General features: G+C 40.4%; 1 protein-coding gene across 1 annotated transcript; it reads left to right on the top strand.

Annotated features, from left to right (window-relative positions):
- The first annotated feature begins 37,682 nt into the window (after positions 1-37,682).
- Positions 37,683-69,019, top strand: ADD3 (adducin 3 (gamma)). Its single transcript, XM_009872924.1, has 15 exons — positions 37,683-37,936; positions 42,402-42,625; positions 54,291-54,429; positions 55,921-56,072; positions 56,205-56,285; positions 57,356-57,505; positions 58,389-58,532; positions 58,621-58,719; positions 59,852-60,034; positions 60,842-61,099; positions 62,181-62,300; positions 63,562-63,651; positions 64,382-64,505; positions 65,811-65,906; positions 66,631-69,019. Exons 2-15 carry the CDS (start codon positions 42,431-42,433, stop codon positions 66,927-66,929), a joined length of 2,130 nt encoding a protein of 709 aa, XP_009871226.1. The 5' UTR covers positions 37,683-37,936; positions 42,402-42,430; the 3' UTR covers positions 66,930-69,019.
- Positions 69,020-72,089: the final 3,070 nt, after the last annotated feature.

Below are 72,089 nucleotides of genomic sequence, written 5' to 3'. Positions count from 1 at the left end.
GTTAGACTAACATGGGGAATATTATATAAAGTATGAGTAGTACTGTTTTTTCTTCAACATGGCAAGTGAAGGAACAACCTGTGTTGTCATGCCAGTGCTGCTTGTGAGCATCACCTGCCTTACTGCCAGGGAATGCTGCAGGACTGAGTCTCGTCACTGATGTGCCGAGTTATGGTTGAGGCTTGAGGTCTGTTTCTGTTTGATAGGGATGCTAATAGTATGGTTGGAAAATCCAACAAGTAAGTAGAAATCACAGTAGAAAAATAAATTTTGATTGGACAAGATGCCCAATAATTAAACATAGGTGCTCCCTCTAGCCCTCAGGAAAAATAACTCTCATAAAGCTTCTCAGGTTCTGAGTTTTAGTAAAGATATCTTGGGCCCTTGGTACGACACTTCTGTATCCTATTATGTCATCTGTTTTGTATGCTGAGTGTTGAGAGTGGAAAAGATGGAAACATGGTTAGATTGTCAGTTGTTTCCAATGAAGAAATCTCTGTTTGGTGGAACTGTTTGCATTCCTGTGGTCAGTGGTATAAGGAAATACCATGTTATGAAAAATTCCCAATTGTTTCCTTAAGGGCTCTTAGAGTTGCACAATCTTTTGATGCTTTTGTTTTTTTAAAAAAAGAAATTAATTGCCAACTCTTCAGCTTGGAGCTCAAAATTCTCTTAAATATTTACTAGGGCTTTGCTTTTTATGTTCGGGGTTTAGATTCAAACCAGAAGTGTACTCTTCTAATATACACTGTTCAGCCATTGTAATATGAGTAGTTGAAGATTGTATTTTCAATCTAGGAGGTGTTTCTTTTGGGATATTCCATCAGTGCCTTGACTATCTGTCACTGTGATTACTCATAGTTTCTGGATGCAGCTCTAAAATGTTGCTTCGCTGAGTGGGGGAGAGCTGGCTCACAGATAACCAAATGGCTTTTGCACTTGAATTCTCAAGAAGAGAAATGTTGTCTCTGACACACAACTCCTTTTTGTCCTACAGGCTGAAGCCCTCATTTAACAAGTCATTTGTACTTGTGTTTTCAATATCTTGTTAGGATTTGTGTAGTATGTCTGATTTCTGATGTATGCATTAATTCAGATGTATTCCATGTTTTTTTGACACTGCTCATATTCAATATTTGTCCTACTGCTGTCATATCTTGAGTTAAAACCCATCTCTCTTACTAATTTATTCATCTAATGATGTCTTTCAGTTATTATTTTTGTTGATCTGACATCTAGGTTCGAGTTGGTTCTTTACTGTGTGGCTGTTATTCCATTTCAGATTTTGTTTTTCCCTGTTCTTCATATGATCTATATCCTTTGTTACTTGCTGTATAATTTTATTTTGGCCATAGAGGCATTTAATTAATGAATAAGAGCTGTGAACATGTCCTATACAATGCTAACAGCAGTGAAGACAGCTGCTGGCCAGTGCCTACGTCAAAGAATTTCTTGCCCATACTCATGGGGTGTGTGGAGTGGGATGAAAAGACCCCAATGGATTAAGCAAAGTGAATTAGGTCATGATACCAAGCGGTTCACGATTGTTGAGGGTTATTTTTGGTGTTTTTTGTTTGTTTGTTTGTTTTTTCTTTTATAAATAGAATTCTGAACTAGGGAGGGAGGGAGGAAGACCTTGTGAAAGTACATTGAGTGATACTAGGGAGCAGGGATGTAAGGAGAAAAGGGGTTGTAGCAAAGAGCTTGTGACAAAGGGCAGAAAAAAATTACTCAAAAGCACACGATGGTTGAAGTGTCACGCTTCCTGACTTCCACCACTGCCTCCTCCTGCTGGGAGCTATAGGATCTCCAGCTTCCCCCATGCCCAGAGGTGGGGTCAGAGCTGAGCAAGGTGTAGCTGTCACTTACCTGGGGCTATAAATGCCATATAAATGCCATAAATGGGCACCTCTATGTTCTACCAACCAGTGCTACTGACTAGGGAGCTGACAAAACTGGAGAGAATATTAAATTTTCACGACTGAGTGTGGTCTACCCATGCCCTCTAGAAACGGTAGCTGCTAGCCTGCAAGACAGGATCTCTTCTTGTGGGTGCTGGCTATGCTTAAAATAGCATATCAGGAACTTGTATAGAAATAGCATTCCCTTATCTCTAGCAGTGTGAAGTAGATGAAAAATAAATGGTGCCCGTGCCAAGAATAAACAGTCACGTTGAAGTGGTTAAATTCTTGATGCTTGTGGAGGGCTCCTGCTCTAACATGACATTTTGATGCCAATACACTTCTTCCTCTTTCTCTAGCCACTGCCATCGCTTCTGTGGGCTCTGCCGGGGAGCAGCTGCCAGGACAGCAAAATAAGCAAATATGTCCAAGCCACCCCTACAGCACCTGGCCACACTCAAATCGGTCCCCTAAATATGTATTCCTGTGCAGGCCCAAAACTGCTTCGTTTTGTGGCAGTTTACCCATATTAAAACTGAGTATAATTACATTGTTCATTTCTAACTACTAACTTGCTGAAAATAATGCCATATTTATGGCAACGTTTATTTTTCCAACTAAGCAAGGAACTGACTTTCTGTAACAAAGCCGTTCAGGGGAAAATAGACGATTTGAGCATGCATGCAACAGCATCTTAATTTTAACTGTGGTTCTCTTGAAAGTTTTGCTTTTGCTTCAGAATATCTTTTGGCGATACTCTTACAGTAATTTTGTATACGCATGAAAGAGTAAAAGGAAAAGCTGGTGATGGTTGACAGAGGCTGCTACAACCCGATGAATAAATATGGATTAACAGGTTGATGAGAAGTACTGCCTGTGCCTGCTGATGGGCTGAGCTCAGTGTTTTCACAATGCATAAAATGTCTAATTTGTGATGTATAGATCTTTTAAAAGAAAAAAAAAAAAGAAACAGTAGCATATGTTTTGTATGTATGAAATCAAGGAGTCTGGCCACATCCCCCAGGAAGTAACTGCTTTGCTTTGGAGAAGTGGCTGACGGAAAAGGGACGAAGATGGAAGCAGATTAGTCAGGTTTGAAGAAAACTTGTGCTCAAAGGCTGAGAAGACAAAAGATGATGAAAGCAAACAACTGCTCTTTTATTTACTCATTTACTTTCATGTTGGAAGATGAAGGCAAGAGGAAAGCCCGTAGCTGCTCAGTGGTGGGATGGAGTCAGAGCAAGGCGGTTGTTTCCTCATGAACTTTGCACACCAGCAGTTGTCAACCTTCAAAGAGCGACGATGTTGTGTTTCTTCCCCGGCTCCCCACCCGGATGGAGCCTTCCCGCTCCAGAGTTCAGCTTCTGCTGGGCTAGAAGAGGAGTTGTGGATTGTGGCTGTTGTGCTCTATTTTAAAAATGCAGCAGGTAGACTGGATTGTGCTTTCTGATTTGTAACGTGGTGGGCATGAGGTGGAACGGTGGGATTCGCATCTAGGCGCTCTTAAATGAGACATCGCTTTCAGGTTTTTGTATATGAAAAATGGGTTCTCTGATAAGAATGTAAAATATAATTCAATGAGATGTTCGGGAAACTAAATGTTGTGTTAATACTTTCATAAATTTTAACGATACGGTATATTTTAGTAATACTGAAAAGCCTACCAGGAGTCAGTAATCTCTTTCTTCTGTTTTACAGGTCAACTACATTACTAGAGCAAGGAGAGCTGTGGAAAAAATCAAGGTACCTAAAACACTTTGCTGTCTGAATTCTTGTCTGTGTTCTTGCTCATTGTTTAGTGTAACAATTTTATGGGGAAGGAGGGGAACTGAATCAGCAAACTGCCACTTTAAAGTGATTTTCTTGAAAAACAGAGGCACAAAAAAAACCCCTCAACATAACTTCAATCTTATTAATGTTACGCGAAATACTTCTGTGGGATAAAATTATACCTTAGCTTTGGTGTATGTGCAAGATTCTGAAGTGCTGCATAATATTTGCTCTAAATATGTAATGGAACTTCTTACGTGTAAAGATATCGAGGGGTCCTACAGGTTCCAGCCCCAGTGAGGTGGCTGTTACCTGTTAGTACAACTCGGGGCACTGAGGAGCTGCTGCTGAGAACCATCAAAGATGAGCGAATGTGACATCTGCAGCTTTGATATTCATTAGCAGACCTCAGCACATTATTTAACCATTCCATGTACAGTTTCCAGAGATGCAAGTGGAGGAGTTTGAAGACAGCAAAACCTGAGTAGTAGCCTATATTTTACAAGTAAGGAGCCCTGTGGGGCTTTTTTCACGCTTTTTTCCAGACGTTTCTGACTACTACAAGTGTCACTGTGGAACAGATAGCATAGATTGTGTTGTGGTCTTAATTTTTGTAATAATATGCAGCAAACATTCCTGCAGTGTAATCTTTTAGGGATTTTAATACCTAATCTCTTCCCTGAAGGCTTTTAGTTTGTTTTGGGTTTTTTTCTACTAGTGTTTTTTACAGGTCTCCACACGAGGCAGTGTTACAACTTACATTTTCATGCCTGTTATATAACTAAAAAGACTGTATTAAAATAATCTTGTTGCTAACAGTTGGCTAGGATTCTTTTGGGAGATTTGAGTTGGATAAAGTTTTTCTGCTGCATTTGCCGTGAAATATTACCTGTCTAAATGCCGCGCATACCTTGCAAATGCAACGCTATGAGGCAGAAACAAAGAAGGATTCAAAATTACCGCTTTCTCAAAATGTAAAGACAATGGCTTTATTAGTAAAAGCTTATTGCCTACTTCTGTGCACTTCAAATTGAACAGTGCTGAGGTACCTTCTTCCACTAAGTGCAGGAAACTTGCTTGTGAGTTATGATGTAGTGATGAACTCTGGAGCTTTCTGTCTTCTTGACTTAATGCTAAGTTTGTATGGTTTTAGCTGTGTAGGTTGCTCATGCAGCACACGCAGATGTAGTTTGCTACAAATAAGTGGATAGTTTATATAGAATTATTCTCTGATTTCTACTTTTAATGGTTTTTAGAGACTGGTTTTATCAAGCGTTTATCATTGTGATTGAGGGAGAAAATAATGCCTTTTTTTCTTTTTCTCTGGTGTCTTCAGGAGTGTGGGAATTTAAAAGAAAGGACAGAGCAACATACAGTGCTGGTAAACATGAGACGTGTCTAGCTCTTGACCTGCTGGTGAATAGTTATGCTTACATTGCAGGCAACGCAGAGCTTCTTGGGTTAGTTGTTTGCCCAGAATTGAAAAAACGGGAGAGAAATCATGTCCCAGAGCGATATTGGCAGTGACACGTTCATCAATAATTCCTTTTGGTTCAAGAAACAGAGTAATTTCTTGGTCCTTTGACTTTTGCTTTAAGATCATTCGGGTGATCATTTCCACCTTTCAACTGTGGTGATGCCTGGGGTTTTTAAACTACAAGTTGTTTTCCTGGGATCTTGGGGGACTGACAGCTGTACATGGAGCCCCAGCATGGCTGTGTTCCCTTCGGTGCTGGACCAGCCTCTCCTGCAGGCTCTGAGTAAGATGAGAAGCTGGTCAAAAGCACAAAAAGAAATTCACGTGTGCCTGGAAAAAAAATACAAGGGAGTCTCAGACTTTTTATCTGGCATCTCCAGTGCCGTAGGAGAGGTTTCTATCTCTTTGCCCCATTTAGACAAGAGATTTTCCTCCAGACATTTTTTTGCCCCTCACTGTGCAAAACCTGTCAGAGCCTTTTCCTGACACTTTCTCCCCTGTCAGTCCCTCAGAAAGACTTCAAAAGAGATTTTTCCCTATTGCAAAAGGAACCAGACGGAGCCTTTCTTACTCACCCTGCATTTGAAGCATTGATAAGTAACATGTGGCTGGCTCCAAACTGCCGACTTTCCCAGCCATTTAAGAAAACACTGTTAACTGTTAAGTTTGAAAAGAAAGTATAGGATTGTTCTTCCTTCTTTGCAATTGCTCTTTTGGGCAGTGTATCCCAAGAGTTTTGATTCTCTTCTGTCTTGAAGCAGTCAGAATTCACTACCATCTTTCTGCTTAACGCATGTTGAAAAGAAATGTCAAATTTTTAAAACTTTTCCATATGGGAAGGGTTTCTTTATTCATCATCTGTGTCACGCTGTTTAAGCTGTAACTTTTTTCTTTAATGCCTTTGGATCATCACTGTTTGGAACATTTACTTCAGGAGTGCCCTAGCAGAAAGAAAAATATTATTTTTAAAACCTGAGACCGAGTAAGAGGAGCCTGGAATCGAGATCCACTGTCTCGCGTAATTGTTTAAACCTGCCCCGCAGTTTGGCAAAGGTACAAACTGAGGGGTCTTTTCCATAAGCTGTAGCTGAGGCTTTAGCTTTAAATGCAGGGTATGCCTCAGGACAGCCTCTGGTCCTTTTAGTAAAAGTAGAGCTTACTTGAAAGGGAAGGCTGGAGATGAAGAAGAATGTAACCTGAGGGTTTATGAGCTTATTCAGTGACTCCACTCTGATGCACTAATGATGGGAGAACACAGTAAAGCAACTTTTTATTTCCTGCTCTAAGAAACAGTCTAAAAGCAAATAGTACAAAAATACAGTAAGATGGAAGATAAATTTGAACACGTGTTTAGATTAATGACTTGAACTGATTTTTCTTTTAAAAAAAATAATAAAAATCCTAAGCACTCCCTGAATTAGAGGGAGGGTGGCTGCATTACTCCTGGTTAAATAAAATTCAATGTTGGCTCTTAGCTGTTGGGCAAGCTGTGCTCCCTTCAGCTTCTGTTGTCCTATGTGGTTCATGTGAGGAGGGCTTAGACTTGAACTGTTAAAACATTCAAGGGACCTGTCGGGCCATTTTCTGAAACCATCTCACAAAACCTTGTTTATGATTTAGCAAGCTTGTAAAGCTGATTTTTTTCAGTGCTTTTTTTAAAAGTCACTCTCTGATAAAAAGCACATTTCTGCGCCCCAGTTAACATTACTCATTTTGCTAAAAATTAGGCTTTTAAAATCCCCTGACACACAGTACTGTGGGAGAGGTCAAGGTAGGGCGGAGTAGGACAGTTACCAAAGTAGTTCTGCATATTGCCAGTGTAGAGCTGACCAACATTTTTGTCTCTACCCTACTTAAAGCGTCAGTCCTTCGAGTCCCATTCCCCTCGCTTGCACGCACACCATGTGTTTTGCAGGGTGACTGTAGCAGCCCTGGTGAAGGTTGTGTTTTTAACCAGCCTGCTGTAGTTTTGGTGGGTTTGAGCCCCTGGGTTTTCTAAGCCTAGAGAGGCTAGATACTGTTTGTGGGACTATTGTGAGTATGCTCTTGAGTGCCTTCCCCCCCCGCCCCTTTCCTGATGCATCTTTCAACGTTTCTGTCTCCATTTTCGTACTTCTCTCACCCTTCCAGTCCAGCAAGGACAAACTGGGATAAGCATTGGCTTGAAATCCATTTAGGCATGCACCTTACCAGGCTTGAGCAGGCGAAACTGTTTAAGGAGTATTTATTCCTGGATATATAGCATTTCATAAAAAAGGGAAAAGATGATATTCTCTGCTTTCTGTTGGTTACCAAACATAACTGAACCCTACATTAAAACATAGAGGCCTGGGATCCTCCCGATAAATGTGACCTTATTGCTCCCTCTGAGCCCCATTGTCGGCATGAAGTTCCTTATTTTTGTCAGGTTTTTTTAAAGGGACTATTTAAATCACTCAGTTGGGGCTCCTCAAATGCCAGTGAGTCTAGATAATCCTGTCTGCATGAATGATGCAGAACATGTGATACAAGTGTATTTCTGCCTTAAATGCCTGTTTCCAGTAAATATTCGTAAAAAGAAGTTGGTCTTGCAGTCAGATAACAAAACCAAAATTAAATGCACAGTTGGGCTCATGCACATTTCAAAAAATGCTGTAATCCAATATCTTGTTCTCAACAGTGAATCACTTTGAAGCTTGTTTTGTTCCTAGCATGAGAAGTTTCAATGCAGAACAGTCTGAGCCTTTGACTTAATCTCCTAAGTATTTGTAGCTGTGGACAGTAACTTGTTCATACTGTATCTGCACTCTGTGTTTTTGTCATTCAGACTGCAAAAAAAAAGTAACTACATTTGTGAGGGTGATTGTATTTTTCTAGAGTCCTTCATTTGTGGGACTTTTTTCTTTCCTGTTGAGGTGAAGAAACTTTTTGGAATTCCACTGGTGTTTTCTTGGCTGATCTCAACCCTGTCCTGTGCTGGACATGATGCCGGTGCAGTATGCCCTCCACCTCTCCAGCTTTCCCTGCTGGTGGTGGTGCTTATGCTGAACTGTGACCACTTGTATCAAAGCGCTGGACCTCTGCCTAGAAACTTGTAAAGCAATGAAGTACGATGTGGGATATATATTGTGCAAGCTAAAGTAATCAAAATGAATATAAAAGAATGACTGAAGGAGATCCTGTTCCACATTTCTACGGTTCTTGCCGTTCTTGGAAAGCACTTGCTTTGTGTTTAGCTCCTGTTCCTTTATTACACATGTAAAAGGATTGTGTGTTTGTTGACTGTGTTTTTAATTATTACTCTAAAAACACCGTAATTTTCAACATAGGTTGCCATTATAAAATAGAACCTGGTTCTCTGTATCCTTAGCACCAAGCTGGTGATTGTCGTGTCTCAAAAGAGCCAAAACCAAAATTTCTCTGGTGTGATCAGACTAAGCTTGAGCTTTGCACTGCTTCTCTCACTGTGATGGAAAGCTGGAGGAGCAGAGCTTAGTAGTTGAAAATGAGGAAGTTTTAAAGTAAAACAGGGAAACATCACCTCAGGATGCTGTCAGAATTGCTGCTACTTTTATGATCCTTGGTAGTAAGGCAGGCTTATCCAAATTCATGCAGCCTTTTAAAATGTGAATAGGGCACTTGAAGCAAAGATCCCGCTTCCTCAGGCATGCTGCTAATCCTTGGGCTTGTGCAGAATTTCTGTAGATAGTACTTCTGGTTTGGATTAAGGAAGAAGACATTCAGACTTTCCCAGCCAGCGTATCTTTTTGAAGGCGTTATTTTAATTATGTTAAAATCCTGGATTGTTGGTGCTGCCCTTTTGTTGTTTTCCCATGAGTGCCTGGAGCGTGTTGAAGAGTGTTGGACTGCTCTTCGCTGTTCTCCCTTTCCGATGCCCTTATCGTGGAAACAGTTTGCTGGCAGCAGATAGCTCCCTATATCTCGTTCCCTGTCACATTCCCCGGTCTGTGTGATAAAGCAGTTTCTTGTGAGGCAGGAGGAGGAAGAGGACAGGATTCACGTCAAGTCTCCGATTGCAACAAAGGTCAGAGGAGCCTGGTGGGCACCTCCAGAAGGAATTGGAGGCAGCGGTGCTGCTGGCCATGGGAGGAAAGTGCTGGAGCTCTGGAGTTCACTGAGCCACAAACTTGTCTTTTTTCAGTTGACATGAGCAGGCTGTTAAAAGTTAGTTCTACAGATTGTGTTACCAAATCCTGTGAATTATGAATTAATGAAGAACAGCTCTGCAAAAATGAGTTAATATAATTATTTAGTAGCTTATGATACGATGATCAGATTTTCAGCTCTTTCTATGTGACGCTGGAATTAAAGTGGAAGATTCTGATTCAAAATTGTAGAGGGGAATTTCTTAAATTCGTAAGCTTATAACTACAAGAGAACAGATGTAATATTAAAATTAAATATGATTTCCAAAAGGCAAACTCATTCCGTTTTGCTAGCATTGTAACTATTAACAAAATGAGTTCAAATGTGCCGCCCTATCTCTACCACATTGTACTTTTTTTTATTGCTCTGTAATTTTGGTTTGTTTGTTCCTGATGGTTTAAAAATGTCAAATCTTTGTGGGCATAAAAACAATATAGCTAGATGTTTGTCAGTTCATCATTGTGATTTTACAGTGGAGGTTTTTGGGTTTTTATGCAACCTGGTCTGGTTTGGCTTTATTTATAAGCTGAATGGAGTGAATGAGGAGTAAGTGTTTAAAATCTGAACTTTTTCCAAAGTAAGCCTTAAAACTCTCTCTCACTCAGTACTGATTTAATAATTTCAACAACAGCCTAAGTTTTTAGAATTTTTTTTTATTATTATTTTTCCTCTTCACTCATTGAACTCAATTCGGTAATGATGACCTCCTTAGGAAATGTTGATATTTTCAAAGTCAGTTTAATAAACATACAGCTTTTTGTTTCCCCTCCACTGAAGCTGGATTTACTTCTTGACAGTTGTAGCAACATGGGGGTTTTCTCTGTCTGTTAATGACCAGAGACTCTTCACAGAAAAGAATCTATTAAATGTGGAACTAGTTTTAAGATTTGGCTTAGTTGTGTAACTTGGCATGCCAGGTTAAAACTATGTCAGTTGAGTTATTTGCAGCTGACGCTCTCTTAATTCTGTTCCTTCTAAAGGGCTTATGCTGTTAACAGAGACTTTCCAACACCACAGTCTCTGCTGGTTATCAGCGTGGAGTGCTAGGAAACGTGATTGGTGTTGTGTCATCTTTAGGCTGAGGAGAGTCTTGGCTTGAAGGGGGATGGGGGTAAAAAAACCCACTAACAGCCTAAATGTACATCTGATTGCTTTTGCTCTGTGTTCAGGAAGTGTTGTCAGGGATCAACAGTTGCTGCTATTGCCCAGTGCCTGCACCTTAATGTGGAGATACGCTACAGGGTGTAGGGTGTCACTTCACACGGGTCGGTTTGAAGCTTATCCGTACAAGCAGTTGGAGTAACCTATAATTAGTTATCTTAAAATTTGAGTTCTACTTACTTGTGTTTCTCAATTAACAGTAATGCAGCTACACAGATCAGCGAGTGATGATTGCTGAATCAAATGTGTTTATTTTCAGCTGAGTGTCTTTAATTGTGAGGATGGCAATACACCATTTGTACTTGACATAGGCTGTAACTTTAAGGTCAAGTTAATCCTTGTAATAAGCTAAAGCAGTCCCGCCATCAAATGTTACTATTTAACATCAACAAAACAAAAGCTTTTGTTTGCATTCTGTTTGCAGTGTTTGAATATGCGTTCTTTAAAAAAAATAAATTTAAAAATTATGAAACACATGGTATTGTGAAACAATTTGTAACTTGTAAGAGTCCCAATCCCAGTTTTAAAACATTGAACAAATTGCCTTCATGTTTGCAACAGTAACCTGCTAACATGAGGGTATGAAACGAGGTAATTTCATGAGTATTTTCAAAGGAGAAAGCCTGTTGATACCAATCACAAACTTGTAGAAGGCAGTGACTTCAGATAGCATCAGCGTTGCTCTCAGTACGCTGGCCTATGGGGTTTGGGGCAGCAGAGTTGGTTCTTACCAGGCTCCCGAAAATCTCGTTTGTGCAGTTGAACTGAAAGTTCACTGGGAGCATCTGAGCCAGGGAACTGAACGCCGCCGCTCCCATGCCAGCTTTCTGCCTTTGCGGAAAGGGAGAATGCTTGTGATGAGTTGAAGCTTGCGTGTTGTAAAGTAGCTCTTCAAAGACTGTGAATTAGAAGTTGGATAAAATATTTACCGGCTATCGAAGACTTCTAACTTTTTGGTTTTGTTCTTACTCTTTATTTTTAAGAGGTAAGAAGGGTTTTATAACAGAGGTAAGGAATCTCTTTGAAACAAGGAGACATCTTTCAAAAGTTGAAGTTTTCTCCAAAGACGATAGAAAGGAAAAAAAAACTCCGCCTCTTGCAAATTAAATTTTAAAGTATAATAAGTCTGGCCAAAAGATATTCTAAGAAACAGTTTGCTAAAGATATGAGAGAGTACAATAAATCATTTAAATTGAATAATTTCAAGTACATCGGAAATGGATGTCCTGCCAGACAGGCTGGACAGCTGATAGATGGCTCAAGTGTAAAAGAGGTGCTCAGTGAAGATAAGGTGCAGAATGAAACCTAAATCATTTGTATCCAAGTTGACTTTCCTGAAAGATTTTAATGCAGGAGCTTCATTTCGGAGGTGTTATTTTGACACTTGGTCTGAAGTTGAAATGTTGGTAGGAAAGATTCTTAGAACCTCAAAAAAAAAAAGTAGACGTTGCCAGTAGATAACATTTGCCCAAAAGATCTTAAGGTAACTGCATGTGAGAACACTGATCTGGCAATAGTGATCCTGTTGCATTTTAAGTAACAGATCAGAGGCAGGAAAAAAAGGCAAATGCAATTTCAAAATATTAGAAGTATTCCATAAATAGTCAGGGTACCACAGAGCAGCAGGCCTGCACAGACAAGTTGATATGTTTCGTTAGGAACAAAGACCACAGAAGTGGTAAATGTGTGGGCATGTAAAACTGATCTCGTGATTTGAGAAAAGTGCATATGTACGTTTGAATTAGATGGTTTTAAGCCTTATAGTGGGACATGCAGTTAATTGTATCTCTTTTTTTTTAACTCTCCAGTTTGCAGAATTGAAACTGCCAGTGGTGTCAAATGCAAAACCATCAATGATTTGCTTAGTAATCATATAACTTAATGAAAAATATGCTTACTTAGTAACTACAACCAGTATGCTATACCACAATGGAAATTTTTGTTAAATTAGGTGGATGTCAATAAATAATTGGATCATAAGAAATAGAGGACTGAAATTAACTGTATTGCATCAAGCACACTGCATGGACCTGTATCTAGTCAAAATCTGTGGGTGCCAAGGTGTGTTAGTTTAAATGTGAATGTTTGTTCATTTTTGGTCAAGTTCTGACCATGGGATGTAGATTAAATTTAGTTTGTGGCAAATGTGACATGGTTGGCAGGTGAACTCCGGTGAAATCCACCAAATTTGGATTTTCTCCTGTCTGCATACAGGATTGACACACGTCGGACTGTATGCGTGTGACTTTTTCTGTTGCTGGTATCACATGCTTCTTGCTAAGAGGATACAAAATGCGTACCGTATGGTGTCATCCTGGCATCTGATACAAGGGTTCAGGAAAAAAGATTCTTTGGACTAACAGTGGCTTCATGCAAGTTATTCCACGGCTACAGCCTCTTTAAGGTGTCTAACAGCATATAGACTGAATAAGTTTTAAGTTTCTTCAGTGTAAATAATTTACATTGAAATCAAACATGTTTTTTTCCTACTGGTTCATAAGTGTATGAACGCATGACCTGAAAAAGGAAATTGGCATTTTACAAACTTCACTTTTTCTTTGAGTGAGAAAAATACCTGATTAAAGAGATTTTTGATATGCTTGTTTTGATGATGTCTTCCCTTGAAAAAATAAACAGCTGCACAAAGCAATGACACTGTGAGAGTTATTTTTTTTTTCCAGCTATTTATTAGCCTAAGCAGGAAGAACTTGCATTTTACTAATTCTGTATAAGGTTGCTGGTGACCCATGGATGTTGGAAAAGATAAGTAGCTGTGGAAAAAAACAACTCAATACTGATCTGTGTGAAATTTTTAATATCTTAATGATGGTGAAATAGCATTGCAGTGAAACAGGTTTACTAGAACAGCTGAAAGTCCTTTTCCTGTCTCTGTGGACTATATACCAATTTTGTACCAAGGAATCATAAAATGAGGAAGCGTTACCAAAGAGATCAACTTACTTCCACCGAAACATTTTCTCTGAGTAAGGCAGCCCTTCAGGCTTTGGGGAGATAGCACTGTAGATAAATTTATGCTGGTCTCTTCAAAGCATAAAACACCAAGTTTGCACCATTGTTATTTTGCACACATTGTGTCATATGGAAGAAAGCATATGCTTGTAGGTGGGTGCTGATAAGCGTTCGTGACTTGGGAAAAGTATTCAGGAATCCTGTCATCTTCACTGTAACTTACAGTGTTGCATGTTTGCTGTGAATCGTGCCAATTTAACCTCAGATCATCTGGCTGTCGTATGAGGAGGTGAGCTTAAACTAACTTTTACCAAATATTTTTCAGTGCGATATGTCCAATATGTTTTGCTGCAAAAGAAACCTCTGCATTGCACTACTGCATAGGCTGGTGGGTGTGAGGGTGTTGCTTTAACTCAGCTTTCAACATGGACTGTGAAGGGATTTCTAGTATATAAATAGGAGTACTTTGCTTATTTACACGTCATGGTAACATTGAAATATAATGACTTAAGTACCACATTGGTGTCCAGAAGTGTGAGGTGTGTAATGCATTTGCTAACTTTTTAGCTCGTTTTTCTTTCTTGACAGCCGTAATGAAGTACAGAGGACAGTCTTTGAGATGTACATTAGCTTCAGACATTTACTGGGAGCAGGAGGAAAAGCTTGAACAAATTCCACAATCATTTTGAAACACCATTTTCTCAGACTTGTTTGCTTTATAGTAGTCTCCATGGACACACATTTTCCTAATCAAGTAAATTTGTATTTTGATCACAAACTGAAAATTTAAATCTACCAAGTTTCCCCTATTCTTCCTCCCCTCATTTTTCCTCCTGCTCTATTCCCTGCATGTTGACTTTTTTTAATTTATATTTTTTAAGGAATCAGAAATGTATTTTCACTTAACATTTGTTACGTTAGCAGCTCCTGCACTTGATATTCTGAAACCTTGTTTGTGCCTGGTGACATTTTCTCACAGCATATTTTAGTCTACACTCACCCTTACTGTTGCCAGATCTTGGTATTCGCTTGGGTACTGCTAGGTACTCATTTTATACCATCTTGTATCACATTGCAGAAAATTAGCATGTAATATGGCTTGTTGGCTGGAGCCAAGTAAAAAACCCCTTTGCCTCTGAAGTTAGTGAGATGAATAGGAATATGTACTTCCCATAGTACTGTGTGAGTGGCAAGAATTTAATGAGCAGGCTCTTGTTTTTGAATCCACCATTTGTCATTTTTCCCCCTCGGTATTTAAAACAGCGAAGTGATCTCTCCTTATGTGTTTCCTCAGTCTTGCATGTAGCTTGCGTGAGGTTTAGACCAGCATGTGTCTTGCACAACTTGATGCCTGCAATATGGGTGTCTGTTGGTGAGTTGCGTGCCTCCGTTGTAATCACTGTAAGCTTACAGTGCAGCCAGTGAAGTCTACAAAGTTACCCACTTCATCCTAGAGAGACACTTTAATTAGTTAATTAATTCAAATGGTATGTAAATATCTAAAGTCAGACAAAAAGAACACACTCTAGGACCTAATGAATTCACGAACACAAATGTTGAACGTGAAGATGTTAAGTTTCAGTAGTTCATAAATAATATGAATGATAAATGAAAACTCTTACTTTAGGACTTAGGAATTTTCCTTTCAGACTGGGAACTTTTAGACATTGAGCAACTTCATTCCTGATTCAAATGCTGGAGTGAGAAAAACTTAATTTATTCCAAGTGACTCATGAACTATTTAATGATAAAGTATGAGCTCAGAATCATAGAATGTTAGGGGTTGGAAAGGACCTCTAGAGATCATCTAGGCCTCTGCTAGAGCAGGATCCACTAGGGCAGCCACACAGGAAAATGTCCAGGTGGGGTTTGAAAGTCTCCAGAGCAAGAGACTCCACAACCTCTCTGGGCAGCCTGTGCCAGTGCTCCGACACCCTCACAGTAAAGAAGTTTCTCCTCATATTGAGGTGGAACTTCCTATGTTCTAACTTACACCCATCATTTCTTGTTCTATTACTGGGCACCACTGAGAAGAGATTGTTCCCTCCCTCTTGACACCCACCCCTCAGATATTTGTATACATTGATAAGGTCCCCTCTCAGCCATCTCCTTTCAAGGCTAAACAGCCCCAGTTCTCTCAGTCTCTCTTCACAGGAAAGATGTTCAAGTCCCTTAATCATCCTTGTAGCTCTCTGTTGGACTCCATCCAGTAGGTCCCTGTCTCTCTTGAACTGGGGAGCCTAAAACTGGACACAGTATTCCAGGTGTGGTCTCACCAGGGCAGAGTAGAGTAGGAGAACTTCCCTAGACCTGCTGGACACACTTATTTCTTACTGCACCCCAGGATCCCATTGGCCCTCTTGGCTGCGTTCTGACCCAGGGACAACTCACTGTCCGCTAGGACTCCAAGGTCTTTCTCCATGGGACTGCTTTCCAGCAGGACATCCCCTAATCTGTACTGGTGCCTGGTGTTGTTCCTCCCCAGATGGAGGACTCTACACTTGTCCTTATTGAACGTCATGAGGTTCACCTTTGCCCGGCCCTCTAGCCTGTCCAAATCTCATTGGAGAGAAGCACAGCCTTCCTGGGTGTCAGCCACCCCTCCCAGTTTCATGTCATCATGATTTTTCAGAGATGATGGAGAGCGGCTCAGGTACAACATCAGCCAACTCTCTCAGCACCCATGTTGGGGCCCATAGATTTGTGTGTTTTCAGTTTTTGTAATAGTTCTCCATCGAAATCCTCAGTGACCAATGGAGAGTCATCTCCACTTCAGTTTTGCTCCCTTACTTCTAGTGACTGGAATTGCTGAGGGCTGGCCTTAGGAGTAAAGACTGAGGCAAAGGTGGCATTCAGTGATTCTACCATTTCTGCATCCTCTGTTATCATTATCTCCCACCTCATTTAGCGGTGGACCCGCTTTTTCCCTACTCTTCCTTTTCTGATTGATATATTTGAAGAAATTTTTCTTGCTTTCTTTCACTTTCCTAGCCAGACTAAATTCCAAGAGAGCCTTGGCCCTTCTTGTTGATTCTCTACGTACTCTGGTCATATAATCCTCCCAATTACCCAGACCCTTCTTCCACTTACTATAAATTTCCCTCTTCCATTTGCCTAACCATGCAGGTCTCCTGCCTCCTCTACTTGGTTTTCTTTTTGAGAGAATTCATTTATCTTGAGCCTGGTGTAGGTAGAGTTTGAATGTTGACCAACTCTCTTTTGTATCCCTGCCTTCTAGAATCCTAGCCCTTGGCATACTTCTAAGTATATCTCTGAAGAGGACAAAGTTAGCTCTCTTGAAGTCTAGGGTAGAAATTTTGCTTACTACCTTTTTTTTTTTCCCCTAACAATACTAAACTCTAACATATCATGGTCACTACAGCCAAGACTACCTCCAGCCTTAACATCCGTGACCAGAGTTTCTTTGTGTGTTAATACAAGGTCCAGCATCACAGTTTTCCTTGTTTCTTTAACCACCTGCAGCAGAAAGTTATCATCAATACACTGCGGGAACCTTTTGGACCGATTATGTGTGTGTGATCCTTCTAATTAATATCAGGGTGATTGAAGTCACTCATAAGCACGGGGGCACGTGATCTTGAGGCTACTTCCAGCTGCCTGTAGAAGGCTTCATCGACAACTTCCTGGTCAGGTGGTCTGTAGTAGACACCTGAAACAATATCTCCCATGTTTCTATGTCTCTTAATTCTTACCCATAAGCTCTTAACACTCTCATCTTCTCCCACGGGGTTAAGCTCAATGCATTCTAGTTCCATACACAGAGAGCAACTCCACCACTATGCCTTGTCCATCTACCTTTCCTGAAAAGCACAGAGCCATGTCATTTATCCTTAAACATTATGTAATGTTAAGTATTCCTAGGCACTGCCAGGCACTTTTTGCCTTTTAGGAATTATTCCAATGGATGTGATACATATTGCCTGCTCATTTATGTGCCACTTCCTCAGCATGAGTAAATGCAACTTCTTCGTGTTACAGCTGGATGTGAAAGCTAGGAATTTTCTAACCCCCTTTTGTATTCTTTTAGTGTGAGTTCTTTTGCAGTGTAGCAAATCCGAGAGCTATGCAACACTTAAAACCGCACTGCTACTCACCCCTGAGTCTATTTTGGGATATAAGTGGTGTGCAGACTTGGAGCCCTCTTTGCATCTGAATTTTAGCTGCAGTCACTTAAATTTATCTCCAGCTTTGTAGTATCATGCCTAAATTTAAACAGTAAATCAATAAGAGCGGAAGAATTGTAGTATTTATTTCTGGGACACATCTTCCCTGCTTTTAAGCAATGCATAGATCCTGGACAGGTTTCCTGCACAAAAAAGAATTTCTCTCTGTAGAAGAAAAAGCAAGAGAAGAGACTAGTCAGCAAACAGTCATGTTTAATTAGCCAGTTGGCATACACACACCTGCAAGATTCACTTGAATGATTTCTATTCTACACTACAAATAGTGCTCAATTTTACTGATGCTGTGAAGTTTACACTGTTGTCACTTTTGGCATCTATCAATATTTTCACAGTTTTCTATCAAAATACTGCGGAAAACTGAGCCTGAGAAACAATTTTGAAATCAATAACTACTGTTCTAATACCTATTTGGATAAATGTGGGAGGAGTGAGAGTCATTTCTAAGCTACATGGTTTCTTAAGGCAGATACAGCACTGTTACCATCCCCTAGTTTGCTGAAATATCTTGGATCCAGGTCTACTAAAGCCTTTGATCCTTCTGGGATTTTTAAATTAAGCTTCTCTGTATTGAACAATATTCAGGATAAATAACATATTAAGTAATATTGGTTTTAATTATTATTTCTATTGCAGCACTTAATTTGAAAAGAACTAACAGTCTTGAGGGGTCAGCCTATGTGCCTTCGAGATCTTGGCCTTACTGAATGCAACTGCTACTGTGTGCCCTTGCTTCCACCTCCTTCCCTCTGTGCCTTTCCCCCACCTCTCCTAACATAAAACTAGTTTGGCTATATGCAGAAACTTTCTATGTATGTCTCTTAGCATGTGAGAAAGTCAAGTTTGGCTGTGACGGGCAGTAAGCAATGTAAGAAATCGTTCCTCAGTGGATTTGTCTGATGCTGAGCTGTTAAACGTGAAATTATGGGAAGTATGCTGAGTGCTGTTCTTTCTTTCAAGCAATGGGGGAACTATTCCTACAACAATATAGTGAGTTTACTTGGAGTCTAAAGTGTTCTGTACTTCTGTTTACCTAATAGCAAGGCATTGATTCCAAGGGAGTAAGAAGGTATTTTAAGCCATTTGTACAAACTGACGCTTTCCAGTCAACCATAGGATTTGCTTTCCTTGGGAAACTGTAAATTACTGAAAATCCTCTGCTTTTGTGTTCTCCCAGTGATAGCTCTGCATACTTGTTATAAGTGTTTTGTACATGACACCAGTTTTCCAGAAGCATAGGTCTAAACTTTAGAGATGCGTATTTAAAAAGGCAACGTTTAAATATTTCATCAATCTTGTTTGCTAAAAGAATATTGTTCTCACATTGTCTCATTACTGTATGGATGTGATATCACAGTCTTAAAAGATGTCCCTGCTTACTGCAGGGAAGTTGGACTAGATGACCTTTAGAGGTCCCTTCCAACCAAAAGCATTCTACGATTCTACAGAGTGTTTTTCTTCCCACATGCTGGGATACGAGCCTGTAGTTTGAGCAGACCCAATTTATTCAGCAAAATACACAAGGTCATACTTCAGCATGCCTTTTTGTAAAGGGAGTAGCCCTTTGATGGTTACTTCTTACCATAGGTGTCAGTCTTGAAAACTGGCAAGTGCAAATATTTTTGTATTAGTGTTATTCTTCTGAACACCTGTGCAGTTTGAGTTGTTGCCTCTGGTTGAGTGGTCGCACAAATCAAAAGGTGACCTGCTGTTACTAAAGGTCAAAGGAGCTCTTTTTAACTGGTGGTGTTGGAGCTGAGGAAAAAATGCCAGTTATATATGTCAGAGGACTCTTGCTGTGTGTGGCTTTGCCCAGCAACAAGGAATTCATGTGGATAGTTTGGAATTTTTAAATGGGAGCTGGCTTGAGTTAAGGGAGGGAAAAAAACATGTTGCTTTTGTTTTTCCTTAAATATGCTAGAGGAAAAAGATGAACTGTCATGTAGCCTGGTGAGATTATTCCAGAGTGGGATGAAATTTCCAGGCACTCAGCAGAGTGGGGTTTGTAGATGTTACCAATAGCATCCTCCTTTTTACAAATTCTGTGCCTTTCCTAAAATCCTAAGGGTGGCATGAGATTTCAGTCATAGGAAAGACTCTACAGGTCTGAATTCTGCCTTAAGTTCTGGAGCTTCAGGGCTGCAAGCATTGGTAAGATTACTACTTATCAGTAGTTATTACTTTTTGGTAAGTAATTACTCACCGGCGAGTCTTACTCCAGCATGGGTGGAAGCGAGTCTACAGCAACCATATTGTAAATGTGCCAATCACAGGTAAAAGTGTGATGGCTTTTGTGGAGTGCCCCCAGATCTACCTGTTTAATATCAGCCAGCGTAAAAACATCTTGTCAGAGCCGATAGAGGCACGTGGCATTCCGAGACCGTCCCACCTTGTCTGTCCTGCTGAGCCTGGCGTTGCTGGCAGCTCCCTGACCCTGTTCTCCCCCTCCCACCGCCCTCTCCCCCAGATAACTTTATCCTCGTAACACAGATACGCAGCGCTCTGGTCTGGATTTCATTTCTTCTTCTTCAGCCCGTGTGATCTCGCGCGCATTCCTAACGTGTTACCAGCAGCCCACGTCTCTGAAAGCGCTGTATCGGCTTTCAGTGGCAAAAGCTCGGAGAGGAAACAGGCCGGTTCCTCCATGTGCAAACAGCTGGGCAGTTGTAGATGGAATTAGTTGCTGATACACACTGGCTGTGTTTTTCTTCTCTTGTCATTTCCTTTGCAGCTGCGAAGGACAAGGTTTTTCGGCTTTGAAAACAGCACAGACCTTCTTGGCGGCGGTGATGCGAAAGTGCTGAAATATGCACGCTGATTAGGATTTGCATACGAAATAAAAACCTCTCCTAAGCTGTAACAACCACTGATGTTGATGTTGGTATTCAAATTCCAGCTGCACCTTCCAAAAGTAATTTCTGACTTTAGATCTCCAGCTTGAAAAAAAATCTTTTAGGGAAGATCTGACTTTCTGAAAGCAATGATCAGTATTTTCTGAAAACAGGAGTTGAGTATCGAAAGTAATCCGTTCTCAAAACAGTTGTGTTCCACCTATGGTCTTGGAGCTGTTACATCAAATGGAGTGATGCTGCTTTAGCCAAATGTGAAACAGTTGAGTTGCTGAAAGTCATGTTTCAGACTAGCAGTTATGGGAAATTTATCACGGGGTTGGAAAATACGCATGTTATCAACAGGACTGCATGTCTGCCTCGAGGCTTCACCCAGCCCATAACAATGCAAAAACAAACCACCCATCACAAATCAAAAAACACTGTCAAAAGCAGATTCCGAGTGCTAATGATGTCAGAAGCTGCAGCATGCTAGGTTTAGTTGTAAAATCTGTGGAAAAATGTGTAGTGTCTGTTATCGATGATAATATTTTGTTAGTTTCCACACTGTAAGTCCCACAGATATTTTTCCCCTTGTTGATGAAACTGTTCTATATGAACTTTTTGTTTTATGGAATTGTTATGCCTTCCCTGCTAGCAGACTTAGGCTGCCATGTGGTTTGCTCAGGGTTACACCTATAAGCTCTTTTGCCAGAATAACTACAGCTGTCCTAGGGATTTTACTGATACACAGGAATTGTATATTTGTAAATAGTCTGGTAAGTAGAATGGACTGTTTATTTACAAAAAATGGGTAGAGAAAGTGGGGATTTTTTGTTGTTTTAAGACCTGGTCCTAGTAACTTAATAAATGAAGTTGTACAAATGTGCTGAAAATGTCCCCACCAGCTCATGTTGTGCAATTACTTCTACCACAAGATGTGTATTTCAAAGGTCCCACTGAAACCAGGGCTGTTATTTGTGGTAAGAAATGCTGTGCGCAGTGACAAAGGGTTTAGAGACCAAGATTTTTTTATTATTATTTTTTTAAGGTTACACAACAGGCAGGCTTTCAGTCACAGCACCCGCATCAGCCAAACTCTGGCAGAGTCCGCTGCAGAGATCTGTGTGACTGTACTTGCAGCAAATCCAAAGGCGTGTGTCCTAGTTCAGGCTTTCATACGAGGGTTTTCCGCTGCAGACTTGCATCTCTCATGTCTAATAGCGCACAAGGAGACACCAAACCGAGCCGGGCTCACATGGCACGCGGGAAGTTCAGCTGTAGTAACTCGATTGTAAATCGGAGCCAGAGAGTCAAGTATGCTCGAGCTGTGGCTGTTACTTCAAAGAAAAAAGGCTTCCTCTTTCAAAGGCTTCTAGTTTCTACAGCTATACAAAAGTTAACTATTACATAACTCGTTTAATGCATATGTATATATGTGTGTATATATATGTATGTTCACATTTTATTTTAAATATACATGTATCATAGACACCCTGTCCTGTACATGTCATGATAAGTACTTTTTTGGCAGGTAACAGAAGTTATGGAAACAATTAAAATTCTTGTGCAACATTGGATTACTTACTTGTTTGGAAGAGTGGGTGGTGTTTGGGGAAGGAGGAGAGGGGAAAAAAAAAAGAAAAAAAGACAGATCTGTACTTTAAAACCAAATTGTAAAAGCTTTCTGCAGTGTTTTTTACCAGAAGGTCTTTTTGCCAAATTGTGTTTTGACAGAAAGGTCTGAATATCAGGAATACAGCTCTGGGTTTTGTAATGTGGCATGTCTTATTAGTAAATATTTAAGAAATTACGGAGCTGTAGTTGTTTTCGTGGCCAGTAACCAACTGTGTCTATTTCAAGGCACTAAACAATGTATGAGAACAGTTCTCTTAATTGCCCTATAACACAAGAAGTTAAAGTTTAGGAACTGGTTGCTTTCTGCTCTGGGTTCATGTTATTTCCTAATATCTTGATCCAGAGAGTCTGCAGCTGCATTTCCCTGTGGGTTACGTGACAGGTTGGTGGCATGATTTGCTTTTCAAACCCATAAATGAGTTAGTGTTTGTGAATCTTGTAGCTGTGGTTTCTTTCTCCACCCATTTCTCATGAATAAACTTGAAAAATATTTAGGACATGATTTCTATGGACTTGCCACATCTGATGATATCTTTTTCAACTGTGAACTTTGTATATATGTACTTCTAAAACAATCGGGAGGTGTGGTTCAGTGTGCTTCCTTGAAGGGAGGAACTTAGTAAAGATTACTAATTCTGTGAGAAGAGTCAACCAGACAAAATGCTACTACCCTAGCTGGGTGGAGTCTCTGGCTGTGGTTCTTAACTCTCTTAGTTTTCTTCAGTGACTTGGAACAGAGAAATGTTTGGTCAGTTACAGTGAAACATCAGAAAGATTTTAATCTTCCAGATGACTACATATCTCAACTAAAATAAATATTAAGCGCCCACGTGACTTGCTACATGAAGTAATTAAGTGCAATTAATAAATATTTCAGATTATTCTGCATATGACTTACAAGCTTTAGTTGACTAATCAAATAGATGATCTGGCAATGCTAAAGCTCGAGACATCGTTGCATGAACTTTGTGTGAGAGGGGGTTCATTCAATAAAAAAGAAGCAGTTAAAGAGCCTTTTATTCCTGTCATAAAGATGCTTTGTCCTATTGCCGTTGTGTGTTTGACAGAACAGTTGGGGATGGATGCTGCAGAAAGTTGTCATGTATTTTGATTGTCTTCAATTTCAGACTTGCATGATTAGCATCATCAATACCGTGACATGACTGGTGAGTTAGAATTTCTGTGTTTGAATGGGGTTTTCCAGTGTAGTTAATATCTGTGTAATCCGTAAATCAGTTACTCCGTTTGCCTCAGTTGTTCTGCGTCGTACATGTGTTTGAGCAATACGTGATCTGATTTTTGCTTCCGCTTAAGCCCAGGGGAACGCCAGGAGCAGCAGAGCTGGGCTCAGAGTTCTGAGTATGCCGACAGCTCAAGTGAGCACAATCACATCGGGCACGGGGGTCGTCCTGCTGCCGGGCAGTGCCATGATTTGCTGTGCTAGCCTTCGAGGTTTTGATTTTTAACTTTATGAAATAAATTAAATGTGTTGGGTTTGGTTTTGTGGTTGCGTCTGTTCAGCGTTTGTGTTTTACAGCTGCACACAAATAGGTAGGTAATCTTGATTCGATTTGGAAAATACGTTTTAACACGTGACTCTAAAATGCAGCGCTGATCACAGAGTTACAGCAGTTTTTGCACTGTAGCTCCCTATCTCAGTTTATTATATCAAAGTAATTCAACTTCTGTGAATGTGTGCTAATAGACTTTTATCGTGTGTGTAACTAGTAGCAGACTAGATGTACTCCTATATTAGTCATTATAGTGGGAGATAATAGAGAAGTTTGTTCTCATTTAAAGCTATAGCAGAATGCATGAAGCAGCCTTCATTAATGTATACTGTAATAGCATTGAATGTCTTAGATTACATCAGATTCTTATTAGAAACATATGACCAATTATTTTTAAATTGCATGTGAAATTCAATTTTCTGGTGTCTAAAAAAACCACCATCTCCCCGAAAATTAAAGGCAAAGCACCAGAATAAATTAACTTGAACTGGGGAGAAAAGGTGAAGAAACAGCTTCTTTCAGTAGATTTATCAACATCTGGAATTGAGGTTTTTCCTAAATGCAGTTTCAAAATATGCACTATTAATCCCAAAGTTTTGTGAGTGCATGCAGAGCTTATCCTAGGAGTGAGATACTCAGTTCTGGCATTAGTTTTTTGCATTGTTTCCACATTCTGGCACTTCACTCTGTTTCCTCGCCTCACTGAGCACTGAAAGGGACATAAATTGGCATAACTAGATTTTTCTGACTGGTGCAAGGGAAGCAGCCTGAAAGATAAACTTTAACCTATCATCCTGTCAACAAATTTGCATTGTTGCAGAAGTAAGAATTTATATACAGTGGAGTCAAGAATAGTATACGAGGACAATGCATTAAGATAAAGAACATATCTGAAGTTATGTTTTACAGCCTGAAAATAGGAGCTGGACTTCCCACTATCCGATTTGCTTTCCCATAATTTTGCTGTAAGACAAGTTCTGAATGATTTGGCTTGCCTAAAGCTAGGAAGTTCTAATTGTGATAAAAATTGAACAAATTAATGGGAAAATTATGTGAGAATTTGACCTGTCGCTGTGGTTTTGGGCTGACTAACTTCTCTTAGCAGTCCATACTGTGTCTTCAGTGTGCCGCAGCTTGGTTATGCAACCTTGAGAAATTTCTCTCCCACTGAATGCGTTTGTCCTTCATTAAGGCTAATGGGAGTCATGTGTCCGTGTCGGTGGGAAAGCAGGCTCGTACAAATCTTTCTGGTAGATTTGGTGGAAACAGAGCTCACGTTCATTATTGCTGTGTTCTGGGCAGTTGGATGTCTCATTAGTGGGACATTAATGATGTTCAGTGCTCTTCTTTACTGGACAAGAGGATGTGGTGAAAATATGAGTGGCTTCTCAATCTTATAATTTCCAGTATCGTTGGATTAATTTGTCTGCTGTGTCCTTTCTCCCATCCCAGCACTCAAACATTATTACCTGTAACCTGGTGCTCCAGCCCCATGTTCAGACTGCCCTCACCCTGGAAACTTACTGCACCTTAGTAGCAACCATAACATTTTCAATCCTTCTGAAATTGGAGGCAAGGAGCAGATCATAAACTGTCATCAGGTAGGAGCCAAACTGTAGCCGTAGGACTGTCAGTGTAGTATTTTTATAGTGACAGCCACGTGCAGAGGGAGTCACTATGGTTTTGCACAGATCCAGGGGGAAGGGACTGCGGGCGGTGACGGGCAGGAGCTTTGCCCAGCAGATGTTCCTGCGAGCAGAAACAAGCGCGTCACCTCCCCACCAAGTCACAGGGTGGGCTGGCCCCTGGTGAGGCCAAGCCCTTGGCCAGCGTTCTGCCACCACGATGCACGGTGGGAATTCGCTTCCCCTCAGGAAACCCCGGCTTGCTTTTGGTGTTTTATCTCATTGAGGCAACTGCAGGGAACAATAGGCTATTAAAGCATTAGATCCCAGCTGCGAGAGGCTAAAAGGAGAGGTTGGCCATCCTCGGAGCTAATTTGGTGGCTGATGCACTGGGCCCAGGCTGGTGGGAGGCGAGGGTGGCCGTGAGTGAGCCTGGAGGGCTTCCCCTTGAGGCTGCGCTCTGAGAAAGGGATGTAAAAAAACTTTGGAACCAACAGTGTTGACCACGTAGAAGTGGGTTTTTGTTTTGTTTTTTCTTTCATTTCAGTGTGTTTTGTTTTGTTTTTCCCTGGTACAAAAGCTACCTGCTTTCATTTTGCAGCTTTTAAGACAAAATTAGTACATCGTTGATTTTTATCGCTGTGTCTGGAAAAGGCTGAATTGCCCAAGTGTTCAATCACAACCTAAAGTCCTCTCCAGTTCTACACGGACTGGGACAGGCAGGCTTTTACCTCCCATGCAGAGTCCATGGATCTGATTTTATCTCGAATGCAGCCTTTGGAGCCGTGGTCCTTCCCGAGATGGTGCGCATCTCTAAGCAATTAGATAAATTATGCCATTAATATCTCAGAAATTAGAGACAAACTTGCTGTACTATGAATTTGTTGTTTCAGCGAAATGAGGGTAAAAGGAAACAGTTTAATCTACAAACAAGGCATGCTCCAGATATGAGTGCCGTTACTCTTAAAGGTGCATTTATTTAAGTCACTTTTCTAGAAAACACTTGTGTCTCAATTCTAGTGGAACATTTAAGATTGCAGAGCGGACATGCATTTTGAAGAAAGTCAGATGTTTGATGGTAGCTCCTCCTTTGTAAAACGGAAACAAATTTCTTAGTTCCCCAGCTTTCACTCACACACACCCCCTTAACTACCAAAAAAGAAACCAGCCCTCCTGCTGACATTTCAGACTGTCTTGGGTAGAGTTTTTCTGCCTCTGTTGCTGGAGGAGGAGCCCATCCAGGACACGAGTTATGTGTAGGTCAGTTGATCTTTCCGTGATGAGAAAACTAGTGTTCACTTCTGAATTGCTGTAGCTGTTGCATCCTGAGAATTTTAGGCATTTTGTTAAATGTTTTGTGTGATTTGGGTTTTTGGTTGTTTTTTTTTTCTTCTCAAAATATGGAGAATAATGAAGGATTGTGGTAGTCCCTTTCTGGGTAGCTGTCTACTCATTATGTAAATGTATTCCCCAGTGCCCTGACTGGAAGCCTGCTGGAAGCCTCCCAGTCGGTGCCTCACTCTGCAGCTCCTGGGTTGCATCTGAGGGTCAAGGACTGGAGACTTCACCATCAGTTTGACGGGGGAAAAAATGGCCTCTCCATGTGGGAAGAGCTATTTAAAAGTTAGGATTTGCATGTCTGTTTTTTAAAAAAATTTTTTTTTTTTGTCAGATGAGGAAAAACAAGTGATGGCAGCAGCTGGACCATGTGAGCGAGTGTGTCATGAGCCTGCTGGGCAAGGCATAGTGAAGGGCATTATTCCGCTGGGAGGTTGGCACTGGCCATGGCCCTCCAGAGTTGCCACAAAGGATTTTCTGTTCAACATCTAATGCAACAAGAACATTCATATGTTTGCAGAGGGTTTCCATGGAAACAGTGTAAACTGTGATGCTAGCAGACAGAGGCAAAGGTTATACTGTTGTAGAGGCCCTTTTGTATTCTCTTTAAATGTTTCAGGGCAACTATATTTCTTAACTGATATTCTGAGCCTGTGTAACCATTCGTTCAGATTTTTCATTTTGGCTTTTTTTCTTGCTTTTTTTTTTTTTAATGAAACATTTATGTTTGGACTGAGGAGGTCAGATGTGCTGCAAGAATAACAATGAAAAGGAAGTTTTCATTTTTGTTTTTTTACATAGAATCACTTGAATGTCATGATTTGTATCAGTTGATGTTTTTGGTAGTGATAAGGATGCTGATGGAAATGGAAGAACAGGGTGTGAAAGAAAAAAAATAGGAGTCATTCTACCCCTGTTAAGTACAATTATCAACTCTACTGAGTGCTCTTATTGCTCAGGTAGAACTTACTCAGGTCATCATTCACTGGCACTCGGGGAATTTTAAATGCTCATCTCCTCACAGGTTTACACCTGTGCTCTTTATGGATACCACTTTTAACACTGACTAGCCTTCGGTATGTTTTGTCGGTTCATGCTGGTTTAAAATTTTTATTACAAATTCACATTTCCAAACATATCTGTTGCTATGTTTGTTTGTGTTTCAGGAAGCACCACCACCATGGGCACAAACACTACTTGTTATTAAAAGAAAGAGAAGTATTGGCTCTTCCATATGATTATCTGAGTTCCCGTTTGACTGTCTGTGTTTGCAAAATTGTGCTTGTTCATAGATTGAGCTTAATTTAGCATGGGAGGTGGTTTTCTGGGGGTTGTTGTTTTTTGGATTTTTTTGTTAAATGACTGAACTGTTCTTTGCTCATGCTGCATGTCACCAAGAGGTCCAAGTACATGCTTGTTGTTCACCTGCTGCTCTGTGAAAATAAGATCATGCCTGAGCACGCTGTGCACATATTCACTCCTGCCACTTCACTTTTGTGATTTGTTATTTAGTTATCAGATATGTAGTTTTTAAAAGCTTTGTATCCAATGCCTCATTAATGTGACAGCATCCTTCAGATAACTTCAGAAACATGAGCCACTTGAAACAGCTCCATTAACTTTAGTCTTCTAGTCCAGTATCACCCAGTTACAAACACCACTTTGAATATAACAAGATGAACAGAGGATAGACCTAATGAAAAACTATTTTCAAGGATCCTGTTGTGTAATTTTACAGTTGTACTCTGTGAGAGAGAGGGGCTCTTCATCAGGTGGGAGTGGTTTTCCTCATGAAATCCAGCTTTTCTGAATTTGAAGCCAGAAGTCTCAAGAAAAAGTCTGCTCATACAGGACAAAACTTTGTGTATTTTTCATCACTTCTTCCTGACTGCTTTGCAGTACAAACTCTGATGAGTTTTGAGAATTTGTCACAGAGAGGGAGTGTAATACTGATGAGGCAGGCAGAAATCAAAATCCTGTATCAGGGTGCCAGAGAATTAAAAAGAACAAAACAACAACAACAACAAAACATAGCAACCCACAAATGGCATCTTAAATGCTTGTTCCAATAGATACTGGAAGCATTGCTCCCTAATTAAGACCAAAAAGTAGAAACCCAGCTATCTCTCTGCCCAAAATAATGCAATAAATTAGCAAGTTAGAACAGTGCATCTTAAAAAATAGAATTAAAAAAACCCGAACGCTGCCCAACTCTAAAAGCAGCCTCAGCTGGTACTCCTCCAGAAACCTTTCAGCCCAGGCTCCTGAGGCAAGATTTTTCCTGCAGATTCCTGCTTCCTTTTTGGATTGGGAAATGAGTTCCCCAAAAGATGCCGTTCAGCCGCAGCCCTGGCGTGGCCACCACAGAGCTCTGCCTGCCCAGGGTCCGTGTCCTCCCTCTGCAGCCTTCCAGCACGTCGGGGGAAGCTGTCAGGAGTGAGCCTTTGGCAGGCATCTAATCACCTATTATTCAGCACTTGGTTAATCAAGTTTTGTGGTATTTTTTTTGGCACGTTCTTACATTAATACAGAGATCTCGAATTCCTTGAAAAGTGACAGGCTTTTACAGAATAATTTTTTTAAAAAAACAAACACAAAAGCCCATGCCCAATATGTAAGTGAACAGGATAACTGAAAGCCATATAAAAGATGTGATTTACTTTCACTCCTCAAGCAGATGAAATCTGTATAGCCTCAGACATTTCTTTTTCCTTGTATCATCAGTTGTTTTCTTCTAGTTTGAACTGAAATACCATGTTTACCTAGGATGATTTCCATGAACTATTCAGATACTCAAAAATAAGCATCACAAAAGCTGAGAACACAAAGTTGTTTTTACAGCAATTGTTAATTGATTTTTAAATTGGTTGCTTTTGATTCAGAACAATTTATTTAAGAGGAAATACTTGTCCCCCACATCTTTCTGCACTCAAACTCCAGCTAGTGCTAGTGCTTACATTGAGTATAAGCATAAGCAGGTTTAATTGCAAACAGACAAATACCATTTTCAAGGCCAGGTTTACAAACGAGCTTTGGAAGTTCAGATAAAACAACTTCTATGTTATTTTATGGATTTTTGTCATAACACATTATATTGAAATAGTTTTGTCTAGGAGACAGATCCATCTAATATATTTTTTGGCTTCAGAATGTTCTTGAAACTACAAACAAAAAACCAGTAGAAGTCAAAACTGGAAGAATTGTTTGGGACTTGAAGGAGAGTCTTTCATGCTGCACGTGTGACTGATTAAAAGCTGCATGTGCCTTCAAAATGATAACCAAGGTCTTTGCAGCTGGACTTCTGAGTTGCTGGTGCTGCACCTCATTTAAACGCCTGGTTCGTTTCTCCTCTAAGAGAAATCATGAAGAAGCTTTTCTTCACTTGCGTGACAGGGCTTTAATGGAAAGTGCCTCCTGAAGCTGTCTTGTGGTGGATGGTGGTGCCTGTGCCACCTTGGCTGCTGGGAAGTTCTGTGCCCAGTCCATTGGCCCATCTCATCTTTAGATGTGACAGTATTCATGCTTCATGCAACTGCTTAGGTCAGAAAAGAGGATGGTTTAAATCTTGAGGAGAAGTGTTCAATGTCAGGCTGGATTTGCATTCTAGAAACAGCCACTGCAGATGTTCGCAAGTCCCCACGTTTCGCATAGTGTGCCAGGATGCATCCACACTCTGTGATGGGGAGTAGTTTGTTGTGGAGTGTCTTTTATTTTATCTAGACTTCCAGTGCTTACAAGTGATGATGGAGAAAGAATCATGGGATAAAAGTAGATAATTGCTTCCTTGCATTGCAAAATAATAGTAACGTAATTATGCAATACTTACACATTCTGCTTTTGACTCTAACAAAAACCCTCTACTCTCTACCATGCTTAATGGTGGCTCACCATAGCCCGCGCTGTTGGTAGTAATTCTTCAGCGGTTGTTCAGGGACGTGCTGGCCACAGCTCTGGGCATATCTGCTTCTCTGCTCAGGGCTGCGGTTAAGTCCTAAATGACCCTTTGACTTCAGACTGGATTGCTTGAAATTTAGTGCGGTAATTTTCCGTTCCTGAAGGTGTAGAAGACCTTTGACTCTCTAAATTCAGTTTGCTTTTCTAGGACCATGAGCAAAAGGTGGCAGAAACAAGGAGCAGGTCAAATGCAGGCCAGGTCAATTGAGATTATTTTATATATTTATATAGGTTAAACTTTGACTGCAAGGGAAACTTTATGTATTTACTAGTTAGAGCTGGCTGGGGGTTTTTTTAGTTATTTTGAAGCAAGCTGCAGATAATTTTAGCAGTGCGGGTAAGACAGAAGCAGTGTTGCTGAACCACTGTAAATCCCAGGGATTTCCCTGGGAAGGTTAATTAAAGCAATGTGCTTTGAACGCAGCTAATTAAGTAGCTGCCTTTTGAACTTGAAAGGACAGGACTGGCTACCCCCTGAACATCCATGTGGCCTTTTTCTCCTCCATACCTTCCCCTGCCCTCCTACCCCAAATTATTTTTACCCCGATCTCTTTGTGGACTCACTTTATACCCCAGCTTCATGGAGAGGTGTGCTAGTCCAGCTAGGGGATGGCGTTTTGAGAGGTGGAGAGCTGAAACACGTGAATTGGGAGGGGCAGGATCGCCTCAAGCCAGCCAGGAAAATATGAAAACTGCAGTATAAGGTGTGCTTAACTTAAGTCCTTTAAAGATGATTATTTTGTACATTTTAGCCACGCAGCCATAACCTCTGTCAAATTCTGCGTGTTTGTTACTTTTTTCATACAAGTCGTAACACATTAACACTTAAATTTGCAAATGAACCAAGGAGGGGAAAAATCGTCCCATATGTTAAAGCAGAACAAATTCTAGAAATGGAGAAAAAGCAAGATCCTTTGGAGACTGAATAATGTGAGAAAAGACACTGTATAATTTGGCAATAGTGATTTGCAGGATTTTGTTCCTTGTGCCATCCCATGGCTGGTATAAGCTGTTAAATTCCTACCAACAGAGCTTTCTCTCTACACCTCAATTTGCAGTTTGGGTTTTTTTGAAGCATTTACTAGAGTAAATGTGTAGCTTTTTCTCTCGATGCATAAGTTTTTTTCAGTGCTTCTCATTCCAGTCAATGGCAGTGTACCTGCTGCACAGTCAGGCCGGGGCTTGGCTGGCTTAGTTTGTCTCGCACTTTCATTGATCCCTCAGTTACTCCTTTAGTATGCCTGTTCTTTGTATGTGAAATCAGTATATGCAGTTGTGCTGTTTTATCTAAATAAGGTTTTTGCTATATCATAAAGCAGCTTTTTTGAAATGCTGCTGTTTGTTTGTTGCATTGTTTAACATAAGAATGTATGTACAGGTCTAAAAATTACTTTTTGTGAAGATAGCCAATTTATTCTGACATGGATGAGCTGATATTGGTATATTAATGTGACTTGTGTTGCTGCTTATTATTTAAAATTTATAGTAGAGTGATTCAGAGATCCCCAGATGAACTTGGGGGAATTGTGCAGGGTGTGGTGCCTAATATAAATAAAGATACAATTTGTCCTGAAGACTTTGCGATCGAAGACCTGGCACAATTTCATCTTTTCTTCAAGTCTCCAATTACAAATGTCCCCAGTGAGACTAGCTCTTGGCGGTGTTTCCCATTTCTCGCTTACAAGTTGCGGAGGGCGTTGGGCTGCGGGTCTGTACGAGCAGTGCGTGGCGGTGGTCTTCAACGGGGTCTACACTGAGCTCTCGCTGGCGGTCAAGGTCAGGATTTGATGTGAAGAGGAGGAACTCCAGGGGTTTGGGCTATAAAAAGGTTTGGCTGCATGCTGCTGCACACGAGATGGGTGGCCCATGTAACCATTCGTAACATCCAGCAGTTGCCTCGTGTCGATCATCGGGGTTGCCCACCGTCACAGCCTCCGACCCTCCAGCAAAACCCAGGAGGCAGCTGCTTTGGCCGTGACATTTCCGAGGATAATCAAACTGCCATAAATCAAGAAGGCTTTATAAGAGTTTTCCCTGCTATCTAATGTCACACGTTGTCCCAGTGACCGAGGAGGGCTCTTGCAGATTGTGGGGGGGAAAGCCTTTGTTATTCCAAATGGTGCTTTCCAGGTTGGTGTAAACCACTGGGATTTAAAAAAAAATTATTATTTGTGTAGCAAACTTGGTGGTTCTACTTCATAACTCTGTGTAGATCTGCATAAAGAGTGATTTTTTTTTTTTCCTCCCTGCATCTGTGCGGTTCGGAGGCAGCCCAAGAGAACAGTCACCAGAGGAAGTTGGAGGCTTCTCATTGCAAGAGGAAGGGAGTTGCGAAAGGCGAAAGGTTTTGTCTGCAATCAACTTTTCCAGTTACGTGTTTTTTCTCACAGATAATTTCTTAGTTTAAATTGTAGGGGAACCTAGGTTTCATCCTTTTCAAAGCACTTAAGGAGATTTTTCAGCCATTGCTTGTCTATGCGTGGGGGTTATGTGTTTGCGTACTTTCACAGCTTAATGAGGATAAGTACTAACAGAACGTAATCTTCTAATTTAGCTCTCTGTTGTCTACTGACTCGTGAAATATTTTTAGGTAACTTAGCCACAAGTGATTATGTAGATAAGCAGAGATAAGTCTTTTATTAAAAAAAAAAAAGAACCAAAGCTTTTTATTGTTAAAATATTTTGGAAAATACTAACTAGCTTTTTCATTACCAGATATCTCTTCTCTCGGAAACTAGAGGCACTCAAAATACTGTCTCTTTTTTTCTTCTTTTTTTCTTTTTCTTCTTTTTCTTTTCCCCTCCTTCTTCCTCACTTGTAACCTATCACTTTGTAGCATGAATAGGAGCAGGGTTGTGAGAACCCCAAGTTGAAGCTGCTTGGGTACTGCAACATTTGGATTATATCTCAATCTTTAAAACTGAAAGCCAGAAACAGTTATTCTTGTTGAATACTGATATTTATGTCTTCATTTCTCATTTTATAGTAACACTGAAATGCACATATGGAGTTAAAGCTCCCTGACATTATTTTGAGGGGTTCCCTGACTTAACCAAGGTCAAACGCAAATAATCTGACTTTTGCTCTGCAGGCATGGTTTACTTGTATCCCTTATTGATACTAATTCTGTAGGATATCAGTTAGTGTCAGGAATGGATAAATACAGGATAGAAGTTCCCAGTAAGTGCTGAGATCACTGATGGGTTCCTTGAAATATGTAAATACTTGCTAGTAGTATTTATTGCCTTTGTTTCGGGCATCCAAATAGGTTTGATGTGGGTGGGTAAATGCTGCCATCTGTAAAAGAGGGGTAATAAAACAGGGTCAGTGAGAGCCAAAGTCTCTGCCCATCTGGGAGAGCCCATCAGGGCCATGCTGAGCCTTGAGCTCTCAATATCCTTCTTGGAAGTGGCTAAATCTGGATGTGTAGTTTATTCTTCATAGTCTAAGCGTCGAGACGGCATCGGGAAAGAGCCAGTGCTTTTATCTTCATTTGGATTTGCCGAAAGAATCCACCTCCAAAGAAGACTTGGTTCAATTCTTGCAGGTCGAGCAATCCTGCTGCCTGGGAGGTGGCTGAGGGTGGTCACGAGCAAACGCTGTGCCCGAGCAGCAGAGCTGCTGCCGGCGCTGGGCTGGCTCGTCTGCCAGAGCTCTTCTACATTCACATCCTTCTCCTTTGCCAAAGCCCGAAATGCTGTAAGGGAATAGAGCTTCGGAAAGCTTGCAGCTTGAAAATCTGCAGTGGTTTGTGCTGCTCTGGTCCTTAGCAAATCATCTGGAGCAGTGGAGCTGGGAGGAGGCTTTCGGTGAGCAGCAGGTGAATTTTTACCCTGGAGCAAAGTGGACTTGAGCAGAAAAATGTTAAGCAGGCGAAGTAACTTCTTTTCTATTGTTTCTTGGATCATCTGTGCTTTGTGTGAGAAAGCTTTTTGCATATGCCATAGGGAGAGGTTTTCTTTTCTCTGGCAGCTCCTGTACATCTCCTTAGGTTTCTGCTACATTTCTTCCCAGACAGCGGTCTTGCCTTTGGGTAGAAGCAGGGTATTTAAGCTTGGTGTTCAGCTCTTTTTGAGTTCAGCTCTTTTTGAGTGATTTTATAACCTGTGCATGAAATTTTAATTTAATGCTGCTACAGAAAGTCAGCTTAAACCAGGAGAACCTACATTCTCTTCATAGAGCTCATTTTTACTGTGCTTTTTCGTGAACTTCAGTATAACATGGAAGATGAAAGAAAGAGGAAAAGTGGGTGTGAGGTAGGAGTGACATACTTTTCAAGTCTATTGAGTACAGAAACTATTTACAGATTAAAAAAATCATTTATTAGCTGTTTAGCATTTTTACTCAATTTAAGGAGGTGATTTTTAAAATTACCTTTGAAATAGTCCCTGTCCATGGACTCCGCATCATTACATAGGGCCAGTCACTCTGCATACCCAGGCAGAGGTGACAACTATCAGCACTCCAAAGTGCGGCTTAATGTTCTTTCAAAATGTATACACACATTTACGTATGTAAATAAAAACTTACACTTGAGCAAAATATAACTCATCTTTAAAACTATTTCTGCCAAATTGCAGTGAACCAATTAGTTATAAAAATAACAAATAAATAAAGGAGGAAATGTAACTACTGAACAGAAAATTTTGTTTTAAAGAAACAAGTTAAGAGAGAAAAAACAAACAAGCCTTTTATCTTTTATCTGTGCGTAACTGACCTCCTTCTCTTAAAGAAGGGATTTTGTGACACAAAAAACTCTCTTTAAAGTTACAAGTTAATAGTTCTTATTTGCTTGTATCATACTGTTATAGATAACAGCTTGGCTATAGATAACTGCTGTGGCAAACTGTGTCCAGCAGTAAAAGAGGATTTATAGTGAATAATTAACATTTTGGTGCTTTCTCATGTTTCTCATAGTGCCTTCACCCCCTTCCTGATGCGATGCAGGAGTATCCATGTGCATTGTTTCACCAACAAACTCTGCGTTCCTCCTCTGTTACTTCTTTGTGACTAATTTGCTTGTGTGACTGGGTTTGTTCTGACGTGAATGTTTTGTGTTAAGGACAGTACAATCTCAAAATGTTTGTCTGCACAACCTTAGCAATTTGCTAGTAAAACAAGAAAACACCATTTTATGAAGTGAAGCAAGGAAGCCCCAATGCTGCTGCCTGCTCAATACAGTGATGGAAAAGAGCCCAGATACGGCCTTTCCACAGCACAGGAGGTTCAATGCTGGGCAAAACGGACCTTGGATCTGAACTCTAGAGGCTGTCCTTTTGAGACCAGTTTTGTCTTTTATCATTATGTCACCCAGGAAAGGGTAACTGGGTAATTCACTCATGGAGTTACTCTCTATCATTAAAAACTGTCACATAGCAGTGAAGGAATACCCAAAAGTGCATGAATAAAGTGGTTTGGGTCTAGAGACTTAAGCATACCCATTCGTCAGTGAGACTTAACACATGCAAATATCATTTATGGCCATGTGGTGGAGCATATTGGATACATCAGACCATCATTCTTGGCTTGCGGGGTTTTTTTTCTCCCCGCTGCTTGTGTGGCAAAACGTTGGCAGGCTGGCCTGCAAATGTGAAGGCGCCGGCTGCACCTGCTACAGGCTGGGTGTGTTACATGGAGCCTTCCTTACCAGAGAAAAAATGTCACACCTTTAGTTAAAGGTAAAGGTATCGCCCTCATTTTCGGGGTGGCTGTCAGTAACCAGCTACGTTAGCTCACTTTTTTCACAGTGAAGAGTTCAGTTGGCTCAGTGCCAATTTAGACTTAGCAAAGTGCAAGTGCCACATCTTGATTATTTATGTTGCCTTTAATATTGCTCCATTTAATTGGGAAAAAGTAATGCTTTAGATTTAACACAGAAACAAGGTTCAAATATGCTCAAGTTCTTAATTCCTAGGAAAAATATATACTGCCGCCACATAGTCTCTTTAATGTGGTGTCTGAAAGGAGATGATGATGATTTTATTAGCTTAGTCTGTTTAAAAGCAGGATGACTTAAATGAAATATGCAAGGCTGGATTAGAATATTTGATTTGTAACCAGTTTGGGCTGATGTATGACAAACTGTGGCTGCATTGCTACTAGGAGAAGTGGTATTAGGCACCCTTGTGTCATCACCGTCTGTTTCAAAATCAAACATTTGTGTGGATGTGCAGTTAACTGGCTAGGCAAACTGATACAGCTGAAAATAAATCCATTTGTTTTAAAAAGCAAAGTTAAAAAAAAAAAAGCCAACTCAAAAAACCCAAATAAAACAAACCGCCAAAAACCCGAGCTACCCATTCCACCATCTGACCTTAAAAACATCTGCTGGTAGGATTCTGAAGAGTTGACACAGAGGGAAAGGTTGAAGGCTGGGAAGGATGGGAGAAGGTGTGACTACTTTTTTTTTTTTTTTTTAAGCAAATGCTGACTTATGCTGATTTAAAGGTGTACTTTGACTTGGGTGCTAGTGTATAGAATCATTGTATATTGGTAAAATCAGTTAATGTAACTTTGAACAAATGCTATCCTATCTAGTGTAGCAGAAGCATTTTCAGTTCCTCGAATTGCATTTGAAAATGCTAACGTCTGAACATACATCTTACTTATCTTACAAGTGTGTAAGCTGAGATTGATAAATGAAACCCAAACCTGTTGTACCATTAAAAAAATCAAAAGAAAAAAACCCCACAAAACACAAACAAACAGAAAATCTATGAATGCATTATCAGATATTTATGTATTTGATGTTCTGGTGAGGAGAATTAAAAACATTAATTTAGTTTTGAGGTGTTTATCCAAATAATATTTTTGCCTAGAACAGATTCAATTACTCAGTTATATATCATTACTAAAATTTATAGGAGAGCAGGCGAACAGTTGACTTTATAATGCCAGAAGACTGTGATGGTGACCCTCTTCTCTGTCAGTATTCTCCTACATATTTTCCTGTGCCTCTTAACCGTTCCTTGATATTCCTTAAGAATATTTCTTTCTGCCAGCTTACTTTGTGTAGCGGACAGTGTTGGCTAAAGCCGAGGCTTTGATGCAGACTGGAACCTGCCTGTTCCGTGGGGAGGCTGGAACTGAGATCAAGAGACACCCAGCGTGCTTCCAACAAGTCTCCTGGCACACAAGATAGTGGAGGTGGGGAAGAAAGAGCAGACTGTTCCTTAAAAACAAGCAGGCGAGGAATAGCAAGAGCTGAATAACACAATGTGCTCCTTAAAAAAGAAGTGCTCAGATGCAATGTAGTCTAGCTCGAGTGCTCAGACCTGAAATCGGTCGTGCCTGCTAAGGATGCGGCGTGCCCGCTGCTGCTGGGTTGCGGCGCCGGAAACTCTCAGGCAGATGGATTGTACTGCATAGAGAAAATGGGGATGTCTGAAACCAGCCATAAAAAATCAGCATAAAAGGTAGGCTGACAATTCGTTGCTAGGTGATCTAATGATTTAATTGTTTTTCTGTCGCTCTGTCTTTCTCTCATGGTGTTTATTTTTACATACACATTCTGTACGTTATGAAAGATTCAAATACATAAAAATGGTACTTTCTGGGGTGGTTTTGGCAAGATAAATTTTCCTCGCATTTGGTCTCTCACTTTTTTTCCCCCCTTCATTACTCTTTGTTTTTCTGACCTCATTATTATTTTTGAGATGCTTTTGTGATTTGACACTGAAAACAGTTATTCCAACAAAAGCAGCACAGCATGTTACTCAGGCGTTACAAAGTATCAGATGGGGATGCTCAGGACTTAATGTTGTATTTTAAAATCAGCTATTCCAAGTTCCTGGACTAAATGTGAAGCTCTAGTTAAATAAAACTTACTTTTAAGTAGAGAGATGCGCAGCCTCCTAACAGAGGTGGAATGTTCTACTTTCTCTCTATAGCCCAGTTATGGGTATAAGATAGAGAAGAGAATATGGAGACCAAACCCCTGAGCTGTATAAGGCATCAAAGCAGAGGAGGACACGACCTGTTTTCTTCTGTAGCACTATCAGAGTAGAGTTCAGCATGAACCAGGAGGGCATTACTGGACAGTTAGATTAACAAGCTACCCTGCAGCAAGAGCTTCTGAGCCTCTTTCACAGCTCCCTGAAAGTATTTTCAGCAGAGATGGGGGTTCTGTGTGAGGAAAACACCTGCTGACTTGCTCTTCTTAAGTTTCTTTTGCCCCTAGTTGAAGGAGTTGAACCGTAGGTGGGAGAACTGTATACTTCTATATACTTTGAATCCTTTTTTGGAATGACAACATATATGTGCTAGACCTGGGCTAAGATTTGTGTCTCAGCTGAGCAAGAGTGATGGCTCTCACCAGGACAAAATCAGATCTGGTGTAGCTTTGATTTCTCTGTGTATATTTGTGCTTTCTGACCAGTCTAGGTGTAGGGTCTTGTTGTTATAGGGACATATGGTCTCTCATTTCTACCCGTGCCTCAGTCTCTCAGGTGGTATAGCATGCAGAAGAAACATTAGCTAGTAGTGCTGAGGAAAATGGTAGCTCACTCACTTCCTGTAATTCATGAACATCATTGGAAGAGGTGGAAGCCAAAAGTAGCCTTGCAGCAGAGCTGATTTTTCTTCTAAGCGCAAAAGAATCTCACCCAGAAAACGGGCAGGAGAGAAAGAGAATCCTCTATCACAACTGATAGATTTTGAGATCTGGTTTTTCTGCAAATACTTCTATGTCATTGCCAGTCCTGTGCTGAGAAGAGGCTATGGATTTTTAGATCACCAAGAGCTAAGCACATTTTTAACAAATGTCCTCTTTTTTTTTAAAAAAAAATCAGTTCAAGATGCAAATAAATAATAGAAGAATGGCTTATTTGTTTGAAAATTTTCCAACTGAACAGTAGGGGTTATATGAGAGTCAGCCTGGGTCCAACAGAGCAGGCATTGAACCAGACCTAATAAGAACTGGACCCAATACTCATATTATGTTCAGTAACGGAAGGGGTTTTTGTAGTACAAGGACTTTAATGTTGTAATCTTAGTGGCTAGAGGTAATAAACCAGTCTGAAAGGAAAGTAGGAAAAATTAAGTCCAAAGCAATTAGAAAAATCTCTTTTGTGGATTTTAGGTATTGCCAGCCACATCTGTGTCTTTTTACAGATGAATGGGCTTTTCTGTCACTGTAAGAATGAATTGTAAAGTAACGGACTTGAACTAATTATGCCCTGCAAACCTACAATAATAACAATAAAAGTTTTTTGAAGTTCAGACATGCGTGTAGTTAGTCCAACCAACCAAGTGGATCAGCAGTAGAGCAGGTTTGCCACTTGGGATTAGCAGGATTCAGGAACATTTTAGGAAAAACAGTTGGTTAAGAGAAGTCCTGGGAAGAAGTAACTGAAGCGCAGGAGTCACAGCTGGTCACTGATTCAAGCAAGATTCTCACCATCTGCATTTCTAGACTGTTTTTGATTCCCAGCAGATGCTGGCAGGTGTCTGTTCTGGCTCAGAAGGAGGTATTTACCCTGGTGCAGAGCAGTGTAGGCTGAGAGGTCTTGTCTCAAGCTCTTCATACCTTGTGGCATTTGGAGAGTGAGCTCATGGTCTTGTATCTTCTCATGATGCTTTTTTCTTTCACTTAAACCCCACCATTTCTGGGGAGAGGGGAGATGAGACATAATACGTGGTTACATTAATAAGGGTATATCTTCTAAGCTGAACAGAGGGAAGCCAAGCTGTGATCATATCCCTCAGTGCTATCCCAAGAGGTTTATTCTTCTGCTTCAGTGCTTTTCAGCTGAAAGAGACAATAGTTCATCCTTTAGAAAAGCTTAAGCTCCTTTTATACTTCTAGTAGATATTTCTCAGGTCCTTACCTCCACGAAGCAAACCCCTTTCCTTTTCCCCAGCATCCCCAGTTGATCACACGTAGCAGGCTTCCTGGTGGTCAGACAGCACCCAAGCAGCAGATGTAAAACTCTCACCAGTATGGTTCCAGAGCCTCTGTGATGAAGCCATGAGAGTTCATGGAGCTCATCTCCAGCATGGAAATTGTATGTCCCAGAATGTGGTACATTTATCCAGCGTGCTAGGAACAGCCTGGAAGCTCTCTGTGTGCAGCTGGATAATGTTGCACCACAGATCATGTTTTCCCCTTGAAAAATAAAATAAAAAAGTTTAAAAACCCAGAAAAAGCTACAACCTGTAACGATTGTTTATTAGAAGGGCTTTAGTTGTGTTTCATCTTAATCCAAATTTTTATCATAATCTCTAATATACAAGAAAGTTGTAGACGTGGTTTTCTTGTACATTACCTGCTAATGCTTTCCCTGCTCAGTAGATGGTATCCGTCTTGTTCTGTGTCTGGGGTTTCCTCTCTGGTAGCAGGGCTGCAGTGCCCTGGCATTGCATCCTCGCGCTCTCCCTCGCAGCGTGCCAGCAAAGCCGTTTGGGCGTCAGTGTGGGAAACTGGCTACAAACCAATTTGCCTCCTCCTGCCAGCCTTGTTCGTGGCGTGGCTGCACAGCACAAGGACCAGAGGCTTGTCACAGGCAGGAGGAGGACTTGGTTTGCTGAAAACTGCTTTTAACATGGATCTCCCTGAATGTTTCATCTGGAAAATGTGCAAGGTTATAGTTGGAGGAGTGCAAACGTTCCACATCAGGTCACTGTTCCCAGAATACCCCACTGACCCAAATGAGAGGTGGATGAACTGGGCCATTGAGCGAAGGACGCTTTAAACGACCGATGCCATAATGTCAAACCACGACGTTTAATACTGCTCGACAGCTCTCGTTCCTTCATGTTTGGCTTTTTTGTCTCTGAAGCTGTGAATTATTTACATACCAAATACATTTGCATGCAAATATGTCTATATTAAATATATTATGGAATGTAGATATTTGCATGTTGAAGTGCATTTTCATAATACACTATCTCTTCCTATAAATCTTGCTTCTCTTTGTACCTCAAACCTGAGAAAATGTCCCTCTTCAGTAGCCGTTTGAGGAGTGGTGTTTGCAAGTGTGCTTTCGAGACTGATTCTTCATATGAAAATTTAGGTGTCTGCTTTTTTGCTTTTGATCCAGTTCTGTTTGTGTTTACAAATGCTTATCACATTTTTTTAATGAGGCTTTTAAGGGTAGCTTTCTACTGAAACATGAAAGGATTTTTGATTGGTTTTCTCCTAATGGAATGAGCTTCAGTGAGAATCTTTGCATATGGTTGCACACAAAAGGGGAAAAGCTAAAACTCGGTGATTTGCTATGGACACAGTCCTGTGCAACCCAATGTAGGACCTTTTCTGCACTTCCCTTGGTGTCTCTCGAGTGTCTCCTGAACATCAGCTGGCACCCTGTGGAGATGTCCTGGCAGTTTTTGAGCAGCCTGGTGTCTCGTCTTTAAGCTGGGCTTATGAGATGCTTCAGGAATGCTCTAATTGAAGAATGTCTACGTACGAGTTGGGAGATGAACTCTGAGCGCGTGTTGAACAGAGATGCCCGTCTTCTGGACGTGTTTGATTGCACGTGTGAGAAAGGAGAGCTGTATAGAAACCTTGGAGGGGAGCAATGAGTGCAATGCCTTAAAATACGTTATGTTCATTTCCGATTTTTAGTTGCATGCTGTTAGGTTTTTTTTAATTTGAACTTGAATAGAGATGGTTATGCAGTATCAGAGAACTCATTAATGGTTTTTGAACAGTTTTCTAGTGTTTTTCCTTGGTTGTCTGATTATGATAATCATTCACTTCTCCTTTCGTTTTAGATGTTCTGCAGAGACAAAAAAGAACAACATTATTTGTGTCCAGATTTGGAAGTGATCATAGAATCATAGAATCATAGAATGGCATAGGCTGGAAGGGACCTTAGAGATGTTCAGTGCTCTGCTTTTAATGGTTAATCATTCTTCACTCTTTTTTCTCTGTTTCAGGTGAAGCCTACCATCTGCAGTGTTGAAGCATGAGTACTGATGCCAGTCAGGTGGTGATCACTACTCCTCCCTCAGCCACGATGCCTCACAAGGAGCGGTACTTTGATCGCATCAATGAGAATGACCCAGAGTATATTCGGGAGAGAAACATGTCTCCTGATCTGAGACAGGATTTCAATATGATGGAGCAACGGAAGAGAGTCACTCAGATACTGCAGAGCCCTGTGAGTGGGATTAAGGGGGGGATGAGAATGAGAGAGTGTTATTTTCTGAGATTCACGATTAACTTTTTGAGACTTAAAAAAGAAACCTACGTCACGGCTAGCTAGAATAGTTCTGGACCTTCTTCTAAGAAGAATCGTTAAACAGATTATCCAGCATTTTGTTTGCATAGCATTTTGTCTGTGAACAAGCAGCCTTTATTGTGTTGTTTCTTCTCCTGATGCTTTTATATTCTTATGCTTCATTGCAGTATTACAAAAAGATCTGGCTGGCTGCAGGGTACTTAATTAAAACTTAGGAGCAGGGAAGAGAGTGAAAGAGTCACTGGTCAAATAGGAACAAATTAGGGCATTACATGGTGTTCTGCTTTCTGCGTTTGAATATTAACCTATCGTTTGCATCAGGAATGCTTTAGTTAACATTTTTAATTGGGTTAAGTTTGTTTAAAAACTAGACTAAGTATTCTTTTCATGTCCATGGCGGGGATCACACCTGTACTTGGCCATATTCAAAACCCACCTGGATGCAGATGATCTCTAGAGGTCCCTTCCAACTCCGAGGATTCTGTGATTCTGTGATATTAGCGCTCGTTCACTGGTTGTGTCAGATCAATACATGTGTAGGGTACATACAAAACTTAAGTCTATTGAACCACTCTCATATTAATTTTAATTTTTATTTTAATACATGCATTGTTTGCATTTAACTTGATTAATACATTGGAAAGTAATACTCTTGCCTTAAGTATTTTGAAGCTGTAGGGAGTAAGGACTGTGTGAGGGTATAAGCCTTTGGGGGTCTTGGGGAGTAATGTGAGCAATGAGGATAACGGGACTGGAAAGGAGTTAAGCAGTTTTACAGATCCTTCTCTCTTCAGTTCCTCTGTAAATTGGGGTGCTTCTTCTGTAATTTTTTTTTAAGCTTTTCCGTATGTAATGAGATTGCAAACAGCTGTTAGTAATCACCCTATTCTAGTCATCCATGAATAACAGGATTGTTTGCTAAAGTGTTGTCGTGGAGTGCCTCTTGGATCTGTGTATTTCTCTGAGTATAATGTGAACCTGTTGACTAAGGAATTTATTACTTTCAAGTCAATTTGTGTAAGCTCGGTTTTGCAGCCAAGCTCTTTTATAAAGAAAATACTCTGAGGAGGTATTGCATAATGCTTTAATCATGATAATTTTATGTTAAACACTTGATTGTAAAATGTGATCAGAGTCTGCTCTTGCCTCTTAAAATATTCACATTATGAGTAGCCAGGACTCACAGCAAAGACTAGATATTTATCCTAACAGATAAAAACAAGTTGCAGAGATCTCGTTTGGGTTTCTATGTGTGTTTTTTGTCCTTTCGAAGGCAATGTTGAATCTGATGTGTATGACTATTTCCTTAACGTTTTGGGGGACCTTTTGCCAAGTCTGCCAAATGTAGTAAACATCCCTTTGCCACAGCCTCTGTGGGTTGGTTTGTTGTTTTTTTTTAATAGATACAGTGTCAGCATGCAGATTTTAGGAAGAGGGATGAAGAGGGGCAACCCCTGAATCTAGGTAACTTTTAACAGAAGGTTGGAGGACAAAGAGCCGCTGGGCTGCTGTTAGTGTTCTGCTGCAAGAGAACCTGAGCCCAGCACTTTTTGGGAAGTGCCTGTTTGTGGTTTGCAAGTTTCTGGTGTGTAAGGGACTGGTCGTCCCAATAAGCCAGGGGCTGGCTGCGTGCTCAGCTCTTGGCATCTGCCAGGGAGAAAGGGGAACCTGGGAGCTGAGTGTGCGAAGAGGAGGTGTCTGAGCTACCAGTTCACCTCAACTACCTCCTTTTATTGTCTCTTCTCTTGATATAGAAAGTTTAGAGGAATCCTGCTATGATTTCTCATGTGAGGTGACACTGCATTAAAAATACTGTTATTTGTATCTGAATGTCCATCAAGCAAATTTCATAACTGATCTGGGGACAGAAACTGCATTGTTTCTTCCAGGTTTCTGCTGTGATGTGCCGTAGTGTTCTTGAGAGTCAAGACTGAAAAGTATTACCTTGTCTCCTCCTGAATACAGTATTTGTCACAAAAGGGCCAGAGAGCTTTTTTCCTGTTACCGGTCTGCATAACACAGGTTCAGAATTGAACTGATGAGTATTGTGCATAATAATTTTGTTCTGTAGCTGCAAAATTATATTGCATTAGAAGTTTGCATAGAGCTTTATTGCTTCTCTGGTTTATTCCAGTCAACAAGGAGGAAATAGTTTGAAGGTGTTTGTAAGAGCAGGAAGAGAGGTTACCAGACACATTTTAAAGAAGAGCTTACTCACTGGTAAATCTTCACCCAGTCTTAGACAGATGAATTCATATCTTCACCCAGTCTTGATATATGCAGTCAGATCAAAGAAATAGTCATTGACTCATCCTCTGGAAAGTATTGGTGAATATGAGGTGTATGTAGCAAGGATAAGGCCTTTCTTAAGAACACACAAGCGTGTATGGACTTGAGGTGAGCTTGTCTGAACGTGTACATTTTCCGAGCAAAGAGTTATGGTGTAAACATAAAGGGTTAATCACTGTCATACGCTAGAAGGCTTAGGTGCAGATTTAATCTGTTTTATTAACATGCTTTTTTCTTTCTTTCAAGTAGGAAAATCTAAATCCTTTAGCAAGAAAATAAATTAGAGAACGTATTTCAGGGACCACAGTATGTTTTGTGCCGTGCGTGGTGTCGTAAGGGCTACAGCCCTGACCAGACAGCTTCAGACATCAAACTGCTGCGTCTCTCTGATGTGCTGCTTCATGCACATATTGATGTGCGATCTGACTACTCCTCTCTGATGTGCAATGCCCTTTTCCTAAATTAAATAATTTAAAAGCTACTGAAAAGCTTTTCCCATTACCTCTGCTAATGTCTTAGAGCCTGTTCATAATAAGTCTTAAACAAATTATATGAGTTTTATGACCGCTGCTCACAAAGAATATTCTGATGTTATCAAATGAATTCTCAGCCGTGTTTGCTTAGTGCTGCATGTAAGCTGGGAGCGTTTGATGGCCTGGAGAATCTGATAGGATCCACGTTTGTTGTTCTGTGCCTGTTAGAAGGGTGGAAAGAAATTAAGATCAGTGGATCTGAGCAGCTTAGTAGCATTGAGGAGTTGTTGAATCTTTAAGATAAAAGTAATTTAAATTTATTTCAGTAACATCTGCAAGTTCAGAAGGTTCAGCCACTGCGTTGTTATTTTCAAAAGTACTACATTTATGCAGTGGACTAATTTTATTGCTTTTCATCAGGTCTGAGATACTTGACCTATAGTATATCCAAAATTTGAAAAGATGGTTTTGTTGGTTTTTTGTTTGTTTGGTTGGGTTTTTTTAATTTCCAGCTTAACTCTGAAATTTAAAACAAAGAGTAAACACTTGCTGTATCATCAAAACCCTTATTTCGGTTATGGTATACATATCCTCCTAGCTTTCGTTTCCTTCTGGTATTTCTCTGGTGCCCTCACCATGGCAACCAGAAGCTTCAAATACACTTGGATGCGAGGGGGGAAAAAAAACAAACCAAAACCAGTGGTTGTGCAGTTATGGCACGTGAAGACTGATGAGGAGTCAGTGAAACAGTTTCTGAACCAGCAGAAAAGCTGGCTACAGGCTTTAGGTGACAGGACTCTGTGTGTAACCTGAGAGGAAATTAGGATCACTGCTCCGGGGGCATTAAGGAGTTCTTAACACCCACTTCCTTATCGCTGTGTTGGAAGAAAAGCTACAGGTGAGAGTGGAAATGGCAGAGAAGGCATTTGTATACGCAAGACATACTGTTGTATGAGATATATTTAATTATTTTTACTGATGTAAAAAAAGGTTGGACTAGTCAAATTTGTGTATAAAGTGATGAGTTGAGCAGCTGAAATATGTAAACATAAAAATGCACAGTTGCTGGAATTCAAATGCCCGGTTTGTGTTTTGAATTTACCAGCCAAAGTTTTGTGTGCCTTGTCGAGGCCTGTTGAATGTGCACTTGCTATTTTTTCATATGAAACACACAGTTATTTGGAGCTTGTTTGGCTTTGAGTAGTTTGGGATGATTCTGGTCTGATGCTGCCACCACATGAGGGCCCTGGGTCAGACCTAGCCATCCAAATTACTAAATGAAGATTTTTTTATTATTACTATTTTAATACTGAAGTTTAAAATGTACTTCTCTCCTGTGCCTCTCTTCCTTCCTGCCTTGTACATACACACACACCCCTGCCTCCCACAGCAGCTGGTCTTGCCCAAAAACGTGGAGCGAAGCAGCCCAGCATAGCAACTCGTGTAGTCAGAGGTCTGCCTTGGCGTGCAGCATGCAGGTAGATTTTTCTCCTCAAAACCAAGCAAACCTACCCACACTTCAATTTTTTTTTCTGGCTATATTCTTTTCAAACCATCAGGGCAGAGATGAAGGATGGTTTGATTTATTTTTTCCCCGAGATTTTGCAATTATCTAGCTTACTTTCTTTTGTATCAAGTTAACTACAGTGTTTTTGCAACATTGCTCCCTTTTTGGGGTGGTATATTTTCTTAAAATACCGAAGTCTTTTCAGTCCCTCGCATGTTTCAGCTTCGGCTGCTCTTGCCCTACAAATTCAAATGTATTTCAACTCTTTCAGAAGCATCACCCTGTGGCTGGGAAAGGCTCACAGCCTTGTACATCCCCCAGTGACCTCTTCCCTGAGCAGGGCTCCCACATTGCTTCTTCCTCCTCTGGCTTCGGTCTTCTCGGACATCTTCCTGACTCCCTGCTGGGGTGTCATGGCCCTCCCCTCATGGCAGTAGCTTATTTAATCACGTGCTTTTGTCATACAACCTGTGTAGCATTTTGTTCACCGGGGGAGCTGAGATCAACTTGTCATTGACGATGTGCTGCAAATTCTCCCATATGGATCCTCCCTGAAGCCACGACAACCTGCCGCTGCGCCCAGGGCAGGCCAGGGGACCGGGCAAGTGGAAGTCAAGGCCATCCACTACATCTGTACAAGAAACTAAGATATCCCATTGCCTGACTTGTGTTTCTATAGCAGTGCTGGTGCATGGTCAATTCATACCCGTGTCCTGCACCACAAGAACAATTGTGAGTTTTTCCCATGCTTCCTTACATTAAAAAATAGTTAACTTTCACTCATCGTTTATTTCCATATTGCTTTTTCCCTTTTAGTTTGAACCATGATGTTCATCAGATATAAATGCCAACAGCTTCCTAATCAATTATTTTTTTTTCCCCATTCATATTTCTAATCTTCTTGCTGTTTGCTAACTGCTTGGGTTTGGGGTTGTGTTGTCTGCAGATCCTGTTGTACTTCTAGCACCATGTTCTTTAGATTATTCAAGTCATTAAGCAATCAGATCCATCCTCCTTTGTCTGTTAACTTTCCTATGTTCCTTATTAATTATAAATAACACTCTGTTCTCAATTATTTCCGTAGGTAAGTGATGAGATATAAAATGCATTGTAACAAAATCCACCATTTTTCTTTCATTCACTAGTCTTGGAAATTCTATTCAATAAAGGCATCAAATTGGTGTGGTGAGAGTAGGAGGAGGGGTTTCCATTGTGGTAGGAGTAATAAATAACGTTTAAAAGGACTTACTTAGCTGTATTCATTTTTAAGAGTTTGGTGGAGTGGTTTTTTGGCTGTTAGATAGTCCTTTGGTTTAGTACACACTCTCAACAATGCCTGGAAAATCCTGGAAAGTTATGGCCGATGACTTTCCTTCCTGATTGCAGGACTACGTGCATCCAGAACACCCTGCAAGACCTGTTCCCGTCGTCTGTCCTGGTGTGTCACCACCACACATGCTCCCACCCTCCCTTCACCTGTGCTTACCGAAAAAAAACCAGTAATTATTCTTGGAAATGTCTCTAGGACCCCTACCATGCTGAAATTCGATTTCTTCTGGCATTTTAAATTTTGGCAGTTATATTCCATCTGGCAAGATGCGTGGCGTATCTTTACTCCACAAGAAAACACAAGGGAGGGACTCAGACCCCCCCTTTCACGGCAGCGGTTCTGCAAGCTGGGGCTTTGGGAGCTGCGTGTGCTGAGGACAGGCTTTGCAAAGGAGTTCAGTGCTTCAGCTTTTGCTGTAATCATAGGGTATCTCCAGGCTGCTTATCACAGGAGTGAGCATGCCGCTTCAGCTCGTGAAGGGAAGCTGGTGTGTACCGGGTTAGAGGAGCTAACCCAGAAAAACCGGCACAGGCTGAGCTCTGTCTGTACAGGACCAGCCTGATGTTGATTTAGTCGCTGAGTCCAGCCCAAATACCCACGCACATCACTGCTAGTGAAGAGATTATTATAACTTTACCTAATTCCCCATATTTATTACTGAGCCTATTGCTTTCTAGCTTAACACAGAACACCCCTTCCCTCCCCCTATTTTTTTTTTTTCATGGCATTAACAAACACTTTTTGTGACTCTTATCTTCTCACCGCCAGCCTTAACTCAGTGGCGGTTTTTTTGTGGCCGACTCCACCCTATAGGGCACCGGTTGTTTGTATCTGAACTCCAGTCTTGAACCAGCCTGTTACGAAGCCGTTCAGGCTGTTTCAGCGAAGGTCTTCCTCTCCGCAGTCGGCTGCCTTCACAGCACAGCAGTTAAAATTAACGTCTCTTCACACTTGAGAACAAAGTACCAGTTAAGTTTTGAAACTTTTCTTCAATGGTGGTGGCTTGGCTTAGAGACTCTGCGTGGGCGCATTTGCGTGTAGATAAGTTGAATTTGACCCTTTTCAGAAAGGGCTTTCAGATATACGATCTCTGAGCAAAAATGGGCAAAAGTGAAGATGCGTGGAAGGGGTTTCTTACATTATTTTGCAGCTTTTAGGCAAACAGCGGTGGTGATATTAAATGAAGGCACCTCGCTTACCTTTTCTAGCTACTTTCCTGTGTAGACTGACCTATTGAACCATTTGGACCTTACTGTAGTTCTGGTGGGAGTACATGCTTTCTCCTCTTAAAGGTTTACAATGGCATGGAGTATTTGTAAATGGCTTGTAGACCCTTGTTTTCTCTATTTATGGGGAATTTTTTTTATTATTATTTTATTTCTGCTCCTTTTGAGTGGATAAGGACCACGTGGAGAAATCAATGGTTAACAGACAAGCATAGAAAGACAGTCAAAATCTGCATATTTTGTAACATTCTCAGAGGGCTGTCTACCCAGATGAAGAAATTAACACTAAAATTTTCTATCACTGTTATTATTCAGTGCCATATATAGATGTGTATACATGTAAAATAGGTTATTCTAACAAGTTGGTTGTTCTAGTTTTTCTGCTTATGTTGACTGAAAAATATCAGTTGTCAACTGGTACATGCAAATGTTGCTTTGATTTTTAAAAGCCCCAGTTTACACTGTCAGCTCACCCTTAGACTGTCCTTCTGAGAGAAAATGGAAGTGAATGAGTCAGAACTGAGGCTTATAACTTCACTCTTCGGTTTCAGAGAGCCCTTGCAGGTCTAAGCTGGATGGGTTTTGCATCTAAACTGCTTGAGTTTATGATGTGCATTTGCAAGATGATTGCAAATACTTCTGGAGAAGTAATTTTATTATATTAGAAAGACCTTGACCTAATCACGCCACTAATGACTCCATCAAGAACAGCTGCATGCGTTCTGTAGGCTGCAGTCAGGCTGATGTAAAATTGCTGGCTGGAGGCTTAGAAGCAGTTAGAAAGTTCAGAAACAGGGGAGTTCTAGAAAAGTTTTAGGAACAGGCTGAGCTGCACTGTATAGTTTTCCTGCTGCGTTGTGGGAAAATTCATGTGTTGGTGCAAGGCAAGGGAGTGACTTTCAGAAGGCGGGTGAGTCGGGCACCGAGCAGCTGGGCTGGCTTGGGGCGGTTGGGTCAACAGGTGGCAGGCTGGGCTGGGCAGGGGGTGCTTTGGGTCACGGTGTCAATGCCAAACCGTGTTTTCCTCTGGTGTCCTCAAGGCCTCACCTTGAGTGTTGTATTCTGTTTTGGGCACCTCAATACAAGAAGGGTGTCAAGGTGCTGGAGTGAGTACAGAGGAGGGCAACAAAGCTGGTGAAGGGCCTAGAAAATAAATCTTATGAAGAGTGACTGAAGGAGCTGGGGCTGTTTAGTTTGAGGAAGAGAAGGCTAAGGGGAGACCTCATTGCTCTCTACAACTACCTGAAAGGACATTGTAGAGAGGTTGGTGCTGGCCTCTTCTCACAGGTAATTGGTGAACCAAAGGGAATGGCCACAAACTGCAACAGGGTGGATTTAGGCTGGATGCTAGAAAAAAATTTTCACAGAAAGAGTAGTCAGGCACTGGAATAGGCTGCCCAGGGAGGTGATTGAGTCACCTTCTCTGGAGGTTTTTAAAGGTCATTTAGATGTGGTGTTAGGTGTGGACTCTGTAGAGTAGGGTTAATGGTTGGACTCGATGATCCCAAGGGTCTTTTCCAACCTGAAAGTTTCTATGATTCTGTAAGCGAAGCAAAGCTCTCTGCAGTTTTGAAGAGAATGACCTTTGCTGGCCATAGTGGAAGGGGAGTTTGAAGGCTGCTGCGTACCGAGGTCGCTGAGGTGCCTGGCTGCTGCCCAGGGAATACAAGCTTGACTTGGTCACTTGTGGGCAGCTGCCCGGTAATGCCGTAGGTATATGTTACAGTCTCATGAATTAAAGCAAAACCAAACTGCTTGGTGCCCAGGCTGCAGTTAGGTTTTCGGAAGCAGATTACTGCTGCTGAATGGGTCAGATCCCCAAACTGGAGCCCTGCACAGTTGTGGTTTTACACAAATCAGTGCTCTGCAGTGAAAGCTCCAATAAATATCATTCATTTAATGGCTAATATTTAAAGTAAATTGTTGTCCAGAAGAAGGTGATGCCCCTCAGGAAGTATCAGAAATAGAGGGAGGTTGTGTTAGCACATGTGGGGTGGTTATCTAAGGTCATGCATGTCCAAGTTTTTGAAGTCTTTAGCAGTGAACAAAAAGTATTGAAATATTCATAAATATACATGGAGGAATGCGCGTGACTCATGGGTGACACAGTGAAGGCTGCAGTCTGCTAGAAAATGTTGTGCACTGGTGTGTGAATAAACTGCATTCTTTATGTCCTTCATCCATATCCTCACCTCTGTTTTCAGCTCATCCCAAACCTCTGTATTTGCTACTTGCCCTGGGTCTTAGCTATCTTGTGTTATTTCTTAAATTGTTTTTAAGGAACGGTGCTTGTTCTGTTTAACACTATTGTTGGTGCAACACTAAATTCTCATTTGTAGTAGCCTCAGCAAGTGTATACTACTACTGTTAACATCAGAGTGCAAAAGTAAACTCAGAAAAATTAAAAGAGCGTGATCAGAAAGCAGAATTAAAAATAAAATAAGTAAACTAAATAACATTTCTGTCAAAAATTGCCCAAAATACATTACACTACTTTTTTTTTCTGCTATAGAAGTAATATTACTCATGCGGGTTTAAAAAAAAAAAAAGTCTGAATATGACTAATAAGAGCTTTCTCTGACTGTTTTTTGCAGATCCTTTTTATAGTCCTTGTTGAATTGAAGTGAGAGTGATTTAATGTAATACAGATAACTGGTTTTCTCCGTCTCCTCCCAAAAGCAAATACTTCCATGAATTTCATGAATTCTGTCTTCCACATGGCCCCTGGGAGGCTACAAATGTGCAGTTTCCTTATATACATATTGTAAACAAGAGGGAAGGAACATTTCAGCCTTGCAGAGTGTGAAATGGCAGAACTTTCTTCCAAGGGGCCTCTTTCAGGAATATTTGAGAAGTAATTGAATAACTTGGAATGACAGAATTTGAAAATAAATGTTGGTATAGCTTGTTGATGAAATATATTGGCCAGTCGTTGTCTCTGCAGTCTTAGCAGATCACTGTAACAGATGGAGAAAGTGCTGTAAAACCACAGCCTCGTGGTGAACCATTAGCAGAAAAGCAAGCTGGTGCTGGGATGGCTGGGGCTTGAAAGTGTTTTATATATTTTGCAGGATTTTAGTGGGGAGTAAAAAGCTTTCTGTAATGTGAGGGATATGATATGCAAAGGGCCAAGGAAGTACTTCTGTTACTTTACGGTTTTTTGCACTTTCAGTCAGGTTGGTAGAACGTAAAGATTGAGCCTGGGCTCCTTTTCCTATGCCCTGTGAGCTTTTTGACCACCAAAATCCTCTTGTAGTTATGTGAAAAATCCTCGTGTCTTCCGCGCGGACTGTATAAATCACATGCGTCTGAATTTCATTCAAAATCACTTTAGTTGTAGTGAGAGATATTCAGAGTCAGCTACTAATTATCCTCAAAGATTTAAACTGAGCTATCATGGGTGATGCTGAATCATCTGTCTCCTGGGTTTTCAGATTGTGATTTTCTGTGTATGTACAAAGCTGCTTGCTGCCCAGTGCTCTGCCAGTGGGGCTCTGGGAAGATCATAGGTGTCTGAAAAACTTGGAAATTGAAGTGTAGTTATGATACTCAGCTGTCCAACTGATGGGTTTTTTGGGGTCTGGTAACACTCTCTCTTTTAGAGTCAAAACCTGCTGATGAACAGACTATGTCATGAGATTGGTGTTTTTTACCCAACAAAGTTGGTGTTTTGGAGGGTTGAACTGAAATTCAGTGAAGAAATTACATTTGCCATATGGAACTATTTTCTTTTTTTAATTGAGAGCAAGTAACTCCCCTAAGGAAGGCAAACTGAAAGGAGCAGTTGCATACAGGGAATAGCCTGGAGTTACAATAGGAGTCAGCTGCGTGGTAAAGACACCAAATGTCTTTCTGGAATGAACCAGCAAGAGCGTTCGCAATATACTTCAGCTCACGTTGTGTGCCGCTTCGCATACTGCTGTTTCGGACAAAAGCTGGAGGACGCTGCCAAGAAATAATGAGTTAGAAGGTATAATCTATACGGAGAGTTTGAAGGAATGGAATCGACGTAGTCTAGAAATCCAGGGCTGAAGTATTCCTAGGAGAGGTGTTCGCTGTGGGTAGTGGTTAAAGAGCCTGTCATCTAGAAGGAACAGACTTTGTCCACAGCACGTTACATTTGATACTGCAGAAATGTTTTTTGTGTTACATTCCACAAGCATTTATCTCTTGGGGTTAGGGGCGTTTTATACAGGAGAAGAGGGAAGGGTTTTATCTCTTGAGAAGAGGGAAGAAATAGAGAGGAGATGACATCCCAGCATTCCTTCTAGTTTTTGTATGTCTGTGATACTACTCGAGCGGGGATCAGTTCCAGTTTTCCAGTTGCTTATAACTTTATCAAATTTGAATGGATTTTCAGAGGGATTACAGAGTTAAAAAATATCCAACACCAAAAGCAACATATCCTGATCGAATTTCAAATACCTCTCCCGAAATATGAAAAACTCTAATTATTGATAAAAATGGGTGAGTTTTTTTGTTTTCATTTACAAAAATACATTTTATCTTGTCTTTTTCTGGGAAACAGTTAGCCCTCTGTGACCAAACCCCTTCCTCCCACCCCCTAAATTGTCAGTACTTAGCATACAGATTTCAGGTCAGATGGTTAAAGTCAGGTGAAGTTATAAGCAGATAAAAACAAGGTCTAAGGGGAAGTTTCATGTAACATTAATAACAGGCAAAGCTACCAGCCCCACCTATAATAATCTTATTTCTATCAAAGCCAGGTTTCCTTGATGATTCTCAAATGTTTTTGCAGGCTTTTAGAGAAGATCTGGAATGCCTTATTCAAGAACAGATGAAGAAGGGCAATAACCCCACCGGACTGCTTGCATTACAGCAGATCGCTGAATACATTACAGCAAGTTCTTTTGCAGGTTTTTCCTCATCTTCACTCAGTAAGTGAATTAAGCATATAATGACACTTTTTCTCTACCTTTGTTATTATCACCAGGGCTTAGCAATACTGAGATTTCCACTTTCTTTGAATAAAGTTCTGTCTGACTTTGCTTCAGCTGTAAAGTAATACAGATGGTGGCCTTAACTTTCCTTTTTTAGCCTTCTTTCTCTCAAATTTTTCGATTTGTATAACGATATCCAAAATGTTTGGAGCCCTCGCACTCAGTTGCTCTAGAATTGGCTAATAAAAGTTTAACTGCGATAGGGAATGAAATGCTGTGCCCTGTTACTATTAGCTGTTTAACATGAGCATGAACTGAGACGTGAAATACACAACCACTTAGATTTGCTTATTTTTTGACTCTTGCATATAAATTGTTATTTAAGTAAAAAAGGAGTAGGGAGAATAGCCTGGCAAAGGGAATCATTACACAAACAGCTCCCACAGCTAAAATGAGTTTGTAGTATGCACTCTAGTTATAAAGATGTCCCTAGGATTTTCAGTTGACACACAAGTTCTTCTTTCCAAGTCCTGAAGCACTGAAACGTTCAAGTCGGTTTAAGCTCTGTGGGTGGACATCGTATGGGAGCTTAGAAGCCTGAAGTACAGTGGCAGCTGTCAGCCTTCAGCATCTTTTTGAGAATTGGCCCCAAAATGGTACTTTGGAGTTCATGTAACAAAACAGGTGGAAGAGAACAACAGAAGAGCACAAATCATCTCATGTCGGCATCTCTGGTCGATTGATGAGACTGGGGGTCCAACTGTATCTGCTGTGCTTGCCCAGGCGCTTGGACAGAGGGACTATTCTCAAAGTGCATATTCTGTTCATTGAAAGCCAAAATGACTTTTGGCTCTTCTTCTTATAACTTTCCCTGTAAGCAAAGGCTGTAGCTCTCAAAGGGATATCATGCATTCATGAAGGGGAGAAGGGAATGTTTGTGTAGTCACAAGTCAAAGAGATAAACTGGTCTTTGTGATTTCTCTGTTAAGAACTGATCTCTTCTGTCTAAGGGTTTGAGAACTCCTGCACTAATCCCAATTTCTTCATTAGGACTAAATTGGAGTGCTTAAATTAAGACTGAGATATCTTTTCAAATTAGTCGTACTGGTTCAGGAATGTGTTTTCCTGTAATTTTCAAAGTAACACATAAGATACTTTATCGGTGGCAAATGTCTTAGCAGTTCCAGTCCTCAGTAGAGTCTTCAAAAAGGAGAGAGCTCAAAATCCCAGTGGTACTTCAAAGGGAACCTTTATTTCACCTCTTGTGTTTGAAGAGATGAAGACTTAAATTCAGGGTATGGTTCCTGCTGCTTTAAGTAACAAAGGTGTCAGTGAAGACCGTAGAAATCCCAGTAGTGCATTTCCAGTCTAATAGTTGCTGGTACTGCTATGCCAACAATTTGAATACCTCCTTCTGGAAGACTGTGGCATAGGTAGAAGTTATTTAATTGTCTGACTGGCTGTCATCCTTTTATGTCTGTTTTTCAGGCCATGGAATGATTACACCCATCAATGATCTACCTGGGATAGATACCTCCTCATTTGTCAAGGGAGAAAAACTTACTCGTTGCAAGTTAGCCAGTTTATATAGATTGGCTGACTTGTTTGGCTGGGCACATTTGCCAAATGCCTATATCACAGTAAGTATTTCAGAGTAAATTTTTTTTATTTGGAATCTTACCTATTCATTCAAAATCATTTTCCCTCTGAATAATATAATTCAAAAATAGATCAGTGGTTACTGATGGATTCATTTTCTTCCTCTTCTGCAGGTAAGAGTAAGCAAAGAACATGACCATATTCTCATCATTCCAAGAGGTCTGTCCTTCTCTGAAGCTTCAGCTTCTAATTTGGTACGTGATTCGCTTGCTGTAATAACCAGCAAGGTTCAACCTGTTTTTTAAAAGACTATTGTAACTGCTAAAATGTAATTCTAAACTGCTGCTATTTTTTTAGTCATCTTTACCCACCAGATGAAAAGCTGACTAACTATTTAGGTAGTAGCATCCCTCGTCCTCAGCATTTTTGGGGGAGTTTAGCTTTGCTTTCTGTTGCTTTGTCTTCACCTTCAGCGTGGAGCATGAAGTTTTGTTCTCCTGTCTAATGAAGCTCATCAAATAGCCTCAGTGTATCAGCAACTTTTTATAACCTGACAATATGGTAATACATATGAAATGACTCTGTAGGAGCAGACTTAGTAGAATCAGCTCTTATCTTTATAAGTGAGGAAATAAAGTTGAATAATCTTCCCCAGGCCCAACAAAGGAGGTGGATGAAGTTACAGATTGGCATTTAGGCAACGGCAGCTGCCAAATCACACATCTTTTGATACAGAACCTGCCATATGGTCTTCATGTCAGTACGTATCTGGAAAGAAACTACCTCCAGTTGAAAGGGGGAGCAGATTGAGATTGATAGCATTACACCAGCAAACAGAACCAAAACACAATCCTGAGAACAAGACCCGATATGACCCTGCGGGGTTTTGATTGATTGATCCTGGAATTATTTTTTTAACATTCCCATGAAACCGAAAATTCCCCTATGCATTTAATATTCTTATTAGAAATTTCTCAAAGGGTGAATTGTCTCCATATTTAAAACATAGGAGATGCTAACGAAATCAATTTTTGACAGTCAGAAACAAGGCAAGATTGTCTAGACCAAAAAGGTGTATGTGTTATATCAGGGTCTTATCTTTACTGCTTCTATGGCTGGACTTCCAATAACTGTCAAGGGCTTGGACAGCAGGATGGTTTATTGACACACAAATTCACGGCTGCTCTCCTACTTTTTTTTTGTGCTCTGAGACCTAAATATGTGGGAGGAGATTTAGTATCAAGTAAGAAAGGGAGCGTAGTTTATAGATAATGACAGTTGTGGAAAACCTTTTAAATATTGTTCCTTTGTTTGACTTTTCCAGGTTAAAGTAAACATCCTGGGAGATGTAGTTGACCAGGGAAGTACGACTCTAAGTATTGACAATGCAGGATTCAGTCCACATGTGGCCATCTACTCCACACGCCCTGATGTCAGATGTGTAATACACATACACACCCCTGCAACAGCAGCTGTAAGTCTTCTTTCTAGCATGAAGAGTAAAACAAGTTTACCTAATGAACTTAGAGCTTATTTCTGAATCCGACTCAGTGCTCACATCAGTTTGGTTTTTAACATTAACTCTACACTGGTAAAGAAAGGTATGAACTTATCAAATAAGCAGAGAAAGGTGTCTGGGCCACCGCAGTGAAATGGATAGTAGTGAACTGGTGCTCAGATACGATTTTACTCAGGCAGAGGAGGTTGTAAAGTATATAGTTAACACAGGGTTCATTTATAGCATCTTTGACTTTATAATGTACTGTATACATCATCATTTGCATTATGTAACTGTTTTGAAGTGACTTAATTAGTAGTAGTGTTCAATCTGGATTTAATTGGCTATTAAAGAATTATAAACATGTAAGTTAAAAATGGGCTGTATAATAATGATAAAAATGTAAGGAGACAAAAGAATTAGTTTGAGATAAATAGATAAATTCATATGATTTTTATATATAAATGCATATATATGCATTCCTTGGCTACAGACAAAGGAATGGATAACTTCTTTTATACTAGCTTTTTCGAGTTATAAATATAGGAAAGAAGGAAAGAACATTAATCAGGCTCATGCTGAGAATTAAACACAGATAAAATTCACAGAAGTTAACTTAGTTGGGATGTTTGGTCCTTTCCTATAATTAATCTGTCCCTAGGATGGGTGGCAGCAGCTCTGCCACCCTATTGCAAGTTAGACCCGGGGTAAAACCAAAGGCATTGTTTCTAGGCTTTCACTGTGTCTCGCTACTAGCAAAGATACAACATACACCCTGCTAAGGCTTGGGTGGTTGAGATGAGGATTTTAAGAGTTTCGGTTTTTTCTTTATTATCAGTGCTTCATTTTCTTGAAACAGGTTTCATCTATGAAATGTGGCATCCTTCCCATATCACAGGAGGCTCTGATTCTGGGAGATGTTGCTTATTACAACTACCAGGGATCTCTTGATGAACAGGATGAGAGAATTCAGCTTCAGAAAGTGCTTGGACCCAGTTGCAAGGTATTCAAGCTCATTCACGCTCTTCATAAGCAATTTTCATGTACTGTGCCAGTTTCTACCATTTAACATTAGTGTCTTCATTTACTAGGTATTAGTCTTGAGAAACCATGGTGTGGTAGCTCTAGGAGAGACACTGGAAGAAGCATTCCACTATATTTTCAATGTGCAACTGGCCTGTGAAACGCAGGTGAGAGAAAATTTATCTTAATTTCAAACACTTAATGCTAATGCATTACAGATTACATCCCAGGTAGCAAGATATTACAAAATATTTGGGGTTGTGGAACCCAGTAATTGTATGCCAGGTCAAAGTAAGAATAATTGGAATAATCAGGAAAACACAGAAAGAACAGCAGAAATACTGTACCATCCTTACTAGAATGAGTATCAGTGCTGTTACACACTGAAGGGTACAGGTTTTGTTCCATGCTGTGGAGAGTGAGCTTCACGCACAGAATCTCAGAGAATAGATTCAGTGGCACTCGCTGCGTGTGTGCGAGTGTCACTTAAGATCTCTTGGCAGCCAGCTCGTTTATCAAAGCTGAATGTTGTGACAGGAAAAGAAGCTTCTCCCTAACGATCAAAAGATTTGTAAACCCAAATAAACAAAAAGTCTTTGGAGCAATGGTAGAGAGTAGCATATTTAAAAATACCCTTTGTCCAAAAATCATCGAATCATAGAATGACTTAGATTGGAAGGGACCTTAGAGGTCTTCTAATCCAACTTCCCTGCCACGGGCAGGGACGCCTCTCAGTTTTTTGTCAGTTGTTCATGTTTTGTCAAACTTTACCTAGGTTAGATATCTATACCTAGGTATTTATAACATGTGGAGAGAGACCGCTGAAAGTGTCCTCACCCTCCAGAAGTCTTAAACCCATCCCCGGAAACTTCATCACTTTGGGCTTCTTCTCTGGTGATCACGTCCTCCCATTTGCACCTTGTTTGGAGCGGCAAGTGGCAGTCTCCCGCTCTTTTCCTTTCCTCCCTTGCCTTGACGTTTATTTGGAATTTAGTCACTCATTTTGAAATGGACATAAAAATGAAAAAAAATTTAGTCTTGTGAAGCAGAAAGACCTTTCTAAGGTACTCCGAAAACTAGTGTTTGAGTCTACTCATTTTAAAATGAAATTATTAGCAGATACTATCATCCTTTCCCAAAGAATCACTTGCTATTTATTTTGATAAATTTTTGCACAGTAGAAAACTAGACTGAGAAATAATTGCAGCATGTGTTTAAGCATGTTTCTCCTGTGAATTCAGAGGAACAGAGAACTCAGAAGCTTTTCCACAAGTGAAATACACTCATTGATGTCTCTAGGTTCATGCATTAGCTGGAGCAGGTGGAATAGACAATCTCCTACTACTGGACCTGGAGAAGTTCAAGCCTTCCACACACGCTGTGGCAGCAACTGGAGGAGGTGGAGTTAATATGGCTTCACAACAGAAATGGAAAGTTGGGGAGCAAGAATTTGAAGCACTCATGCGGATGCTGGACAACCTGGTGAGAGCATGTTGGTGGCATTGGCCATACCATCTCTTTATGCTTTTGCTTGTAAGATTAGCTTCTGTGAAGCAAGTGACTTTTTTTCTGGTTTCTTTGTGTTTGAAAATGAAGACAGAGTAACTTCCATGTGAAATCTCTTCTTCTTGGTTTAGTTTTTATTAGGTCAGTTTTTTGTCCTGATAAGAATTCATAATGTTTTGAACTTGAATTTTGTTTGATCCACCTCACAAGCATATTTGCATTTATAGTAGTTTAATAGTAAAAATGTATTTTATTGCCACCTAGTAAATAGCCATAACAGGTTGCCTCCATATTTTGTGGCTAACTCTAATATTAGGAAATAAGATTTAAATTTTTTATTTGTTTGTGTTTCACCAAACTATGAATTCTAGAATAGCCTTCAATACAGATAGAGTGAGGAACAGGAGAGTGTCGCAGACTAGGATGTGCCATTGTGCAAGACAGATAAATGTCCTCACAAACCCGCTACCTAGGGTGTAACCTGAGCAGGGAGTGACTTGATAGTGACACATTCATGGAGGTGGGAGGAGGGTGAAGTGTGGGGGGGATCCTGTCCCACTGCCACTGTACTGTAGTTTGAGTGGGTCTCTTGAATGTTATTAGTATGCACGAATGATGGACAACAGCACTAGCCTCTGAAGAGCTCAGGGAACCTCTTTAATGCATATGGGGCAGCACAAAACATCCATGACTTTGTTGGATGCCTTTTTTTTCTGATTTTATTTATTATTTTTAGGTATAGGTTTCTGAAAACAGTTTCTTCACCTTTTTCCTCCTCCATAGGGATACAGAACTGGCTATGCCTACAGGCAACCATTAGTCAGGGAAAAACCCCGACACAAGAGTGATGTTGAGATACCAGCCACTGTGACTGCCTTTTCCTTTGAGGATGATACAGTCCCGCTCTCCCCTCTGAAATTCCTGGCGCAGAGGCAACAGAGAGAAAAGACAAGGTGGCTGAACTCTCCAAACACATACTTGAAAGTTAATGTGCCTGAGGAGTCCTGGAATGGGGAAACCAGTCCCAGGACTAAGATCACGGTAGGTAGATATTATAGGCAGTCAAGTAGTTTTTGCCCTGCTTGAAAGTAAATTTCACACGCTTTTTTGAGGAAATCTTCGACAGGATTAACAAATAAGTTTTTCAAGCAAATAAAAATAGGCTTTGGGGAAACATAGTAACATTAGTACTTCTGCTTGGAGAAGGGGGGTTTAGCTGTTGAGAAAACTAAGAGTTTATAATAGAAATTTAACAAGGGTTTCCCCTTTGTGACTATTTTTTCTGATTCCTGAACTACAAATGAGTTTTTGTACAATGTATTTTTGTGTTCTTAATTGTCCGCCAAACAGAGTGACATTTTAAATCACCCACAGGTTGTTCTCTTCTCTACATGAGGGAGACAAACTAATTCATCTCCCATTTAGGTTCCCCTTTCCCATTTGTGAGCCTACCAAAAGCAGACTTCGAAGTCTGTTCATGCTGCTACTTTTAATGATGATGAAGATTTTTCCTTCTCCTTTGGCTCACCAAGATCCTTCCACTGTGCTTCCAGCCTGGAGAGAGGTGGCCCTAGGGGGGCTACAAAGCAGGTTTTTGCTGTCTGTCTCCTCCCAGTTGCACAGTACAACTGTAAAAGCAGCAGCTCCTCCTGGTGGCGGCCCAGCGAGTTTCTAAACTTGAGTTTGGGAGTGACACCCTCAACAACGTAGATTTAAAACCCTGTTTGCAAACGAAAAAAGCTACAGACAAAACGCATGGTTAGCAGAGCTGGAGCTGATGCATGACCAAGGGCTCTGGAGCTGGCGGATCCACGTGCCGGTTCCTAGGAAGCGTGATCCTTTCCACGTGTGACTTTGTTAGTGCACAGTTTTAATCAGGAGTATATTTCAGTGTTTACAAAAAGTAATGTTGATGCCATATGTTCAAGGAAACTTAAACCCTCTTGGGCAAACACAAAGACTTCTAAGGAGTTAGGGTTATTTTGGGGGTGTCATGTGGAATTGCGAATAAAGCCAGAAAGTCCTTTCTTTATATCTGTTCTTTAACAGTAAGACAATGCTGAGAATTGTTCTTTCCCATCATGATGGTGGGTTTAGATACATTTTTTTCTTTTTCTTTAAGTGGATGAAAGCTGATGACTCCTCCAAGACTAGTGGAGGAACACCAATCAAAATTGAAGATCCAAACCAATTTGTTCCTCTAAACACAAACCCAAGCGAAGTGTTGGAAAAGAGAAATAAGGTAAAAAAAGTGTCATGAAATGAAAATTGTAATATTTGAAAATAAAATCATGTTCAAATAATTTAATGCAGTGGTAGAATAACATTTTGAAATGTTCTGATTTTACTAAGAAGTTTCTTGCATTGCATGTGATTTTTGGCACTAAAAAGCATGCATTTAAATGTATGATATACATGAAGAGTGTATATGTGTATATATATATACACGCAATATATATGTAAGTTTCGAATGCAGTAGTTTGATGAAGGAAGAGTATTAACTTTGGAAATAATAGATTAGAAATGGTTGTCACTGCTATTTAGCATTGTGTTTAGTGGATAATTAGATGTCACCATGAAACAAATTGCTGTGTGTCATCTACAGCGTGATTCAGTCTCAGACTGTAATCTCACTTTCGTCTGTATTAATTTTCCTAGCACTTATTAAGCTGGAGTTTCTATGGTCCAGTCTGCTTCCTAATAGCAATTAAAAAAAAAAATATGAGAGGTTATTGTTGGACCTCTCTGTAAATGCAAATATCTCACTTCTTTTCCCTTCCAGCACGTAAGATGCTGACTGTCAGACTGATCAAGTACTCCACCCTAGGCAGAATTGTATTAACAGATATTCAGGACACTTTCCACTTGATTATATACAATTTTTTGTTTCTTGGAAAGTACCATATCAGTATCCATGGGGACTAGGCTGGAGTCAGGAGGAGGAACTCCCTTCCTTAGCATGAATCCCAGACAAAGATTTTGGAATTCATGCATGTAACTGACTCATTTGATAGTTTATTCCTATTTTTCTTCTGTATAGTATTTTTTTATCTGACTTATGTTTATATCTGGTCTGTCAATCTCTTAAACCCTGACTGTATGAAGCTAAGACTGTTGCCTTGGGGAAAATAATGAGATATTCACAGAAGGAAAAACTTTACCAACCTTTGTGATCACAGAGAGCTCTCCAATAGCTTAGCTTGGGTCACTTATTTTGGGGTGATGGAGAGGACGGGCTGAGAGACCCACTATTCCTTGGAGCTTATTTCTAAATATTGACTTGGATGAAGTGCAGGAGCTGGGGCAGGGTTGGATATTTGGGAGCACACGAAGGGCTGCGTCCAGAGGTGGAAGGAGAGATCTTCATGTTCAGGCACAGTCAACATGGCCTGATTCTCCAGCCGCTTGCTGCTGCCCATGGTAACTGCCTTTGCAAAGCTGATAGGCACAAGATTTGTTAAAGAGAAGTATCTTTTTTAACCCAATTTGTTTTCTCTGTATAGATAAGGGAGCAAAACCGCTATGACCTAAAGACAGCAGGACCACAGTCTCAGCTGCTTGCTGGGATTGTCGTGGATAAAAAGCCGAGCCCAGTGAGTAGGACATAATTGATTGATTTTACATACATTTGGTTTGCTATTTTCTTTCTAAATGCTTTGTGGGAACTGATTACTTTAATGCAAGGGTTTGGGTGTGTGATACCTGTTATTCATGTTTCATTTCAGAGGTTTAAAATGTTAGTTTCAAATGGAGATCTGCATGGTGGGTTTGCCTGCCATTAATATTAATGAAACAGGACCCCTATCTAAGAGTGTTTAAGCTAAAAGTCATGAACTTTGCAATGCCAGAAATGATCCTTTCATCAGTGTGTGAAACTGCTGCTAAAGGAAATGATTGAGGCCCAGAAATAACTGAGTTTAGAAGGTAGGATGGGACCAAGAGGGTTCTTAGGCCTTGGAACAGGCTGCCCGGAGACACGATTGAGTCACCATCCCTGGAAGTGTTTAAGAGATGGGTAGATGTTGTGCTGAAGAACAAGATTTTGTGGTGTTGATAGGGCTAGGACAAAGGTTGGACTCAAGAATCTTGAAGGTCTTTTCCAGCCTAAACTATTCTATGATTCTGTGTAGCAGGCAGCTTTCATTAGAAACAGACTTCTCAATGCACAAGAGGATTTCCAGCTTCTTACGTGTCCGCACCATCCTGTCTTGAGTAGAATACACTTACTTCCAGAGAGGGCACACAACCCTAATAATGTATCTAACAAACTGTGCTGAATGGTAATTGAAATTCTATGGTTCTAAAGAGTTTTCTCCCTTCCAGCCAATGCAATTTGAAGAGGATGAGCATGCACCGCCAGCACCACCCAACCCATTCAGCCATCTCACAGAAAAGGAATTGGAAGAGTACAAGAAAACAATTGAACGCAAGCAGCAAGGGTTGGAAGGTTGGTGGTGTGTTTTTAACTTTTGGGGCTTAGATTTTAATAATAAGCTTAAAATAATAATGAAATAACTTGAAATAATGAGTTTTCAGTTTGAAAATATCTGCTGCAAAAAAAAGTAAGCGTGTTAATTATAAGCATATGCTGTTGGCAGCTGCTTTTACTTTAGAACTAATCATTCCTTGAGATGGTAGAATTTTTTGCTAAGTGTTTTTCTTTTGATTAGTGCTAAAATTAAAGCAATTGAAAGTTTGCACAGAAACGGGGTTGGCAATGACTTTTTGTTGTTGCTCTTAGTCAGAATCATAGAATAACTTGGACTGAAAAAGCCCATGAAGTCCATTTCAGTCCAACCTCCTCATCTAAGTTGATTTCAAACTTAGATCAAGTTGCTCAGGTCCGTGTCCAGCTGAGCTTTGAATACCTGTAAGGATAGCAATTCCACAACCAGTCTGGTAACCTTCTGCCTCGCTGGGAAAGTTTTCCTAAGTAATCTGCGTGATATAACAATAGTTGACTCTGAAAAGTGATCTGTGCCACTTAGATTCTGAAAAGGCTTTGTGATCTCCGAGTCCTTTTTGTACCTGTTCTGGTATAAGAATTCACAAGAAAAGGCTGCAGGACTCTCACCTGGAAAGTGAAATATACCATTGATACTTTACATTTGGTACAACTATATTAATTAGTTCTCAGTTTTCTAATCCTTGAATTCCAGTGGCTTTGAGTACATATTGTAACATTATTGCCAGAAGTTTACCGAGATGTTTGCTCTTGGCATCTTTAATTTTTCTTTTATTCTCCCAATGTGCAAAACTTGTCTACTTTCACGTCTTCTTCCAATAATACTAATCCACAGGGAATTACTAATTCAGAGTTGATTTTATTTATTGATTGATTTATTCATTCATTTATTTACTTACTTATTTATTTTTGACAATTACACTTACTATGCATGTAGTAAACCAACCTTGCTATTTATCACGTTCAGGGCATAGTGTAATGTCTTACTGTAACAGCAAACTGTGTGGCTTGCAGCTAAATAAAACCATCGGGCATACTACCTGGAATGCAACCCTGATACCCTTTTTAGTGCTTTCTATTAAGGAACTAATATGTAAGGATTGTTAGCAGATAAAATGTGTAAATCCATAAATCTATAGAGTTTTAAGCTGTGTGTTGTTAACTTCTCGAGATTGTCGGCACGAGCGGCGCGATGCTGTCAGAGCTGCAAATCTTGTTACACTGGCACTGACTTTCTTGCTTGATTTTTGCTTTTGCTTGGCTACTAATTCAAATCTTGTCCTGCAGATGCTGAACAGGAATTATTCTCAGATGACGGTTCATCTGTGTCACAAATTCAGTCACAAACTCAATCCCCGCAAAATGTCCCAGAAAAATTAGAAGGTATTCCATGCAATTTCTGTACAATGCCGACGGCTCTGAAAACCCGAGTCGTCCGCTCTTCTGCTGCATTCTTTACATTCGCATGAAGCTGGCTGAGCCAAAACGAGCCTCTACTTAACAAGTCTGGGTAGAACTCCGTCCAGAAAACTTCTTTTCCCAATTTTTTCTAATACATAGTTCTCACAAGCGGAAAATAATGCAGGGCATGCTGAAACTTAGATATTAACGAAGCGGAAGAAAATAGCTATTATTTTTTTGTTTTATTCAAAGTGTAAAGATTAGATTTTTGGCCTAAGACTTTTCCAGCAAAGCCTAAGAAGGCGTTTGGAAAGGGATGTTCTCTAAAGACTTTTGTATGAAATGGCTGCATTTTCCCAAGTTTAGTCTCTTGCACTAAAGCGTAATTCTGAGTGTGCTTGAGACTGTATATACACATGCTGTGTAGACTGTATTTCTATATACTGCATATAGCTTGAGCTGTGTCTGTACCTGCCAGAGATAAGGTTAGCTTTTTCAGCTTGTTTTGCTTTAATGACATTTTCCCAGTATTTGTCTGTTTACAACAAGTAAGAGTGTAGATAAAGGAGGAAAAAAAATGACATGTAAGCGCTTCGGGTTTCATTCTTTGGTGGATCACACTCCAGACTGACAGATTTCATTTCTTTACTGGTTGTTTGCATGATAGTGTAAACCTGAATAACGGTAAAATTCTCTGTTCTTTCAGAAAATCATGAAGATGTCTATACCCAGAGTGCTAACCTAATATCTGTGGAGATGCCAGTTGTGGTGGTGAACGGTAAGGAAGATGCACATGACGTGGAAGAAGACCTCACCAAGAGGGTCAGTCAGTTAACCACTAGTACTGTGGAGAGCGTAGAGATTACAATTAAAAGCTCCGAAAAGATAGAAGAGGCCCTGTCCCCCGAAGGGTCGCCTTCCAAATCCCCATCAAAGAAGAAGAAGAAATTCCGCACCCCGTCTTTCTTGAAAAAGAGTAAAAAGAAGGAGAAAGTAGAAGCATAAGTGCAGTTCTGTTGTGAGGAGACGTTGCACATTTTAAAGGTTTAAGTTGACCATTAACAGTGTAGCGGTAGGGGTGTGCAGTAACTGGACTTTTAACCTAAACAAAAAGGAACTGGAAGAGGTTTTGCTTTAAAAACAAACAAACACACAAAAACCACAAAAAAAAGAAACCCACCCTTCATGTTAATTGAAAATTAGCTCACCTGACTATGTCCAAAGTTGCTATGAGGGTTGGAAACGTTCATTAGTTTCGTGTAGAACTACACCGGCAGGTGCTCGGTTACCATCATAGCAAGATCAAATGCCATCTCAGTGTGCAGCAGCAAGTTCTGCTTGGAGCATTTTGCAGACCTGACAATTTTCAGTACAGTTAAAGTCTATATTAAAGTTACTGTTGAGTGATCATATGACTTTTTAAAACTGCTGTCTCATTTGGTAACCAGACCATACATTTTTGTATTGTGATTTTTGACCATATATTTTATGTTCCTGTACCCCTGTTTGAGTGGGTGCAGATTAACAGCACACCTTTAAATCTTTTTTAAGATTAGATCATATAGAAATATTATACACTGGCACATAATATTAGGGGAAAACTGTGTAAGAGAAAGTTTATTTGGTATTATACAAAATGTCTAAAGAATTCCATTCTTCAATAACTTTTTTGCCAAATATTTCATTTTAGTGAAATATAATTTTTGAAGACTTCTTTTTTATTCTATCAGTTGGGGGGGGAAAACCCTTATTTTTCAAGAGGGGGGATTTTATACACTTAACATTGATAATTTAGTTTAACTGGCAAAACAAAAAGAAAATTTTATATGTTCAAATGTTTGTATACCATTCAGTATAAAGGTATTATAAGCATGTGAACCAAGCATTTAATAGTAGAGTGTATTTAAAAATGCTTGGTTTAGAGTATACTTAAATATAATTCAGGAATCCAGGGACTTAGAAAACAAAGGATAAAAACATATAATATTGAACTGGATTCAGGTTTAAAAATTACTTGTGGGTTATTTTTTTTTCTCTTGTGGTATTGCTAATGAATGAAGAAAAATAATCTCTTAACATAACCAAATGAAGGAAACAAAACTGTTAAAAGGGAAAGTGAAATAGTAAGAAAATAGGAGGAAACAAAGAAAGTAAAAGTTTGGTGATTATTTTTTTTAAATATATGGATTTTGGGATATTTTTATTAAATCAGCAAAGTGACATTTCCACATTAGATATTTTGAATAACTTGTAGGGATTCATTCAGAGTGCAACACGTGGGGTTTTTTTTCCTTCACTTTCATTTGAATCGTAAAAGGGTCTCGTGAATCTGTGTTGTCCTTTGGATGAACCCGGAGCAAATCAGAACCTAGTGCCATGGGTAAGGGTGGTCCTGCCACTTACTCCTTTTTACTGATATTGTCATTTTAGTACTTTTACTGTATTGTAAATACAAACGTAACATAGAAATTAACATAGGGTTTTCTTCGCTGTGTCAAATCGTCTGTAAGTCGGTCATCGCAATAGCAAATACATCTTAAAGATCCATGTGATTCCCAAATTGCCGGTTGAAATATTATACAATATATAGTTGTTAAATATGGCTGGAGAGTGGTTTGGCATGCAAAAATGTTGATTATAGCATGTTCAGGGGCTGGTTAGCTTTGACCGTGTAAGTGTGATAATGCGATGTTGGAATGGATCCTGGAAACAATTTTCTAGCTATCACTAAATACTGGAATCAGTGTTTTTAATCATAGTGGAAACTTTCAGTTGCTTACTTTGTTTTTTTTATGTTCTACATTATTTGTGTTGTATTACAACATATGTAGAAACAGTAACCTGTGAACTACGCTTTTCATAACTTTTTTAAAAATATATCTAAATGAATGCAATGTGCATAAATATTTTTTAAAATGCAACCGTGAACTATTTGCACCTTTTGCTAATGCCTCTATTTACTCGCTTTGGCATAAAGAATGAGCCAGCCAACTCTTGTGTCCTGTGGAAAATATATAAATGTTATCTGAAATTGCTCATAGATGTAATGCTAATTAATGTTAAATCACAAATAAACAGTATTTTAAATAGACGGATTTTGTATAGCAGCCTTTTGTTTGTCCAGTGCTCTTACATCTCTCGCTTGTAGGAAGATGCTTTGATTGCGCACAGCGCTTTCAGGAATTTATTCTCTATTTATTCTTCCTTGGCCTTATTCTGAAAGCCGTGCGAGACAACAGTCTGATCTTATTAAAGAATGGTTGTTTTCTGTGCCGCAGATCCTGGAGATGAGCGAGGACAGGCTCCTGGTAGGGCATTGTCAGGCAGTTGTTTTGAGCCCCAGGTGAGCGAGTGTTGCAGGATTTCCTCTCCCCTGCTTCCCCTTGGTCGTCTTCTCAGTCTGCGCCTTCTGCTCTGTGGCGCAGGTTTGCACATCATGGCCTGAGACATAGGACTCAAGCAGTTAAAAGTGCTGTGTAAGTACAGAGAGGGGAAATAGCTTGTGGAAATTACCTTTTTTTTTTCATTTTATTCATGAAAACAAAGGATTTTTTTTCATAGGGGAGTCTTTTAATCCAAAGTTATTTGGCAGCATCTGTGCCATGCGCTGCCAGCATATGGTATCCCTTGGAGTCTCTGAGGCTGGAGAAGTTGCAGCGTTATGTTTTTATAGCTGTTTCAGCTCTGTGAAGTCTCTTTAAGGACTTTGACAAATGTTTATTTTTGTTGTCCTTCCACAAATCAGCCTTTTGTTTCTGTTTACAAGGAAGTCAAAATCCAGCCCTCTGAGTCTGGTGACAGTTTCATGAACTCAGTCCCTCTGGGGGAGGATAATTTTGGTTTAGCATTTTAAATAAATCTTAAGCAAGATTCAAGTTTCTTGCTATCGTTTGTCTTCAGAAGCATCCACGGTCTGCTCAGTGCTGCACTCATGTGAAAATAGACACTACATCAGCCTGGAGGAGCTTACACTGTGTGGCTGAGGGCATCTAATAATTTTCTTCCTTAGGCTTTCTTTTTTCCCAAGAGTCTATGGGCTGCAGCAGACCCTTCATTTTCACTTAGATCTTACTCTCTTTCACAGTGTTGTAAGAAGAACCAGAGATTCTGTTAGCCAGAGCATAGAAATAAATGTTCATAACAGGCATTACATGCATCAAGGCTTAAATCTTGGGAAGCAGGAGCACTTGGAACGAGAAGCTTCAAAATGGATCACTAACATGATAGGAAATAATTGTTACTGTTACGATGCATAACCCAAGAAAGGGAAGTGCAGAGAAACAGCAGCAGAGGAATTCCACGTGAGCTACCGCTTAAGAACATTATAAAGGAAAACAAAGGATTTATCGAGTTGTGAATCTTTCCACCCCACTTTTGTCTATGTACAGCCATAAAAAAAAAAAGTGATCCGGGTGATCCAACTTCCTTTACAGATCCTCACCAGTTCTGGAGATGAGTGTTACACAGCAAACCAGATTTTGCTTGATTTGCAGAAGTTGCAGAACGAGGTGTACTTTTAGATTAGACTTTAGATGCTGCAAGGAAATGGGATAATGTCATGGCGAAGACTATAATAGGCCATTTTGATCGGTATTCTCCTACCTTGCCAGTTATTGTACACCATAGAGCACACAGCATAAATTGCTGTTCTCTCTGGTGCTCAGTAGTTGAGGATTTTTCTGTTTCCTGGATGTCCATTTTGCAAAATCGTTAAGTTTTCACTGTTTCTCAAATATGATGAACTGCTGAGTAGCCAAGGACAGGGAGAAGGGGCCACTGTGTCCCAGCCTGGGCATGTGAGTCTGATGGAAGTTTGCCATGAGCGCTGAATCGTCCTCTCCCTTTCTGCAAATTGGTGGGGAAATGCATCCCCTCACCCATGGGCTTGTTGCGTGGATTGGCATTTGCTCTTTCAGAGATCCGGTGTGTTAAATGAGGGGGAGGACTCATTGAAAAGCACTAATTAGGAGCTGCCTGGCCATGTGCGTGCAGGCAGCCGGAGCGCGCTCAGCCTGTCTGTGGGCATCACCGCACGCACGCCCGAGCAGCGCGAGTGGCCCTGCAGGGGGAGCGCAGTGAGTGCTCGGTGGAGGTGGGTGCCACTGACATTTTTACTGTCATGACACCTGTATAAACTCCTATTTTAGAGACTTACAGACTGGCCGATTTTGCACAGACTCTGGGAGGAATAGCAGAAAGCCCATCCCTCGTATTAAGGTTGCCCAGCCTTCTGCCACAATTTCTAGTCTCAGTGGCAAAGCCAGCAGCACTTTAAGTTTCTAAGAGAAAAGATTGCCAAAATGTAATGTGGAGAAACTTGTATTTTTCTGTTCTTTCGAAGAGTTTAATTCCAGCAGCTTTACCTTTTACACGTGCCGGCAGTCCGTGCGAATGCACGCGAGCGGTTTTTGCTCAGACCAGCACGCAGCAGCAGCGTGGTCTCTGATCAACTTGTAAGCAAAGAAAACGATGCCTGATGATGAGAACCGGAGGGCAAATCTGGTCGCAGCTTATGCCTCCAGCTCTGTTCTTGCAGCCCAGCTCTGGTATTACCCACGTAGATATTTAATCCTTTAAACACACTGCTGCCTCGGCGCTGGTGGGAGCTACCCAGGGCAATTATGCTGAGCCTGGGAGTTAGAGAAAACTATTCCTTGGATGTGCTCAAAGTCCGCTTAAACTGGTTGCACCTTTCTCCTTTCTGTGTCTGTAGGGAGCGGTGATGTAAATTCAAGAGGTCACGCTCTGAAATTGCGGTTGAGAGTCCCGAAATTAAACACAGCCTTTGAGGGATGAAAATTCGAGCAGCCTGCAGATGGCATCAGCCTTCCGTGGCTGCTGCCTTCCTTCCCTGCAGTTGGAAAGCCATTAACAAAGAGCTTTCAAAGGAAGTATTTTGGTGGAGATTTTGTGGGCTTTATTCCAGTTCCAGCACAGCGAGATGAAAGCAGACATCTGGCTGCCGGACTAATTTTTTTTGTTGATTCATTTCAAAATGCAGCAATGGAGCGGGCTTTGCCCAAGAGGCAAGGCTCCTCTACTCCCCTTGATCCTTTCGCACTTTCGCAACTAGCTAAGAAATTTTTATTATTATTATTTTTTTTTTACTTGTAAACTCACTCCACTGAGTAGAAGAATATCCTTACGGTCAATATTTTCTTTATA

This window comes from Apaloderma vittatum, unplaced genomic scaffold (assembly GCF_000703405.1).
Source record: "Apaloderma vittatum isolate BGI_N311 unplaced genomic scaffold, ASM70340v1 scaffold3507, whole genome shotgun sequence".
NCBI classification, from domain to species: Eukaryota; Metazoa; Chordata; class Aves; order Trogoniformes; family Trogonidae; genus Apaloderma; species Apaloderma vittatum.
Note: the sequence above shows the minus strand (reverse complement) of the source record. Positions and strands in the feature narration are given on the sequence as shown.

What these genes read in the sequence shown, in the direction of transcription:
- ADD3 (XM_009872924.1), top strand. Translation starts at nt 42,431, where the DNA reads ATGAGTACTGATGCCAGTCAGGTGGTGATCACTACTCCTCCCTCAGCC. An exon ending in AACTGGCCTGTGAAACGCAG is followed by an intron (nt 58,720 to 59,851) that starts GTGAGAGAAAAT and finishes TGATGTCTCTAG; the next exon opens with GTTCATGCATTAGCTGGAGC. An exon ending in TGTCCCAGAAAAATTAGAAG is followed by an intron (nt 65,907 to 66,630) that starts GTATTCCATGCA and finishes CTGTTCTTTCAG; the next exon opens with AAAATCATGAAGATGTCTAT.